Raw genomic sequence first — 72,089 nt, forward strand, 5'->3', positions numbered from 1 at the left:
CTGGATCATATGTGGGGATTTTAATGAGGTTAGAAGGAGATCAGAAAGGAAAAAATTGTGATTTTATTGAGAATAGGGCAAAAATATTTAACCACTTCATCGATACAACGCATCTCATAGAGATTCCAATGGGGGGTACGAAGTTCACAAGATTCAGCGACGATAGTCTTAATTACAGTAAGCTTGATAGGTTCCTAGTTTCAGAAGCGTGTCTAGCTTCTTAGGAGGGCATAACAGCCTGTACACTTGATAGGGAATACTCTTGATAGGGAATACTCTGATCATTGTCCCATCATTCTAAAGGAGTCGAATAACGACTTTGGACCTAAACCTACAAGAATTTTTAACAACTGGTACGAAGATGGTAAATTTGACGACTTTATCAAAGATGCATGGAGGGCTTGCATTAGAAATTTAAGGGCTGATTGCAAATTTCGAGATAAGTTAAAGAAAGTTAAAGAAAAGCTGAAAGAGAAATGTAACCCGAAATTCAATAGCCTTAACGTGGAGATAGATACTCTTCAGAAAGAAGTGGCAAGGTGGGATGAAATAGTCGGATCTCGGGATCTTACGGACGCTGAAATTGCATCGTGGGTAGAGGCGAGGAAAATGTGGTTTCAAAAAGACAAAGAAAAGGCGGAGATTCTGAAACAAAAAGCAAAAATTAAGTGGGTTACGGACGGAGACGAATTTTAGTAAATTTTTTCACTCTTGTATCAAAAGGAGGCAAAATAAAAATAACATCAGGGGCATTAATTCAAATGGATTGTGGACGGAAAATCCCAATGAGATTAAATCAATGGCTTTCAATTATTTCAAAAACATATTTAGTGACACAAACCCGAGATCGTTCAAAATAAGCGGTCCCCTTGACAAGAAATTGTCAACCGAAGAAGCATCGGGTCTTGAAAAACACTTCACCCTTGCGGAAATTCATGATGCGATAAAAGATTGTGGGGGCGAAAAAGCCCTGGGCCCTGACGGTTTTAACATGAGATTTTTTATCAAATATTGGGATGTGCTTAAAAATGAGCTCCTTGAGGCTTTCACTCGGTTGGGGGAATTTCAAAAGGGTGTAACTCTTCTTTCGTTGCTTTAATTCCCAAGAAAAATGATCCACAGGGTTTCGGGGATTACCGACCTATAAGTTTAATCGGGTGCTACTATAAGATAATATCCAAGGTTTTGACGAAAAGGCTTGAACAGGTTATCTCATCAGTTATTGGATTCGAACAAAGTGCATACATAAAAAACCGGTACATTCTTGATGGGGTTTTGATAGCAAATGAGTTTCTTCACGATTTAAAAGTTACCAAACGAAAAGGGTTTTTATTCAAGGTTGATTTCGAGAAGGCCTTTGACAGTATCAATTGGGGTTTCTTAATGGAAATCATGGTCTTAATGGGTTTTGGTTCTAGGTGGTGCAAATGGATCTATGCGTGTTTATATTCTTACCTATATTAATAAAATGTTTATCTTTGCCGTTAAAAAAAAATACAAATTGTAAGATCTAACCGTTCAATTATGTTACATACCTATCAAATTCAAAAACTTTTCACCATAAAAGTTTACTTTCTCTAGACGAGTCGGAATAAAATGGGACACTACTACGATGAATTTTTTTTTTAATTTTGAACAACTAGCATGCAACCAAAAAGTACATATGCCCTAAACTGGAATAAACATATGATTGTATCTAAACAAGCTGAGACACCACTGTCTGTTCCAAACAAGCTGAGACACAGTCTGTTCCAAACTATTGGTATAAATTGGAATAAAAAGTCAGATACCATTCTAGTAGACGACACAGGTAACCCGAAATCGTTTGAAAGACTGTGTCTTAACTTGTTTAAAAAGTGTTGGTGATTTTAGTGTCATTTAACATTCATTTTAGTTAATTGGATTTGCTTGAATGCAGGAGTTAGCTAGCTATACTTAGCAACGGATTCGGAAAGTGTGGAGTATACGCTCGTAAGAATTGGCTACTAAATGTCGCATAAGAGTTATATACTTCCTTGATCCTTTGCTTTTATGTGACTAAATATACAAGTTGTCTTTAACCTAGTTATGAAATGTATTAATTACATCATTCAATGAACTAAAATATTAAAGCAAAACAGGGATGACACATTAAGCCATCAGTATATTATAATTAATAATTAACCAACATTATATGTCAAACATAATTTATACCCTAAAATAGGAATGTGAAAAAAAGGTGTGAAGAAGTTTAACCATCTCATTAGTGCCTGCAAATTTCCCTTGTCAAAAGACAAAATAGTTAAATACATCAAACAATATATTAATCTATGACTAAACGTATTATAAACAAACTAGGTAATCCCTAAGCTAGAAAGCATAGAATATACCAGGTATGTTTGGAAACAATAGCTAGTAGCTGGTAGCTGATAGTTTTTAGCTTGTAGCTGTCCCTCTGTCTAGAAGCTTTAAGCTCATTTAACCAAACATAGCTTTTTATTAAATATGAGTTTTTTTATAAAAGCTAAAAGCTAAAAACTTCAAAAAACTACGCGCCAAACATAGCCATAAAATGCCTATTATTCTAAAGAGGTTAATTTATCTCTTTTAGTAAAATCTTATGTAGTAATATACAAACAAATTTGTTTGCTAGATTGGAATAAACATATGATCACAACTTCTTGGAAATGAATATATAAGTTAAAGTAGCTAACTCTTTTTTGTGTGAAGAGAATAGGTTTCGATGTTGACTCATTTACTTATTAGACACTCAATCTACCTAATAATTTATCTCTATTTGGTAAAATGCTAGAGGTAGAAGGTTTTTCCTGTTCGGGCTACCCGGAAGGACGAGTAATCCGATACTCTGATGTACGCAGCCCAGCAGGATTACTCCCTGACTTTTTAAAACCAATCTCTGGCCACCACTAAATATTCGCCCTATATGGTATTCGAACCTGAGACCTCTTACAAAGAATTCAGAGCCCCAACCATCGAGCTATCTAGTGATTTTAATTGGTAAAATGCTATTAATTAAAAGGTTCAGCTGAAAGGTGTTCAAAGATTGTTATTACTACATAAATCTCTAACAAATAGCTGTACATTAAATATTCAATTATTATTGTGATAACATATACTTTTTTTTTTTTTTTTTTTTGGCAAAAAACAAGAAACTTATATAATAATAAGAGAGATCCATCAAATAGATTAATAACTCTAAAACGTACAAACGTACAATAAAAACTTACGAGCTCGACTAAACAAAACCTACTTAGAGCTCGATAACATATACTTTGTGATATCCTCTGTAAGCATATTTAACTGACAACACATTTAAAAGTTTAAAAAGTGATTCCATAACCTTCAAGTTCTTCCATTTTCACCGCCTTATCTTGGAAGAGTGGCTTATCTTTGTTCAGTTTGTTCTTTAATAGTCCGGCCGGGCTGAATTCTCTCATTGTGTAATAAAAGGACTGAATGGGTCCACTCTACTGGTGGAAGAGGTAGTTCTGGAATTGGTGGTGGCTGTACAGGTATGATTTGAGCAGTCCGAGCTCGTAATTGAGCCACCCGGGATGACGCTCTAGTTGGCCTTTGAACCCGATCCTCCAAACCATCATCGTGTGCCTCAGTCACCGTAACCTTTTGCCTCTTGTTGTGGGGTTTGGATGAAGCCCCTACACGTCCCAGTGGTAGTCCAGGATACCACTCAAATAAATCCAGTAAGTGTAAAATATATTTGGGCTAATAAGAGTTGCACCATTGGATTTTTATTTTGTGTACCTTTCAGGCCCATTTTAAAATTTTGTAAGGCCCTTTTAGATCTTTTAACAGTGGAAAATTGTTCAAAATACACTTTTTTAAGGCTTCAAATAAAATACACTTTTTTAAAAAAAATTGTCTTTTTACACCATTCGGTAGACGGAATTTCTGTCTACCACCTTTATCTGTCGTCTACTACCATTTTTACAAAGTAGTAGACAGTAACAATAAGGTAATAGACAGTGAGAACAAAGCAGTAGACAGCCAATTACAAGGTAGCTGACCGTCTACTGCCTTGTTGTTATTGTCTACTACCTTGTTGTAGGTGTCGACACCAATAATACATATCAGTCGACACCTACAACAAGGTAGTAGACAGTAACAACAAGGCAGTAGACGGTCAGCTACTTTGAAATTGGCTGTCTACTGCTTTGTTTTCACTGTCTACTACCTTGTTGTTACTGTCTACTACTTGTAAAAATGGTAGTAGACGACAGATAAAGGTGGTAGACAGAAACCCCGTCTACCGAATGGTGTAAAAAGACAATTTTTTTAAAAAAAGTGTATTTTGTTTGAAGAAAAAAAAAGTGTATTTTCATCAATTTCCCTTTAACAATTCAGTACGCAATACAACTTTAATTCACAATTCGATACGAGTGTACGTCATCTGAGATTCTCGGTTCTTCATCATCTCATCGACATTGACACCTCAATATCAAATCACAAACAACTCTAGAGTCTCAACCTTCCAGGTATTATATTTTTAATTAACTCATGTTTTATAATTATCACTTATCCTTTGAGAATTATAGTAGCCATATGTAATGTGTTTAACCCAATAATTTTAGGGTTTATTAATTTATCAAAACTTTTTTAAATCAGTTTAGAAAAAGAAGACTTCAATTATTTAAATTATCTGGTGTTCATACGTAATTGTATAAAGGAAGAAAAGAAAGGAGTTTAATTTAGGCTTCTGCCAATGAGGCCTTGCTTCATTGGTATCCATGTTTCATGGATTCGAGAGTGACCCAGGTTCGAGTCTAACAACTAACAACTAACAACTAACAACTAACCTTGCCTTTCAAAAAAAAAAAAAAAAAAAAAAAAAAAAAAAAAAAAAAATTTAGGCTTCTTCATTCGATTATATTTTGTTCTGCTACAACCTCAGTCCTCAACAGCATGTGCTTTTTTTTTTTTTTCTTATTTAGGTGTTGTTGTGTAGACTTGTAAATTGTAATCTTTGCCTCATTTTCTCTTATGTACTAAAAGAGCCCTTGTATTCTGTCGTTTTGTTCACTAAAAAACTAAAACGACATTCTCTAACTAAAAGCCCCACCTTTTAATGCCTTATTGTATTCTGTCGTTTTGTTCACTAAAAAACTAAAACGACATTCTCTAACTAAAAGCCCCACCTTTTAATGCCTTAACCCTACAAGTATCCAGATGAATCTCCACGTAATTAACTCCCAATTCCACCTAATTCTCACCAGTTCTTTCTTCATTTTATTTTCTTGCTCGATTTTTCACGCCCCCAATTTTATTTCTAATCCAATTCTATAAGATCGAATCATGTAGAACACATAGTAACGTTTAAAGTAACGATTTTCATTTGATTGTTCCTTGCAATCAACGTCACAAATTGGGGTGTCTCTTATATACTAAAAGAGCCCTGGTATTATGTCGTTTTGTTCACTAAAAAACTAAAACGACATTCTCTAACTAAAAGCCCCACCTTTTAATGCCTTAACCCTAGAAGTATCCAGATGAATCTCCACGTAATTAACTCCCAATTCCACCTAATTCTCACCAGTTCTTTCTTCATTTTAATTTCTTGCTCGATTTTTCACGCCCCCAATTTTATTTCTAATCCAATTCTATAAGATCGAATCATGTAGAACACATAGTAATGTTCAAAGTAACGATTTTCATTTGATTGTTCCTTGCAATCAACGTCACAAATTGGGGTGTAAAATGTTTGAATCGGTTTTTTCACAAGACTCGGATTTAGGTTTCAATGAGCTTTAGAAAAAAGCTTTTTTTGATTGATCAGAGAAACGATTGTTTCAAACACAACGTAAAATTGCCGCTGTCTGCTGCTGTTAATAAAGGTTGCCGCATATTTCCAGGTATGATGTTATCATATCTTTTTTTTTTAGTTGTTAGCTATTTTAGTTTTTATTCAGTGTGGATGTTGTTGGTATTGTATTTACTATAGTTGTTATTGTAGATGCTGTGAAAGGATCTTAGAATCAACCTAACACGATCTAGAGGCGGAATAACACTAGAACGAGCTTAAACGAATATCTATGGGTTTTTGGGTTCGTACAAGTCAAACCAAGATTAGATCTTGATAAACACGAAGCCTAGACTGACATTCTGTGGTATTTGGACATGAAGATTGAGAGAGACTCGACCTGGAACTGTTTGTATGTATAAAAATATGCAGAGTGATTAACCAAAATAATGAAGATTAACTTGGCTTAAATACTTCAGTTCCTATGTCGGTCGACTGTGGATGACAGTCGGTCGACTGACTATGTCAGTCGGCCGACTGTTGAGTAATATTACGAATTATATTTAAACGTTTACAAATATAAAATAACACATCGACAATCAACGTTTAACAATATTATAGGTTACAACATGATCGAATAAAACGTTAAAGTTCATGGAACTAGGGATTACAAAATATGCACTAACAAACTCCCCCTAAGACCTAGTTCCTCATAAGTCTTCGATCTGCTTCAATCTCTGTACGGATCTGTAACCATATTGTTAAAATAGCAAACCTTTGCAACACGAATGTACTGTTGTGCTTGAACTCTATTTTCTGGCCTGTACAGCATCCGATTGTAGTACAATGTGAAGATGTCAGCTTCACAGCAATTTCTCAACCAAACGGGATCTAAAACCCGTATCGAGTCGGTCTCATCTTCCTTCAATTTGTCCAAAACGATGACTGCCTCCTCTGAGCGTTCATCGTAGTACCACCAGCGAAAACGTGGGCTAAAGTTCTGCAGCATTTTCATCACAGGAACCTTTCTCATATAATTTACTGGCTTGTATTTGACAATCTTTCTTCGTTCGCCTGTTTTCTTGTTTGTTCGATAAGTGATCGTGGGAAATTGAGGGCTGAATCCCTCAAAGTTCTTTGACAAGTACGAGTGTCTTATCTTCTTGCAGACAATATTAGGAATTCCGTCATAATCCCTATATAACATCTTGAGCCTAGCCACCTGCATAAATTCAAAGTACGTTAGAGATGTGAACTCGTATCCATGTTTGATGTAATCCACTCCGTACTCCTTCTTTATTACGTATATATTCAACTCTTTGATGTAGGCCCATGCAATGATTTTTCCTTTAGCCAAAAGATTCACCGGTCTATTAATGTAATTCATCCATTCAGGTTCCGGCGCTGGCTTCTCACAATATTTTCTGATCCTCAACAGGATCTTCCACTCAGCTTCTAGAACTTCTATCTTTTCTTTATTTATTTTGACCGGTAAAAACCCTGGAGGCAAATCTTCGGTCTTTTCTTTTTCTTCGCATTTACTGTTTAGAAGCTCTTCATTCATTTTGAAGTAGTCTTGAAATGTAGGTAGATCTTTATCGTTATTACATTCGTACTCCGGAAAATCACCTATTGGTTCATCTTCAATAATTACTTCATCAAAATCGTTGTCGTTTTCATTTCTTATGACAATTTCCTCAAAATCATCACTAGAATCGTAACGATTCTCAAAAGATGAGCTAGCAGTTGCGTCAGCTGAAGTACTTGCTTGTTGCTCTTAACGCACTAGCTCGGCCTGCTCCTCAGCGCTTAGATCCGGCGGGATCTCCCCTTCTTCTAAATCATCAAATACAACTGAGTGATTCAGACGATCCTGCTTTGGATTAAATACAACTGAGTAATTAGCCCAACATCATGATTACTTCGGATTAAATAAGCATAATAATAACTTAGCTACGAGACATTAAATTTAAAAGGTTGAACATAACTTACAATGATTAAAAAATAGCGTAGCGTTACACGGACAGAATTTCGACTTACACCCTTACAACATTCGCTAACATACCCTTATTATTAGAATTATAATTAAAATTAAAATTAAAATATAAATTATAAATATAAATATTACGATATAGATAGAGAGAGATAGATGGATATATTGATGTGTAAAAATGATCAGAATTCGGTTGGCTTTATAGGGAATTGAGTTCAGGGGTACTCCGCGACTCGCGGCCCTTTTTGCCTTCAAACTCCGCGAGTCGCGGAGTTTGTAAATACAGCTCACTCCAGTTTGGAGTCTTTCTTGCCGACGGTTTATTTTATTTATATAATATATAAATAATTATAAGAATTATTTAAATATTATATTATATTTATGTGCATAGTTGACTTGTAATTTTTAGTCCGTTGCGTCGAGCGTTGAGAGTTGACTCTGGTCCCGGTTCCGGATTTTCGAACGTCCTTGCGTACAATTTAATATCTTGTACTTTGCGTTTTGAATCTTGTACTCTTGTAATTTCGAGACGTTTCTTATCAATAATTGGAACCTCTTTGATTGTATTTTGTACTTTTGAGCTTTTTGGTCGTTTGCGTCTTCAATTCATCGAATCTGTCTTTTGTCTTCACCTTTTATTATTTAAACGAATATCACTTGTAAATAGAACAATTGCAACTAAAAGCTTGTCTTTCTTGAGGAATAATGCTATGAAATATATGTTCGTTTTTAGCATTATCAAATATTCCCACACTTAAGCGTTGCTTGTCCTCAAGCAATATCGTCTTGAAATACTAGAATCACTTCTTTATTCTTCACACTTTGTACATCAGTGATTTCTATACGGCGGTATAAACAATGGTAGTAACGATATGGTTTACAGTCCCACATGACTATAAAAATTTAGATCCATTAAGGAAATTGGATCTTTATGAAAACATTTGATCTTTTGAAAATTAAATCTAGTTTTTACCCTAGATAAGTTTTCCGGAATAACCCTTTACCGGTGTTTGCAAAATATTTTTGTGGGTTTGGTGGGTTTCAGATTTGAAAATTTTAGCTCAAAACTTGCGGTTTTGTGTCACCCACTTGCTAACCTTGTATTTGGAAAGCAACACGTCCAGTTTACTTGTCCCGTATATTACCTTTCGGTAAACTACCGTCCGGTTGTAAAGGAAAGCGTTGAACAAGCAACTGTTAAGGCAATGTCCCCTTACATGCTTTTAATTATGGTCTATAACGTGTCGGATGCAATTACTATCCTTGGTAGGAGCAATAGTAAAGCTCACCCTTATAATTTGTAGGTTTGGCACAAGGTCCTGTCTTTGACCACTATGCAAGCACCGTTCTTACGGTTGACACCCGATTTAGTTCAGGTGACCTAATGAATTCCAGGTGAATTCCTAGGATTTTACGTTCAATGGTAATGAACGCATTGAAAATAGGGTTTTCAGAAAACAAATCGGTTTATAATTTGATCAAAATATTTTCTCGTTCAAGCTCGAGTTTAGATATCATTGAATTCCATGAGTTTGAATTCTCAATCTTTAAGGTCAATCTCTAGGATTGAGTAATATCAGGCTTAAAAGCTGATTTTTAATCTTTAAGGAGATTATCCTTTCTGGAGATCTGATTCATTAGTCTTATCCAGCTAATTTGCACGGTGCCCCCCCCATTGTACGAGATAAATCCTTCTCATGGTTAGGATAAATCTGACCACTTGGCGACCCTGTTTGATGCTGAGGTCAGTGGATTTCCTGCTGATTTTAGTGATGACTTTTCTAGATTTTTCGTCAACCTACAGCTGGTCTGGACGACAACTTCATGACCTAAATCAAGAAGCGCGTTTCTTTTTCGGAAGACTTTACTTCCTTTTAATGATGGAATTGATTCATCGTGTAGATCCATCTTTCTTACAGTAAATCAGGTAAAACTTTTTAGTTTAGTCCAAAGCAAAAGTATTTTCAATTATTTGTACAAAAATATGTGATATATGTTTTGAATAACTTGGAGAATTTTCCCACACTTGGCTTTTATTTTCCTTTTTATTGTCCTCTATTCCATTTTAAATGAATTTTAACATTTTGATTTGTTTCTCAATTTATGTCCTTTTCGAGGTTACAATAATTTCGGTGTTAAAACCTAGTTTTATCGTTCATAAATATGTATAAACATGATTTTGAGTTCATTTAATTGAAAATTTTGAAAAATTTTACTAGAATTGGGTAGTCAGTATATAAGACTAGGGCTGTTCTTTATTATCAGAGAGCACTAGATTCTAATACAACTACTGCTTTACTAATATTTTTAATGGTAACCCAGTGTTTAAGATAAAAATTTTAAAATCCGAAAGAATTTAACCCCTTCCCACACTGAAGATCTTGCAATGCCCTCATTTGCAAGAAATCAGTAACAATTTAAATTATTGAGGGTGATTTGTGTGAAAATGATTAAATTTTTACCAAAGTTTCCAAATATATTGGCTTTTCTTTGCTGAATGATAAATGGTGCACATCATTTGTTCATTCCGTCTTGTTGTTATTTCACATATATTTTGCATCTTGTCGTCAAAATTAGTTGCTTTTGCTGAACTTAATGCCAGTCTTTGAAAATGCGTTGTTTTACCCTGTTGTGTACATAAGATAAACTGCAAACATATATACATATTTTTGAAGTTTGGTATATTACCCCACATTAAAAAATTATTAAAATCTAAGAATAAAAGTTAGAAAATTATAAAAACTATTACAATATTAACATAAGTATTAAACGTATCAACATTACAAATTACAAAATAAATAAAACTAAGTAGACTAGGGATGATACTGATACCAATAGGGGTTCCAAGCATAACCATAGGTGCTATATAATGCTTCGGCAGGGTTATACGTAGGATACGGTGGTTGCATCTCTATAGACCAGGGAGGGAATATGGGTTTTGGAGTAGGAATATAGTTTCTACCTATATGTTGGCAATGAGCTATGATTTGGTTTTGATGAACTTGTCAATCTTCAAATGCTCTCTGTCTAGCATTTTCATACTCCTGTGAAGCTATAAACCTTTGCATTTCTTGCATTTCATTTCCCCCTCCTACATTACCTTGCTGTTGGTTTCTCTCAACCTGTGGATGTCTACCATGGTATTGTACTGCGGCGTTATTTCGCCTCTTCAAAACTTTCGCACCATGGTATACATTTAAACCTATAGTATCGCGGGGTTCTGGTTCTTCGACTAATAATTCTCCCCGACTTATATCCACACCAAGATATTCAGCAATCAAGGTAATAAAAATACCACCTCCTATTATGCTATGCGGTCTCATCCCCCTAACCATAGCTGATAAATAATAACCCACACAATAAGGTATACTTACAGTGCTTTGTGGGTCTCGAATACACATATGGTAAAACAAATCCTGTTCATTTACCTTTTCCTTGTTCTTACCTCTTTGTGTAATCGAATTAGCTAAAAACCTATGAATCACTCTTAATTCAGCTCTATCTATATCCAAATAAGAGTAATTTCCCCCTTTGAATCGGTGATGGCTTGTCATTTGACTCCATACACCATGTGTATCAAAATTTTCATCTATCTTTCTACCATTTAGTATCAACCCTCTACAATCGGCAGATGCTAACTCCTCAGGCGTATATATACGTAAAGCCTGAGCCATGTCTAGTAAAGACATGTGGCGCATCGAACCTCCTAACAAAAATCTAATAAAAGATCGATCGGTTAAACTAGCTACCCGATCATTTAATTCTATACTACACAACAATTCTTCACACCATACTTTATATACAGGTCTACGCATGGTGAATAAACGTACCCAGTCATTAAAAGTAGAATTACCATACCTCTGTGCAAGTAATTCTCTAATTGGCCCGGCCAATTCTACAGCTTCTAATGGTCTCCATTCTATGACCCTAGGTACCTCAACAACTTTAGAATGAAGAGTATGCAAACCCCTTTGGTATTTTGGATAATCTATCCAAAGTCTGTCAAATCTCAGGTTCGGGTGCAAATCTTCCAAGTGCATATCAGAAAATGTCATGACTGGATGAGGTATATCTTGCTTGTAGTAGTTATCCACCTCCTGTTGTTCCGCATTCTCAGCAGGAGCATTGCGAGCTTGGGATGAAGATTCACCCCTTTCAGTCGTTTTTCTTGAGTAATTCCTTGATAGCATCCTTCTCAACATGATTTTAGTAAAAGATCTGATGATTAACGGTTAAAAATTGTGATTTTGGGGGTGTTTTTGCGGGTTTTTTCGGAGTATTTTCGCAGTGTGTTTTTTTTTCTGTGTTGGGACTGATCAGTTCGATCAGTATATATTTTTTTCTGGATTTTTCATTCTCCGCGAGTCGCGGTGGATTTCCCTTTCAAACTTCGCGACTCGCGGAGTTTGTATATTTTTTTTTTTTAATAAACATCTTATACTAATTAAAACAATTAAGTAATTAATTTTAAAATTTTGTTTCCCTTGTTATTTAGGACGAGGTCGTTTCGGATCGATGTCCTAGTCCGTCCCTCGACAAAATTTTAAAATTTGTCTTTTTGTAGCGATTGTTTTAAAAGCTAAGATTTTTGGGGTTTTTTAATGTTTTTGGCATACTTTAATTCAATAAGATTAAAAATAATGATAATAAAATTCTCGTCCCTCCCTCGGGTAAAGCAATTTCGGTTCAAACACCTAGTCTTCAACTTACGACGAATTTTAAAAATCATATTTTTAACTTAATGATATAAAGTAAATTTTTGTTTTTAAATTCACACAATTTAAATATAAAATTTATAATTAATATTAAAAATTCATACCAAACTTAAAATTTGAAATGCATAAAATTAAAAATTCATATTTTAAAAATTAAAAATTCACACCAAACTTAATTTTTATAAATTCATACCAAACTTATATTAATTTTTCAAATATTTACAATTTTAAAAATATTGTTTTTACAAAGTTTGCAATATTAATTTAAGATTTATATATTAATTTTAAAAACATGGTAAAAACAAAATTAAAAATCTTTTTGGCTTTTTATCCCACTTTTATCAATCAAATATTATCAAAAATATGCGCCACTCTTTTCGGTAAAGTAATTTCGGTTCCAAGACCTAATTTAACTCATGACGAATTTTTGAAATATTTTGGGTTGATTGATTAAAGATATTTATACCTTAAGAATAAACGTTAAATTTCGTAGTGATGTAATAAATTTTTGAATGATATCAATAATTTCGGTCGCCAAACCTAATTTTATTCAATACCAATTTAATACTTTATAGCGAACAAATTAGCGTTTATTATCAAAAGGTTAAAAAAAAAAAAAAAAAAAAAAAACTGTACAAACATACCTGTGAAATACATTTCTTAGTTATATGATCTATCCCATTCATAAGATAGTCGGTTTAATTGGTTTTCCATAGCTACATAGGCGTAACCTCGAGCATTCAGTGTCTTTTCTTCTAAACATATGAACGGTCCGTCTCTGCATAAAGTAACAAATTCGGTATTTCAATAGGTTTGATTATTTGAACATTTACCTCTATGTGACCATTTTTCGCATTTGTGACATCTTTCTAGGTGTCGTGCTCTTCTTTTCGCTGCGGATTTTGATTTTCCTTTACCAAATTGTAACTTATTATCTTCGCATCTGGATTCTTTTCTAACTCCGTCCAATCTTTCTCTGATTACTGATACTATTTCACTCGGTAGTGTGTCATTATTAGGTTTAGTGATCAAAGCGTGTAGCATTAGACCATGGTTTAGTTCACAGGCAGTCTTCACTTTGTAAAAACCTAAAAAAAATAAAAATTCAGAATGGGGGAGAAGACTAGTTCTTTAGGGTCTGTTAGGGAAAGACCATTCGGGTTCCATTTTCGAGAACTACACGAAAACAGACAATCTAACTCTAACAGAAATACATATTATCCTTTAAAGACTTGATTCTCCCCACACTTAGTTAGCTGTGGTATCGAAATTGTGATTAACTTCGTTGTCAACTTCCATCGGACCATGTATGTAATGTTTAACTCTGTGACCATTAACTTTAAATTCAATCCCATTTGAATTTATTAATTCTATCGTTCCGTATGGAAAAACTCTTTTAACTATGAATGGTCCAGACCATCTTGATTTCAATTTTCCAGGAAATAGCTTGAATCGTGAATTGAAAAGAAGAACTCTGTCTCCTTCTTTAAATTCTTTTGAACTTCTGATTCTTTTATCATGCCATTTCTTCGTTCTTTCTTTATAGATTAACGAATTTTCGTATGCTTCATGTCTTAATTCTTCTAATTCGTTTAGTTGACTTAATCGTAGACGTCCGGCTTCATGTAAATCAAGATTACATGTCTTCAAAGCCCAAAATGCTTTGTGTTCAATTTCTACTGGAAGATGACATGCTTTTCCATAAACAAGTCTAAAAGGTGTGGTTCCAATTGGAGTTTTGTAGGCTGTTCTAAAAGCCCAGAGTGCATCCTCCAATTTAATGGACCATTCCTTCGGATTTGATCCTACGGTTTTCTCTAGAATACGTTTTAAAGCTCGGTTAGTATTTTCAACTTGTCTACTTGTTTGTGGATGATATGCGGTGGAGATTTTATGAGTTACTCCATATCTTTTAAGAACTTTCTCAAGTTGATTATTACAAAAATGAGTACCCCGATCACTTATTAAAGCTTTCGGTGTTCCAAACCTTGCAAAAAGACGTTTTAAAAAGTTGACTACAACTCGTGCATCGTTAGTTGGGAGAGCTTGTGCTTTCGCCCATTTAGATACATAATCAATGGCTACGAGTATATATAGATTATTATGAGATTTTGGAAATGGACCCATAAAGTCAATACCCCAAATGTCAAATACTTCACATACTTGGATGACATTTTGTGGCATTTCATCACGTTGACTTATTTTTCCGGCCCTTTGACAAGCATCACAGGATTTGCAAAGAAGGTGTGCGTCTTTGTAAATTGTAGGCCAATAGAATCCAGCATCATAAACTTTTCTTGCTGTTAGTTGAGGCCCATAATGCCCTCCTTTTGGTCCTGTGTGACAATGGTTTAATATTTTACTAGCTTCATCTCCAAATACACATCGGCGTATTATTCCATCGGGACAACTTTTAAACATATGTGGATCTTCCCAAAAATAGTGTTTTATATCACTGAAGAATTTTTTTCGTTTTTGGTACGATAGTCCTTTTTCAAAGAATCCACAAACTAAGTAGTTTGCATAGTCTGCAAACTATGGAATTTCTTTATAATCTATCTTCAATAGATATTCATCAGGAAAGTTGTCTTGTATGGCCGATTCATTTAGAACTTCTAACTCAGGATTTTCAAGACGAGAAAGATGATCAGCGGCGAGATTTTCTGCTCCTCTTTTATCTCGGATTTCAATATCAAACTCTTGTAAGAGTAAGATCCAACGGATTAATCTTGGTTTAGCATCTTGTTTTGAAAATAGGTATCTAAGAGCAGAATGGTCGGTATAGACCACCGTTTTTGCTAGAACGAGATATGAACGAAATTTGTCAAAAGCAAAGACAATAGCAAGGAGTTCTTTTTCAGTAGTTGTATAGTTCGTTTGTGCTCCTTGTAACGTCTTACTAGCATAATATATAGGTTGAAATTGTTTTTCAATTCTTTGTCCTAAAACGGCTCCCATTGCAAAATCACTTGCATCGCACATTAGTTCAAATGGTAGATTCCAATTTGGTGTTATCATGATCGGCGCATTAGTGAGTTTCTCTTTAGGAATATTAAAAGATTTGATACACTCATCTGAAAAGATGAATGGAGCATCTTTTTCTAGGAGTTTATTCATAGGAGTGGCAATTTTAGAAAAATCTTTTATGAAACGTCGGTAAAAATCGGCATGCCCTAGAAAACTCCTAACTCCTCTAACATTGGTGGGATGTGGAAGTTTAGCAATTACATCTACTTTAGCTCTATCTACTTCAATTCCTTCTTTTGAAATTTTATGTCCAAGAACGATGCCTTCTTTAACCATAAAATGGCATTTCTCCCAATTAAGTACTAGATTTGATTGTTCGCATCTAATAAGCATTCGTTCCAGATTAGCTAGACATGTTTCAAATGTATCACCGAAGACTGAAAAGTCATCCATGAAAACTTCCATGCATTCTTCTATCATGTCATGAAAAATCGCCATCATACACCTTTGAAAGGTTGCAGGGGCGTTACAAAGTCCAAATGGCATGCGTTTGTAAGCAAAAGTACCATAAGGGCACGTGAATGTGGTTTTCTCTTGGTCCTCGGGTGCTATTGGAATTTGAAAATATTCGGAAAATCCATCTAGAAAACAATAGTAACTATTTCCGGCTAATCTTTCCAACATTTGATCTATGAAAGGTAAGGGAAAGTGATCTTTTCTGGTGGCGTCATTTAATTTTCTATAATCAATACACACACGCCATCCTGTTACAGTCCTAGTAGGAATAAGCTCATTTTTCTCATTTGTAATGACAGTCATGCCACCCTTCTTAGGCACGCATTGTACTGGGCTTACCCATGGACTATCAGAGATTGGATAAATTAAACCTGCATCTAGCAGTTTAATAATCTCTTTCTTAACTACATCTTGCATATTAGGATTTAGTCTTCGTTGGCGTTGCACATACGTTCTATGACCTTCTTCCATAAGGATTTTATGTGTGCAATACGAAGGACTTATTCTTTTAATATCATGAATCTTCCATGCAATGGCTGGTTTATGAGCTTTCAACACAGAAATGAGTTGTGATTTCTCATTTTCAGTAAGAGAAGACGATATTATTACAGGTAATTTAGATTCACCATGTAAATAAGCGTATTCCAAATGGTTTGGAAGTGGCTTTAACTCTAATTTCGGAGGTTCTTCTATTGATGATTTGTATCGATATCTGTCTTCTTCTTTTAGCATTTGAATTTCTTCTGTTGTTGGTTCATATCCATTAGCTATAAGTGTAGCTAACATTTCAGCTTCATCAATTGATTCATTACCTTCTCCTAAAGAACATTCTCCTGTTCCTTGTAATTCTGGAAATTCTTCTAATAATTCTGCATGTGCATCTATAGTTTGAATATAATAACATGTATCATCTGCAGATTGTGGTTGTTGCATTGCTCTATCAACTGAAAAGGTAACACTCTCATCCTCTATACTGAGGGTCAATTTCTTACCGAACACGTCTATCATTGCTTTAGCCGTGTTTAAGAATGGTCTTCCTAATATGAGAGGAACTTGAGAATCTTCTTCCATGTCCAAAACAACAAAATCTACTGGAAATACTAAAGTACCAACTTTAACTAGCATGTTCTCCATTATCCCTCTAGGATATTTTATTGATCTATCGGCTAGTTGTATGCTTATTCTGGTTGGTTTCAATTCTCCAAGGTCTTGTTTAGCGTATAGTGAATACGGCATTAGATTTATACTAGCACCTAAGTCTGCTAATGCTTCTATTGAACTGAGACTACCCAGAAAACATGGAATTGTGAAACTTCCTGGATCAGATAGTTTTTCTGGTATCTTATTCAACAGCACTGCTGAACAATTAGCATTCATAGTAACAGCCGAGAGTTCTTCCATTTTCTTTCTATTTGAGATTAGATCTTTCAAGAATTTAGCATATCTAGGCATTCCTGAAATCACATCAATGAAAGGAAGATTTACATTTATCTGTTTAAACATATCCAAGAATTTGGATTGCTCGGCTTCAAGTTTCTCTTTCTTCATTTTACTCGGGTAAGGAAGTGGTGGTTGGTATGGTTTAACATAAGGTTTATCCTTAACTGTGTTATCTTCATTAACCTTTTCAACTACCGGTTCTTTTTCCTTATCTTGATCAGGTTGTGGTTCTTGTGGAGTAGGAATAGCTTCATCAGAAGTTACAGGTATTTCAGGTGGTTTAAGTGTTGTACCACTTCTTGTGGTAATGGCTTTAGCTGTTTCATTTCGGGGGTTAGCATTTGTATCACTAGGTAGACTTCCCGGTTTTCTTTCACCTATTAACCTTGCTAGGTTACTTACTTCTTGTTCCAGATTTTGAATAGAAGCTTGTTGATTTCTAAATGCTTGAGCATTTTGTTCATTGGTTTGTTTTTGAGATGTGAAAAACTGCGTTTGAGTTTCAACTAGCTTCGTCATCATATCTTCTAAATTCGGCTTTTTATCATCGGTTTGTTGTGGTGGTTTGCTTTGAAAATTAGGTCTTTGCTGGTTGTAAGTATTATTGGATACTTGTTGATTGCTAGGACCTTGTTGGTTGTTGTATGGAATATTTCGGTTATAGTTCTGGTTTTGATTGTAAATCGGTCTTGGCGGTTGATAATTATTCTGATAATTATTTCCAGGCCTTTGGTTTATGTATGAAATATTCTCTCTTTGTTCCATTGTTAATTCAATACTGAGACAATCTTTTGTCAAATGTGGTCCTCCACACTGCTCACAACTAATTCGTATTGAGTGAATATCCTTAGTCATCTTTTCCATTCGTCTCTCCACAGCATCTATCTTTGCGGAAATGGAATCTAAGCCATGGCTAGAATCGGCTCTAGCTGCTTTAGATGATCTAACGATATCTTTTTCTTGGTGCCACTCATGTGAGTGGGAAGCAGTGTTATCAATAATTTTATAAGCATCAGTTTCAGTTTTCTTCATAATGGAACCACCAGCTGCTATATCTATGTCTTTCCTTGTAGTGATGTCGCATCCTTGGTAGAATATTTGTACTATTTGACAGGTGTCTAAACCATGTTGCGGACATCCTCTTAATAACTTTCCAAATCTTGTCCACGCCTCATATAGAGTTTCATTCGGCTTCTGTGTAAACGTAACAATTTCTCCTTGAAGTCTTACGGCTTTAGATGCAGGAAAGAATTGTTTAAGAAATTTTTCAACTAAAACATCCCATGTATCAATCGCCCCTTCAGGTAACGATTCCAACCAATCTTTGGCTTCTCCCTTTAAAGTCCAGGGAAATAACATGAGATATATCTGTTCATCCTCCACTTTTCGGATTTTAAATAGTGTGCAGATCCTATTAAAGGTACGTAGATGTTCATTTGGATCTTCCTTCGGCGCACCACTAAATTGGCATTGATTAGTCACCATGTGTAGAATTTGTCCTTTGATTTCATAATCTGGCGCATTAATGTCTGGATGAGTAATTGCGTGACCTTGGCCAGTGCGTTTAGCTCTCATTCGGTCTTCCATACTTAAAGGTTCCAGATTCTCCATAATTGAATTTGTTGAATCGGAATCACTAGAGGATTCTGATTTAATGGTTCGTTCCTCAACAATCTCTGTTTGAATGATTGGTGGTTCCGGAGGAAAGTTTAGTGGTTCAGGATCTACGAATCGTTCCTGAATATTCTCCGGATTCTCAATTGTGAGGTCGGGTTCAAAAAATGGATTATCGGAAATTTGAATTGGAGTACTTGGTCGACTGGATGACGATTCTAAAGAAAAATCAACGGCAGTAATATTTGCTAAATGTCTTGATCTAGTTACAGGTGGTGAACGTACAAAAGGTGGTGAACGTCTTGCTCGGTGCATTCACTGAATATCCTATTAGTTTTTAAAAGGAAAGAAAAATTATAATAAGTTATCCAATCAATAGACTTTTCTGATTTTGCCCACGTTTCGAATAGCCAAAAGATGCAGCAGAGGGGCAGGATTCGTTTGGTCTCAATATAATTGAGGACTGTTTGGCTCCAATAACCCGGTCCACGTACAAATCCAACTATTACTACGAACCAGAAAATTTTGATGTCTATTAATTTAACCACTTAAAATAAATTTTCGTAATTTTAAGAAATTTAGATAAGAAGTAGAATAAAAATCTATGTCCTAAAACTAGAATAGCGAGAAATAAGAAAGAAAAAGAGTTCGTCGAAAAAGGTCGAAAAAGAAAAATGGTTGACAAATAAAAGGTGACGGAAAAATAAAAGAAACTTATAAAACTTAAAAATACTTGACTAACCTAACCTTATTACTACAACTAACTTAAAATTATAATCGCAAATTGAGATTACTAATTGGAATGATAATTGATGCATAGGTAAAAGTCGTCTAAAAATATTAAAGCTTACAGGAAAAACTAAGTCCCAAATGGAAATAACTTAAAAAGAAACTAAAACTTAAAAAGGCGTCGCAAAATTCTAACGCACCTAAATCTTAGTCTAAAGAAAAAGCACTTAAGGGATTTTACGGCAAAGCCTAAAAATCTAGAAGTAAAAATAACTATGGCAAAAACTAAGTTTAAAACTAAATATGAGCTAAAAATACAAATATTACGCTAAAACAATTAAAAAGGGACAAAATATAAAAATATACAAAAAGTTATAAAAAGTACAAATTTTATAAAAATATTATTTTTATATTATTTATTTATTAAAACTATTAATTTTAAACTTTAAATAAACTAATTAAACTAAATAATACAAATAATAAATAAAACTAAATTAATTAATTTAATATAAATAACCTAATTAGGTTTTAAAGTTAATAATAATAATAAATACCCCGTATTAAATGCAGATTAGGGCTTATGGTCAGCTGTGTCAGACGGCTCCGCGAGTCGCGGTTCTCGAAGCTGCAAACCCCGCGAGTCGCGGGGTTCCAGAATTCAACTCTGGTACAGTTTTGAAATTTGACGTTTTTTTTCTGTTTTATATTTTTCTGTTTTAAAATCTAAATATTTTTATATAATAAAAAACTTATATTTTAAAAATTAGAATAAAAATAGAATTACTTTATAATTTTAAAAATAAAAATCGTAAAACTAGATTTATATATATATATATATTTTTTCGGTTTTATATTTATAAAATATATTTATAAAATAAATTAAATAAAACTTATATTTTTATAAGTTAAAGAAACTTTATAAAACTTAAATATTTATCAAACTCCTAAAAATATTTATATTTTTGTTTTTCTTTTAATATTTTTGAATATTTAAAACGTATTTTTATAAAAACGAATTTTAATAAAAGTAAACTAAAAATCTTTTTTTTTTTTTTTATATTAGCGTTGCGCTTCCGGCTTTTAAGCGAATCCCCGGCAGTGGCGCCAAAAATAACTTGATGTTTCGCGAGGTGTATATAAAATACTATTAATTTTTACAAGAAAATACTATTAAATACGATACAATTTTACACAAGATATTTATTTATTTAGAGAATGGATATACTTAAACCTTGCTACAACACTTATAGGCAGTGTACCTAATCGTACAGTAGTGTAGTTTTTAGTAAGTCCGGTTCGTTCCACAGGGAAATCTTTAAACAAAGCTTAACGCTATATTAGTTTACTTTTATAAAAATACAAATATATATATAAGTAATATTATTATTATTATAAAGGGGGGTTTTTACCGTTTAATGACCGGTTTGTCGATTTTAAAACTTTAGTCGCAGTTAAAACCAAATGTAAAGTAACAAATAAATACAAGACTTAACTTAAAGCGTAAAGTAAATAACGATAATGAAATTGCGAATAAAAGTGCGATAAAATAAACTTGCGATAATTAAAAAGTACGATAATTAAAAGTGCAATTAAATACAATAACAATAAAAAATTGCGATAATTAGAAGTGCAATTAAATATAAAATAAAGGAAATTAAATATGAAATAAAAGAATTATGCTTATTTAAACTTCCGTAATCATGATGTTTGACGTGTTGATTTTTAGTTTATTCCCATGGGTTAATTGTCCTTTGTCCTGGATTATTTAATATGTCCGTCTGGTTTTTGTCCATAACAGTCCATTAGTCATAAATATAAAGTGCGAGTGTCCTCGTCAAATTATCCTTATACCCGAAGTTAAATATTCCAACTAATTGGGGACTTAAACTGTAACAAGTTTTTAATACTTTGTTTAATAATTATACCAGGATGTCGACTGAGTGTAACCCAAGTTTTAATATTTTGTTATCAATTATACCAAATGTCCTTGTACATAATTTCACCCCTGTTTTAATTATTCTAGTGGCTATTAATCCATTCCCGTGTCCGGTTAAATGAACGATTATTCGTACATATAAATACCCCGCCCATCGTGTCCGATCGAGTGTATATGGTAATTTATAGGGACGCCCAATTGTAAATCTTTATATTAACATTAACAAACTATCATTTAGTTAAACAAATATAAAGCCCATTAATAGCCCATAGTCTAATTTTCACAAGTGTCGTTCTTTTGTCCAAACCCCAATTATGGTACAAAGCCCAATTACCCAATTTTATTAATTAGCCCAACATCATGATTACTTCGGATTAAATAAGCATAATAATAACTTAGCTACGAGACATTAAATTAAAAAGGTTGAACATAACTTACAATGATTAAAAAATAGCGTAGCGTTACACGGACAGAATTTCGACTTACACCCTTACAACATTCGCTAACATACCCTTATTATTAGAATTATAATTAAAATTAAAATTAAAATATAAATTATAAATATAAATATTACGATATAGATAGAGAGAGATAGATGGATATATTGATGTGTAAAAATGATCAGAATTCGGTTGGCTTTATAGGGAATTGAGTTCAGGGGTACTCCGCGACTCGCGGCCCTTTTTGCCTTCAAACTCCGCGAGTCGCGGAGTTTGTAAATACAGCTCACTCCAGTTTGGAGTCTTTCTTGCCGACGGTTTATTTTATTTATATAATATATAAATAATTATAAGAATTATTTAAACATTATATTATATTTATGTGCATAGTTGACTTGTAATTTTTAGTCCGTTGCGTCGAGCGTTGAGAGTTGACTCTGGTCCCGGTTCCGAATTTTCGAACGTCCTTGCGTACAATTTAATATCTTGTACTTTGCGTTTTGAATCTTGTACTCTTGTAATTTCGAGACGTTTCTTATCAATAATTGGAACCTCTTTGATTGTATTTTGTACTTTTGAGCTTTTTGGTCTTTTGCGTCTTCAATTCGTCGAATCTGTCTTTTGTATTCACCTTTTATTATTTAAACAAATATCACTTGTAAATAGAACAATTGCAACTAAAAGCTTGTCTTTCTTGAGGAATAATGCTATGAAATATATGTTCGTTTTTAGCATTATCAGTCAGTTTGGCAATCTCAGCATCCTTTCTTCTCTCTCGTTCATCAGCTTTTTCTATAAATTTTTCAAATTCAGAAGCCATATTGACAACCTTCTCACTTAATATAGAAACCGCAGCATCTTGTGTAATAACAGTCGTGGATGCAGCAGCATGAACTCCTGTATCAGTTTCAGCACGTGTTTCTTGAGTAGCAGCAGCTGAAGGTTGTTGTTGTGGTTGTGATTGTCGCTGTTCAGTAGCTGAAGATGACTCAGTCCTCTTTGCCTTTTTAATGAATCTTATTCGCCTCTGCTTCGGCTTTGTCGTAACTGAAGGACCCTCAGAGTGTTTTCGCTTTCTCAGCTCGAATTGATCAGGGTCAAAGTCATCTCCTTCATCATCTTCATCAACCAGTATCTGTTCAGTTGTAACAACTGGTGGTGGCTGATTAACCTCTTGATCGTCTTCACCAACTGCGACGATGTCATCTTCATTACCAGACGTACTGTTCTCATGACGACAGGCAGTACCTGGTGGACATACATCATTGTCATTGGCGAGGTGGCCAACCAATCTCTTGAATGGTTCATCTGGACCTCTCTTTTGCTTGACTCGATTGAAAGTCAAATCGTTCAGATGATTTAGCTTAATCTCATCCTCCCAAACCTTATTCAATCCTTGCACTTGTTTTTCAATCATCACCTGCAAGAACCTAGGAAACATTAAGTGGCTTTTCTTTTTCACGTTCACCAACATGCTTCTGAAAATCACTTCGGAGAAATTGAAGTCCGCATGAAGAACTAGCGCTGCAAACATCGAGCTATAAGTCTCGTTCAGCTCATCAAAACCGCCTACCATAGGACTCATGCATCTCAACAACACCAAGGTTAGGTATTTGTATTGATGACAGAATCGAGTTCTCTTAACAGCACCTTTCATCGGATCACCAGAGTATCCACATCAGTGTGACTGGCATAGAATCATCATCTGGAAAACCTAAGTCTTCACGAACTGTCTGTACCGAGATCTTCACAATTATACCACCAACGCTGCTTCGTATCACCTTCCTTCCTTGTTCAGTGACAATAGATGCATTGTTCCAGAATTCTCGTTGGTGTGAGTAGTATGCCTTGCATTCTAGAGTTATTGCAGTATGAATCCTGGACCTTTTCAAGAATTTGATAATATCAACGAAGCCTTCCTTTGCTTCAGGTCCTTCCTCGTTTAGACATGCCTCTAGATTGGCATTTTCGCTTGCCGTCAGGCCTGGAAGATTCTTGGACAGAATCACCTCTTCCTCATGTACGTCTTCGTTCACTGGACTACCCAGTTGAGCCATTGATTCTGCTATACAAACATATATACAATAATCGAAAAGCGTTAAATCGAAAAACATAAGGGAAAAAAATACAAGGAAAAACAATCGGTCGACATACAATATAAGTCGGTCGATTTTCAAGGACAGTCGACCGACATTTATATAAATCGATCGACTTATAAAGTCGCCCGACATACGGTAAATTGGTCGACTTAGGAAGTCAATCGGTCGATTGTCTAACGAAGCAAAAACGCAGATCTAAACTCAAATCCATCGATTTTATTGTGTTTTGTTTCAATCAAAGACTAATAAAGATCCAGAGAAAGCCGATATACATGATCTAGTCATCAACTAACTCTAACAGATCCTAATTCACACAAATTTAATCGAAAATGAAAAATAAACAAGAAAACTTCAATAACTTTCGATTTAAAAAGAATTACCTAGATTGGTTAACGGCGCTGGAATCACAATTCAAAGATGTATATGAAAAACACGATCAAAAGCTCTTCCTTGCAAAGTTCGAATTTTTTGGTAAATCAACACAATCGCACGAAATAAAGAAAATCGGCCGTCTGAGGCCTTTTTATACCCAGCTTGACAGTCGGTCGACTATAGGATTATGTCGGCCGACATATGTGACAATCGGTCGACATACTTAATAAACGATCGACATTGTGGAAAACGAGTAAGTCGGTCGACTTTGTTCACCATCGACCGAGTTATGTTATAAATCGGTCGACTATCTTTTCCCTTCATAAAATAGTTTTTCGATTTAGAAACCCCGATAATTCCTTCTATTCACTTCCACTGGCTGATTTTACACGCACAATATTTTCATTTTGAAGACTTGAACAAGTTTAAGATTTTAGATGTGTAGTTCGTTTCTTTTTGACGTCGAGACACAATTTGTAACTTCAAGGAAATATACACATATTCACATAAGCAAACAAGTAAAATGTTTTTGTATTTTCAAAATAAATATCAACACACTGAAAAATCTTTTTGTAGTTTTTAGGATTTTAAAACTTATAACAATAAACATGCAAATGAAGTACAATTCATGTCAGAAAGTCAATGATCAAGGTTAAGAAAGATCCAAGATTGTATGGTATAGAACATGTTATTTACAGGAAGCAGTTTCTGTAAGTCATAAACCTAAGGAAGCTAAATTATCAAAATGTTTACATGTTCAATCAACATTCAGACAACAATATGTACACAAAATTTCACAAATAAAAGCAAACAATAACAGAGAAATTGACCTTAACATGGTTTCTATTTTCATTAACCTTTTACAGACTTTCCTCTTAGACATTTTGATGATCAAGTTAATTATTTACTTTAACATATTGCTATGTTATATTCAATCACAGACTCGGTCATCAATGTGAGATCGCACGATTTTTTAGGTAGTCAATTGAGCACAAGTCTATTGACGCTTTCCGTTACCACAAACACATACGTTAGGTCCAATTGAACAGGAAGGTTCTCATAGTAATTTTGGAATATCCCTGTCAGCCATTAGCTTCTATCGTAACGTATACTTTTCAATTCATATGATTCTGATGGATCTCATAGTATATTCAATATTCTATCAATCATGCAATCAACCAACTGCTATCAATCTCATTCCTTCTTTATTATTAAAGTTATTAGAGGAAACAAAATGAAAGTCTTAGCTTTCTTAATGAGTGAGTATTCAGAATATCTCTCTGAAAACATCTTTCGCTGTCTAGGCCTTAATGGGCACAGCCCCATATCACAGACAATGATAATAAGTCCAATAGAATGGTTTTGTTGAAGTATGAATGATTTAAGTTCTTCTTGGTAATCTTCACACTCATTAGTATTCTTAGAAAGACTTCTCTTCTCGATTTCATCATTATCTTGACCTTGATATTTTCGTCTTCCATGACTTCACTTCTGTTTTCATGATATAATAACTTGATATGCAATGTGCCATTAAATTTTTTTTTTTTTTTTAACAACACATTGCAGTCTTGACTTTGATTTAGTTCTCGAATTGACTTCCTTGCGATGAAGATCTCTTTTCTTCATTTGTGTATCAATTAACTTAAATCATTCATTCATGGACTGTCTGTAATATAGAACCACACTTTTCAACCCGTTCACAGGAAAGACACTCTCATTGAGATAAACTTACTATTTTGGAGTTTAGGTACGATTCAAGAATTAAAGTTTGATAGAAGTCGGTATGGACAGTCAATCAGAACATTTTCAATGCTTATTGATCGCTTGAATATCCCAATTAGTCGTGAGACTCAATGTTGCAGCAATTTGGAATTTGCTTGGGGATATTCTACATCATGTGATTCTAGATTATACGTCATGATAGGGGATACCCTCACCTTTTGTTGATTTCCTCAACAATTTTCTTTAAAGTATGCACCTGTGGTAATTAAGTGACTACCCTCAACCGCTGTAAACCTTTCCATGAGTTCCTTATCAAGATATTTACATGATTGTGATTATGATCATCTCATTCTATGATTAAGTCCGTATCCCATTTTTTATTTAGATCAAACTCGTTTTTTTTTTCTTCTGAAAATCTGATGTTGCATTCATTACTCCCCCTAAAATACTAAAAATCTAAAATCTTTTTTGTTTTTGGATTTTAAACATACAGAAACAATCAGAAAGGAAAAAATATAAGAACACAGTATATACAGCTATGCATGCAGAGCACACAAAATGAAGTTACTCTTTGGTCTCTTCGTCAGGAACGACATCTGACAATATTTTGACACTTAACTCAGTTAACAAGAAATCAAAACGTGGTTTATCAAAAGCTTTTGTGAAAAGATCAGCCCTTTGCGTAGTTGTGCCAATTTGGACAACATCAATTAGCCTTTTCTCATAACAGTCTCGAATAAAATGGTATTTAATCCCTATGTGTTTGGTCTTAGAATGATTCACAGGATTTTTCGTAACAGCTATGGCAGCAGAATTATCAACAAAAATAGGAGTGTTAGAAATATTCAAACCGTAGTCACGAAGCTGATGTTGTATCCACACAACCTGAGATGCACACCTTGCTGCAGCAATGTATTCAGCTTCACAAGTGGACAAGGCCACTGCTGTCTGCTTCTTGCAATGCCATGTAACTAGTCTGATTCCAAGGAATTGACAACCTCCTGATGTTGACTTAAAATCTTTCTTGCATCCACCATAGTCGGAATCACTATAAGCCGTCAGTACAAAATCATTATCACAGGGATACCATAGGCCCAAATTCGGAGTTTGCTTTAAATAACGCATAATCTTTTTCACCACAAGCAAATGATGTACATTCGGATTTGCTTGATAGCGAGCACATAAACAAACTGCGAACATGATATCAGGGCGAGACGCTGTCAGATACATCAACGAACCAATGATGGCTCTATATAAGGTTTGATCAACCTTATCACCTTCCTTATCCGGTGTAATCCCGTGATTCACTGATAGCGGCGTCCTTGCAGTACGTTCATCTTCCATTTTGAATCTTTTCAGAATATCTAATACATATTTTGTCTGATGTAAAAAGATACCCTGATTTGTTTGTACAACCTGAATACCAAGGAAGAATTTGATAGTTCCCATTGAACTCATCTTGAACCGTTTCTGCATTACCTCCTCAAAATCATCCACCATCGTCTTATCTGTAGATCCAAAGATAATATCATCCACGTACACCTGTACTAGCATTATATGCTTGCCCTTTTCTTTGATGAAAAGTGTCTGATCGATGACACCTCTTCTGAAACCATTATCAATCATATAGTTGGACAACTTACCATACCACGCTCTTGGAGCTTGATGAAGCCCATACAGTGCTTTTTCTAGACGATATACCTTTTCTGGAGAGTGTGGATGTGTAAAACCCGGTGGTTGCTTAACAAACGCGGTCTCATTGAGAGTCCCGTACAAAAAGGCGCTTTTGACATCCATTTGATAGACCTTGAAGCCTTTAAAAGATGCGAATACCAAAAATATTCGAATTGCCTCAAGTCTAGCCACTGGTGCAAATACTTCATCATAATCTATATCAGGGATCTGTTGATATCCCTTCACAACCAGTCTAGCTTTATTTCGAATTACAATACCTTGCTCGTCTTTTTTATTCTTCCATACCCATCGAAGCCCATAAGGTTTGCAACCATGAGGCGGAGTCACTAGTTTCCATACTCCTAAATGCTTGAATTGCAAAAGCTCTTCTTGCATGGCATTTACCCAATCATCATAAAGAAGAGCTTCCTCAACAGAATTTGGTTCAATTTGACACACAAAGCATGAATATGCATGTAAGAAGAGTTTGCCTGACCTATTTAGTGAAGAATAGAAAGCTTGCATAACATTTTTAGTTGAAGCTTTCCGATTTTCAGACGTTGAGGCATCATTTGATGGTGCTCCAGAAACTCCTTTCGAATCAACAATAAAATCATCTAAGTATCGAGGAAGGACAGCTGTTCGTGATGATCTACAAACACCTTCAGGTTCTGGTTGTTCTTCCTGAACTTCTACAGTTTGTGGCATATTATGAACACTTTCGCCACTGTCTATAGGTTATGACTCCTCTTCAGAATCAGATCCATCATAAGATGGATCATCTTGATAATTACCGGATTCTTCATCATCTTGAACAAGTTGTTGTTGCGGCACTGTGTGATGTTGTGGTCCCGTTTGTGATTGCGGAACCATTTGTGATGGAGATGTCTGCATTTCATTCAGCAATCTTGCAATAACTTCATCATCAGTAGCAACAGACGGAAGACCAAAGGACTTAAACAAATCTTCATAATCAAACTGCCATGAAAAACCTTTCCCAGCAGGAATAGCAGCATTTCTTTGAACATCTACTTCGAAATGTTCTTCAACACGTTTAGATACAGTGTTGAAAACTCTTTTGTTTAGATTCCCATAACCAAGAAATATACCAGGAACAGCCTTAGGATTAAATTTTCCTCCAGTATCTCGTATCATGATTGAACACATTGCACCAAAGGGTTCGAAATGTTTAATGTTAGGCTTCCTTTTATGTAGCAATTCATAGCAAGTCTTTCCATGTCTCTTGACTACTAACAATCGGTTCATTGTATAACATGCTGTAGCCACAGCTTCACTCCAGAATTTAACCGGTAAACTTGAATCGGCTAACATAGTTCTCGCAGTTTCAATTAACGTTCTGTTACGTCTTTCAGCAACACCATTTGATTGCGGAGTATAAGCTGGACTGAACTGTTATTGAATGCCTTTCTCGTTGCAGAAACTCTCCATCTGCTGATTCTTGAATTCAGTACCATTATCTGTTCGAGTCTTCCTAACCTTTAACTTGTACAAAGATTCCAGCTTCAAAAACAACAACTTTATATTTTCAAACGTGTCAGACTTCTTCTTTAACATCACTACCCAATAGTATCGTGAGTATTCATCAGTCACTACCAAACAATATGAATCTCCAGAGATGCTTGTTCGATTAATCGGACCAAAAAGATCCATATGTAACAACTCTAGAGGAACAATAATTGAATGATGTTTCTTTATTGCATGTGACTTTTTAGTTTGTTTGCCTTTCTTACACGGAAGACATCCTTCAAGAATTTGAAAACTCTTAACATTTACTCCCTCAATCAGATTATTATGAACAAGATTGTTCATCTTTCTCAAGCTCAAATGACCCATACGCTTGTGCCATGAAATTGATTCTTGTTCTGTAGCTTTGGATATGAAAGCTTGATGACCTGTTGCAGCTTTAACATGGGCTGTTGACATATCCAAAATATACAAGTCTTTATTTCTGGGAGCTGTCATAAGAATCATCTCTTCCGGTATTACATACTCTTTCTTCAAAATGTAGCATCTTTGATCATCAAAAGCAACCTTATGTTTTTTATCTGCTACTTGCGAAACTGACAGCAGATTATTTGACATCTGCTTCACAAAATTCACTTTATCAAAACTAACATTAGCATTAGAAATCACACCCTGAGCTGTAATAAAACCTCCTTCATCTCCTGCAAAAGAAACAGATCCTCCATTTACTGACTTGACATTAGAAAGTAAGGACATGTTTCCTGTCATGTGCCGGGACGCCCCACTATCAACAATCCAGGTATTTCTACTAGGATCGTAGGCGACCTGCACAACAAGAAAAGAAGTTAGTTTGAGATGGACACCCATGCCCGAATGGCAGTGGGTTTTCCATCGACACCAATAACTTGCACATCCATCCATTAACCCTTTGATCCTGATGGATCATTGGACTTGTCAACAACCTTTGTCTCAGTTTTAAGCTTCCAAACGGTACGTTTACCAACAGATTTCTCATAATAGTCATTCGTTTGAAAATTTTTATTCACACCTGACTGTACCCTTGTGGATGAATTAGCAATAGAATTTGACTTTGGTCTATATAAACTTTTTGAACTATTACTTGAAGTACCTATGGAACTGGAACTAGAAGCATAGTGTGTAGTTTTCGTTTCAGTGTCAGATTTTCTGTTTGGTGTTTTCCAACCCTGTTGACAGTTAACAGCACAATGACCCCTTTTCCCACATTTATTACAGTTTTGAGTTTCTTGAGTACGTGCTTTTGAACTCAGATTCTTATTGGGAAAAGACTATTTCTTGGGTGACATAGGCTTCTTAACATGATGTTTCAAGCCTGGTCGACGGTTAGGATGCACATATTTAGGCACATTGTTAGTATTAGGGCTCCTTTTATTAAATAGTTCTTCAGGTGCTTGTGTAAGAACATATTCTTTATCTAGGTTGAGTCCCTGCTAATACTTGACAGGTGTCTGAAATATTTTCTTTCCATTAGAGTTCCTAGAGTTTACTTGTTTTCTAGGTGTGGGTTGTCTGCTTTCACTAGCCTTACTAGCATTCAATGGATTTTTCAGGATAGTGATTGGTTTGGATTTTGGTGTCACAAACTCTGAAACTTTTTCATACTCTGAATCAGATTTACTGTCCTTAGCTAAGCCTTCAATAACCGGCTTAGTGCTGTCTGATTTTTCATTCTCTACAGGCTTAACACTTAGGATTTCACTAAGGCAAGAATCAGAAGGTTTATTAATGTACTCATTCCTAAGAGGAGGAGGACACTCTTTATAACCTAAACCCTTTTTACCATCATTCTTGTTATAGACAGTATAGTCAATGACATATGACATTCGCTGCCAAGTGTCATTTCTAGCCTTTTCTGACTCATACTTAATCTTAAACTCTTCCTTTTCTCTCTTAGCACATTCAAGTTGATTTAAGTACATCATTATGGCCTTTTGGTCACCTGAAATTGTAGCTCTTAAATCATGAACTTGATTTTCTAGAGTTTTGATTGTCTCCCTGAATTCCTTTTTATTGTTAACCTGAGTTAAATTAGTCTCGTATAGGCCTTTTACCTCAAGATAAGCTGCTTTAACAATCCTAAGTTCCTGTTTTACTTCAGGACAGTAGATACATCCTAAGGGGATATCATTCAGTTTAGAAACTATGGATTCAAGTTTAGCAATTTCTAACTCATGATCAGCACAATCGTTACATACCAAAGGAAATTCAGTTTGTACCTTAGAGTCACTTGATGTGTTTGCCATGAACGCATATTCCTTTTCTTCAGTCTCTGATTCAGGTTCAGATTCTGAACTAGAACTGGAACAGTCAGAATTACTCAACTCAACTGAAGTCTTGACATCATCTACCACAATAGTTTCGCCATCTGATGAAGACGAACTACTGTAATCTGTCCATACATCGCCGTCATTGTGCATTGCGTATTTGAACTTCTCATACACTCTCTTGTTAAGAACACCTCTTCTAACATATCTGATCATTGCATAAGTTCGCTCAATTCTTGCTTCCATCTTGCAAATGTAACACGTGCATTCATTTCCAGCACCAACACAACCAGCTTTCTCTCTTTCTTGTTTCTCACATTCAGTTTCTTCTTTTGTTTTAGGCATTCTAACAACATTAGCCTGATTTTCTTCATCAGCAAATACTGTCCAATCACAACCTTCGTCTGAATATGTTGCAATTAAGCCCTTTGCTTTATCATTTCTGGTAGCATCACTGCTCGTTGTTTCAACTGGCACATTAACTTTTATCTTATTATACTGATTGTGAAACGGGTTGTGAAAACCAGTTTTCTGTGGCCTGGTACATGTTCTTTTGAAGTGTCCTAACTCATTGCAATTAAAACATCTCACTTTTGACATATTAAAACCTAACTTATTATCTCTAGTAACACCTAAGCTCTGTTGACCTGTCCTTTTCAGAAATTTCTTCGCTCGTCTAATCACACTACCCATAGCCCAGAGGATATCCATCTTTTCAAGTTCATCCTCTTCAATCTGCTCATAATCTTCTGCTTCTAAATGAGCATTACCAATTTGACCACCAACCATTTCATTATAAGAATTAACTACCAAAGCAACTAAAGTCATATCTTCCTCTACAATTGAAAGGGGCCTAGTTCTTAAATTCTCAGTGTTGAGAACTACAGTTTTTGGCTCCTGTCTAATGGTGGACTGATTTGTACTAATAGGCTTATTTACTTGGGTTTGAAACATCACATTTTGAGCAGGTTGTGATCTATTTACAGCACTGTCACTAGAAACAAACGCTGTTTGTAAGGGAGCGTGAACATTAGCTTTGTAAATTATAGGACTTTGCTGACCCTCAAGACGTTTCTTCTTGGTTTCCATGTCCAAGTCCTTTACCATCAATTTTGATGTGAATTTATCTAGGGTCAGTGATTCACCAGCAGACGAAGCTCTGTCTTCTATCTGTTCAATAAACGCATCCCACTTGTGTGGTAAACCATCTGTTAATTGTTTGATAGCTTTCTGTTCTGTAACTTCTACACCTAAGTTACCCAATTCAGAAACAAGATGACGATAACGAATGATTGTCTCCTCTAACGTTTCATGACTTAGAGCAGCAAACTTTTTCCATTCACTTTTGATTACTTTAGCTTTCTTTTCACGATACGCCTTATTTCCTTCTACACCTATCTTAATAGCATTCCAAAGAGAATATGATGTTAAGTGCATTTGATATTGATGATAAATATCACCATCTAAACCCTGAGTCAATTGAGCATAACATCTACATTCTAAGGCATATGTTTCTTTTTCTGTCACGCTATAATCTTCATACTTTTTACTATTACCATCAGTACCTAAAGGCTCTTTATATTCATGTTGTATCAAATCCCACATTCTAGGATCAAGGCCTCTAATGTAATTCATAAACCTAGACCTCCATCTAATGTAATCATTTGTATTATCAAGTCTAGGAGCACGATTGGCACTGCCTGATTCACTATCAGATAGTAAAATGTTTTGAACGCCGGAAGTAATTGCCATTGCCTGATCAGACATCGTTAAAATTAATTAAGGTTGAATCTGATCCAAAGTCGGTCGACTGTTGGTGACAGTCGGTCGATGAACAGGTACAGTCGGTTGATTGTCAATGGTTAATCGGTCGAAGTTCTGTTTACATTTAGTCAAATGGTAGTACTTTTCTCAATCGGTCGATGTTCCTTCAATCGGTCGGTTTAGAACTTAAGTCGGTCGGTTTAGAACTTAAGTCGGTCGGTTTAGCATATGTCGGTCGGTTTAAAGACAATCGGTCGAACTAATGACAATCGGTCGAAATTCACGAAAATCGGTCGATTGTCTCCTAAGTCGGTCGACTGTACTTTCTTTCAGAGCTAGAATCCAAAAATCAGGTTTTTGACTTCTAAACGATTTCAAGCTCAATTTTCGAACTAAAACTATTGACCAACACCTTAAGCAACTTAGAATGACTTCTGTAAACACTCTAAAGCAATTAAAACCAAAGGTTTAACGTAAAAGTATACAAAATTCAATCCAAAACCAATTTTTGACCCAAAAATATACCAAGAACTCGTTTAAAACAATTGATTCAGCAAGCAAGCTCTGATACCACTTTGTAGACGCTGTGAAAGGATCTTAGAATCAACCTAACATGATCTAGAGGCGGAATTACACTAGAACGAGCTTAAACGAATATCTATGGGTTTTTGGGTTCGTACAAGTCAAACCAAGATTAGATCTTGATAAACACGAAGCCTAGACTGACATTTTGTGGTATTTGGACATGAAGATTGAGAGAGACTCGACCTGAAACTGTTTGTATGTATAAAAATATGCAGAGTGATTAACCAAAATAATGAAGATTAACTTGGCTTAAATACTTCAGTTCCTATGTCGGTCGACTGTGGATGACAGTCGGTCGACTGACTATGTCAGTCGGCCGACTGTTGAGTGATATTACGAATTATATTTAAACATTTACAAATATAAAATAACACATCGACAATCAACGTTTAACAATATTACAGGTTACAACATGATCGAATAAAACGTTAAAGTTCATGGAACTAGGGATTACAAAATATGCACTAACAGTTATTTTTGGTTTGTGTTTTGAACTATCGGATTCTGATTTCCTGTTGCTGTTTGATGAATGTTTTTTTTTTTTTTTTTTTATTAGAATGTCTTTGATTTTGCTGTTAAATGTGCTATGTTGTTGTGTATTAGAATTGTTTTGTGTTATGTCGAATATAAAAAGACGACTTACAGGTAGTTATAGTGTTAGTGTTCGTGGTGACCCTTCTGATGTTTGTGCAGGTACTATACTCCCTTCTGTTTCGTCACAACAAATATCAAGTAAGTATTTCTTGCACCGTGCTAATCGTTTGATTAGCTCTGGTGTATCTGTAACTGCCGACAATGCTAATGCCAATCGACATGTTGTTGGGTCTACTTGTTATAACTCCGCTGCAATTGAAACTCCATTTGTAATTATTTCTTCTGTTGCATCTATGTTTACTTTATCGTATGCTCCTGGACAAACTTGGCAATTTCATTATTGTTGACGACCACGACTAAAGGTATGTTCTACGTTGTAGTCTAAGGAGGTTCTTACTATTATATTTTGTGACATGTTCAAATGATGTTATGTTGTATGTTATACATGTTCAAATTTATTTTTTTGATATATTTTATAATTTTGGTACTTTAAGTACACACCTACCATCATCTTGCGACAATGATCGGTTCATAACTACATTTTTATAAAACATACCTTATTGAAGCTAAAGAAACCAACAATACTAAGAAAAAGAAAGAGTAGCAAACACCAAAAACAATACACACAACTCAGGATCTCAACTTTTTTGTAACCATATAATGTAGACATATTCCAAACATACTCCCAACATTGCTATTAAGCATGACTTTGTCAATGTTGTAACCATTTTGGAAATGTATCGGGATGTCAATATGTATAACGTAACTTAGCTGCAGCAACGCCCCGACTCTCATCTAGTTGTAATCATTGTTCATGTATGTAATCATGGGTCTTCTTGTGCTTTAATGTGCAACTATTTTAAGTTTCATGTGCCCTGAATGTTGGTGCAAGGAACGAAACGGTCATTGCAAAAGTGTTAACAAAATGAGATTGGAGAAATATTGATGAGAATCTATTCTTTTTGTGAACAACATAATCTTGAAGCTTTGAATATGGATGAAGTTTATATTATGTCAAGAAATCGGAAGGCTAACTTTACCAATCGCCATTATTTCAAGGTTGATATCTTTAATGTCGTTTTAGATATGTAAATTCAAGAATTTGGTGATCGTTTTGGTGAGATAAGCACTGAATTGCTTTCTAATATATCCGTTTGAGCCCACGTGATTCATTTTCTATGTTTGTAAAGAACAGTTGATGAATTTAAGTAAGATGTATCCATTTGATTTTACTCATATGGAAAGGGAACTACTTGAGGGTGAACTCGAAATATATTATGACATTATACAACATGATGAGAAATTTGCTAGTTTGAATGGGATCACCGAGCTTTCTAGATTAATGGTGGAACCGGAAAAAAAAATTCATATCGTTATGTGTATCGACTATTAAAGTTAGCTTTAGTTTTGCCCGTTGCAACTGCTACCGTTGAAAGATGTTTTTCTGCAATGAAGCTTGTGAAATCTAAATTACGAAACCGAATGGGTGACCGTTTTTTGAACGATTGTTTAATTGGTGCTATAGAAAAAGGACTTCTCAATGTTAAAGATGAAGCCGTGATGAAGCGTTTTCAAAAGATGGAAAATCGTAGAGGACAACTAAATTAACTAGTAGTTAACTTGTTTTCTTCTTGTAACGAAACACTTTTATTGTTAATATTATTATTGTTAATATTAAATTAATATTAAATATTAATTAATATTATTGTATTAATGTGCTACAACTCACTATAAATCCTAGATCCGCCACTCTGTGTGTGTGTGTATATATATATATATATATATATATATATATATATATATATATATATATATATATATATATATATATATATATATATATATATATATATATATATATATATATATTCTTTTAATCCAGATGGAAACATTTTTATAGGGGGAAAGTGAGGGAAGCAAATTTTATTCGTTTTTTTGAATTTTTATTTTGTCAAACATTAAGATCACATGAAAATATGAACATTTAAAAAGATACTTTGTAATGAATGTTATTATTTTGGAGGGAAAACGCTCGAAAAATAAATGATAACATGCAATCATATGTAGTGTTTTAATTAAAGTATTTTTTAGGGGTTAGAAATTAGGGTTTATAAATTAGGGTTTATAAATTAAGGTTTAGGGGTTTAGAAATTAGGGTTTAGATTGAATTTTTAACACGAACGGTTTAGAGTTTAGGTTTTAAAATTTAGGGTTAGGGTTTTGGGTTTAGGGACTAAACTCAAAACCCTAAACCAAAAATCCTAAACTCTAAATCGGACTAAATTTAAAATAAAAAACTTCACTTAAGATGAAAAAAAAAACGATGAAAATAAACTCTAATTAAAACATTACTCATTATGAGTGTTATCATTTATTTATTCAAGCGTTTTCCCACCAAAATAATAATATTCATCACATAATTACTAGAATACAATCAACTGGAATAGAAGAATAAGCAATTGTACCTTTAATGTATTGAAGAGGATAAAGATAAAAGACACAAGTTGTTGTAACAAAAGTAATTGTTTGTCGCCTTAGGAAAGAATGAAGAATGGAAAAAATAAAAATAGCGCTTAGGGTTTGAAATTAGAAGGTCATCCTCACACACCACTTTTTTATCCATTTACAACTAATTACCTATTTTACTCTTAATGATACTTACTATAATAATATAAGTTCAACTCCATATATTAATTTAAAGGTATAACTGTAAATTTATGTGATAAAAGTATAAATGGATCAAAAAGTGGTGTGTGAAGATCAACGTGTAAAAGGGAAAAACTAAAATACTAAAGTGTTTTTGGATTGTCTTACACTTTTTCTTTTTACCTTTATCCTTACTTCCCAACTTTCATTTTTTCTGTCACTGTCCATACCCCAAAAATATGTCCCTACCCCATAAATAGAACACCAAATAGGGTAGAACTACTTACCCTTTCGTGAGGGAAGTTTTGACTAATAACTAATTGTAACATTACTCTCTTTGAATTCTGTACTTTTATTATGTATGCCTTTTTCCTTTCACATTAAGTATTCAATATATATAAGAAAGAAAATGTCTCTAATAGTCATGCTTTTCTCAATCAAATATACTCCACTAAACAATTTTTTATCGAATACGAAACTCCACAGTATATAAATGCGCATACACGTCTAATGCCGTGTTAAATATTACAGTACTTGAATACACATAAAATATGGAAATACATAAATACACATATTATCGCGGTTCAAAAGTATAAGTACAACACATGTTCAAAAGTTTAGCGCATTTGTCTTTGCAAAAAGTAAACATACAAACATGAATTCAATTTACAGACCGGTCATTATACTTCTTTAATACAGATTCTTCTAATTACCCAGCCTCCCACCATTTTTCTACTCTCTTATATAGATGATAAATCATATCGGGAAAGTGCTCATGTAACTCTTTCGCCATCAACTCTTGCTTCCAACCGAACCCATGTTTTAGTGCCGAATAATTTAAGGAAGTGCTTCCATGATGATTTTTCATGTTCCGAACTAGTCTTATGAGGTGTTCAACCTCATTAAAGCGATTCGGGTAATTTGTATCATAGTCTTTTTTCTTGTCTGAAATGAAGTCTTGGATCTCAATCCAATCTCCGCACGTTCTCTTAGCTCTGGTGCTTGTGTTCGGATACTTTCTTAGGAAGGTGGCATCTTGGGGATTACCACCATTTGGGTCACCCATGGTGCGAAGCTTAAGTTTCCAATTACCCACCTTAGAATGATTACAGATCTCTTCTTTAAAAGTATACTTCATGAGGTGTACGCTTAAACAATTACTTAAGTCCACAAGAAATTCTAGACGTCGGTCGGCATCCCAAACCAAAGGTTGCTTTTTCATCCATTTGTACCATTCATCATCATTATAAATACCCATAGTCATTCTGCATGATATAAAGTTATAATTAGATTTCAGAATATCAAACTTTTCTAATAATTTATTGTATATTTAAAAGCTTTGACAAGTCACCTAACACCACCATACCTTGTTGAAGGGGACACCAATACCTCAACTACATCTTTCAGTACGGGAATTTGTAATCTCTTTAGTTGATCTTTCTTTTTATCAGCAAGTTCAAAACGACCACCGCGTGCGGCCATTGGGATTCATCTGTGAAACTGGCGAAATCTTCACAATATATATGGATTGACGATGCAACTATTCCCACCAAGTCCTCATCTATTAATTAAGTAGAAATAAAATCAATATTATTCAAAAAATACACACATATATTGTCATGATTCTCGTAAAAGGTACTTGCCTCTTGATAAAATATCAAACTCCTTCAAATTATTCAATCCACTCATCCTTAGTTTACCACTTACAACCAACATATTGTAGGGGTTTAACTTAGTGTGGGTAAGTTCCAAGTTATGCGATTTATAAACCCCGTCAATCATTTCCCTGCAGTAATTAGAAGTAATAAACAAAAACAATTAATAATTTTAAACGCCTATTAAATTATAATTTAATCAATTTGGTTATTAAACATTATTAAAAAAAATACTTACCTAACAAACTTCCCCATTAGTAGTCGTTTTGTTAAATAGTTATGGTTGTTCCATTGTCCATGATCATGATACATAAATTCGTGGAGGGTGACATCGCACATCTCAAACGCTACGATCCAACTATCTTTCTTTTCAAGAAGGTCAGCCCCAAGGAGTCGGATAATGTTAGGGTGATTACCAGAGTTCGATCGCCACATCTTTTTATACACTTCGTAAAAATTGTTTTTCCCCACAAACTTCACCGCAGCTCGTTCTAGCTCAAACGTCCCTTTGTAGACGTTTTTGTCTTGATCACGAGATAGTTTCTCATTTGTAAAGCTTATTTTATTACTATATTGAATTGAGACCCTATAGAGGAAGTCCTCTATGGTCTCATTTTGAAAAGACAATATTTGTAAGTGGCTACATATGTCTTTGAAATGCTCCTTGTTCAAACTCTGGTATACCGGAAATGATATGCTCTTGGTTCCAAAATTGATGTGGGTTTTGTAAGTTATGTATGTCACTTCAAAGTTTGGTTTTGAGACAGTGTATGTTTTTTGGAAGATTTCCAATTTTGCTCTACCTTCTATGGATTTTTTCCCGGTTTTAGGATCAACCGCCAGATAAAAATTGTTGATGAGCGTAGCGTCGAGTGTTTCATCATCTGGTTTCATTGGTAGCCTCTGATAAAGATAGCCACACGACATAGTAAGTAACAATTGCAATTAAAGCTATGTATGTATGTATGTATAAAACAATACTCGTAATAACCATCTAACCGTTTATCAAACAATTAAATATTTATTATATTATACTTAATTTAATGATTTATATGCGAGATCAATAGAGGATACTCAGATGCAACGGGTATAATTCAAATACTTCGAGCAAAACCAAAAGTGATATACCTCAGTGTCCGGATAGGTAACATTGTATAGATTATTCAAATTAACTTCTAGTGTCGCTTCCGAATCAGCTTCAACTGTTGCATATTTGCCTCCTATATTCAAGGACCAAATGACATTCCCCTTGTGTAACAAACATCTATATCTATAGATTTAATTAAAACACTAACCTTATGATGTCATAAATAAAGAATTTTCCTTTATACAAAAAAATCAAAAAAAATTAAAAAAATTTAAAGGCATATAGATGATGTCATTAAGATAAAATTTATATAATTAAAAATTTATCAAGCTAACCATTTATCAAACAATTAATTAATTTATATATATATATATATATATATATATACACACACACACACACACACACACATACATACACATGCATAACCAAAGTGATGTAAGTTAACTTGCTATCTTGTATTACAATGCACTTTGTCAATAAATAGTAAATAGATGAGTCAATTTGTAGCATGAGAAAATGAATCTTTTAGCAATTGCATGTATAAATTTATTTAACAACTAAGTCTAAGCATATAATAGTGTATACATATGATGACCACAACGCTCATTAGCAGTAACTCAATTACTTATCTATCTTTCTAGCACTACATATAGTTACCAAACAGAAAATAAGAAAGAATTATCTTTTAGATGAACTAGCCATTAGCCAATTGGTCTCTTATATAAGCACGTACTCAACAAGCTTTGCAATGAATTCAAAACAGGACACAATTACACAAATACAAAGTATGACTTTCAATCTCTATTAATACATCGACGAGTTGCAAATCCATCAAATCCGACTAAATATTAGCAATTTCAATTTTTAATATATGAACTCAACCGTCACATAATTACTATAATACAATCAATTGGAATAGAAGAATAAGCAATTCGTACCTTTAATGTATTAAAGAGGATAAAAATAAAAGACACAAGCTGTTGTAAATAAGATTGAACAAAAGTAATTGTTTGTCGCCTTAGGAAAGAACGAAGAATGGGAAGAAAAAAATAGCGCATGGGGTTCAAAAGTTAAGCGCCTTTCATTACAAACCAATCACAATAGTTCTTTAATATAGAATCTTGTAAGTGCCCATCCCTCTACCATTGTTCCACCCGCTTAAATAGCTTAAAAAGCATATCTGGAAATTGCAAATTTAATTTGTTCACCATCAAATGCACCTTCCAACCGAACCCATGTCTTAGACCTGGGTATTCATTGAAAGTGTTCTCATGATGACCCTTCATGTTTCGAAGAGTCTGATGAGGTGATCAACTTCTCTAAAACGATTCAGACGCTTCGTATTATAGTTGTTTTTCACGTTCGCAATCATGTCAAGGATTTCAATCCAGTCTCCGCTGGTTCTGTTCGGATTGTCTCTTTTGAAGGTCGCATCCTCGGGGTTGCCACTTGTACGATATCAGTTTTGGCGAAGAGCTGATTTTCAAGCCCACATGACAATTCTTACGGATGTCTTTTTTATAGTTTTTTTTTTCATTGGGTGTTCAGTTAAACAATCGCTTAAGTCTATAAGAAAACTTAATCGTCGATCTGCGTCCCAACACCAAGGTTATTTAAGCAACCATTTATACCAATTATCATCTTCATAAATCCCCATCGTCCTCTTGCATAATCTTTAAAATTAAGTTATAGTTAGATTATAGTTGGATTTCAAAATAGCAACTTTTCTAATTTATTTATATTTAAGTTATTGTAGATAAAAGATGGTACATCTACAGGGTAGTTGATAAGAAGTTAATCAGGTGATTATAGTCAAAATACAAATAAATGAAGCATGTCAAAATGAGTGTTTAATCAAACCCAAGCATTTTGGAACTTTAATTACCGAAAGAGAATTTTACAAAACATATTTACTAACAAGAATTAAACAAATTAAAAAACTAAAATTATAGCTTAAAAAATAAGCAGCAACAGAAATAGACATATTCACATTTTAAAGACGATGTTTAAATTACCTGTTTTAAAGTTCATGAACACGTCATAGTTGGTACCTCTTTTGATTGGATGTTGAATTGAATCGTGCACCATTGAAGATTTGTTTTATGGATCTTTATATACCTCATGTTTATTATTCGAAAAGGAGAAGCCAAAAACAAACCAGTCAACGGGACGAAGAGGAAAGGTAAACGACGGAGATTAAGAAAGGAACGCCTGGAACAATCACAGGTCACGGGGACACCGGCATGGTGGCGGTGCCGGAAAACAACGCAGGAGAAGAAGACAGAAGTGAACTAGAGTTTATTGAAGTGAAGCTAAAATCAGTGAATCGTTGGTAACTACTACCGCCACTAAGATCTGAAAAAATAAAACGAAGTTTTAAAAAAACAAACAAAATACGCAAAAAAAAAATATAGAAGCAAAAAAAAAAAAAAAAAAAAAAAAAAAAACTAAATCTGATAAACAAAACCTCAGATCTGAGGCCAAAAAAAAATCTGAAGAAAATACCTGAAGATACAGATCAGATCCATACACATACCTGAAAAATTAAAAGGGAAGCCAACTTATCTAGACATGATAGAGATTTGGGAAGTTTTGACCGGAAAAAAAAGTGAGCAAAGGTTGCGTGTATAAAGAAAGAGGGGTGGTTTAGTAGCTGATGGAGACGAATAGGAAGCGGTGCAGCGACAGCGTTGAATGGTGGCACACGGTGTGGGGTAGTTGGGCGATGTCGAGACTTTAGGGTGATAAGAGATAAACATATAGAGATAAATGATTTTCTTAGGTTTAGTTTAAGGATATGGATGGATTGATACGGATATACTTAGACCACGAGTTGTAGTGGGGGTGTGAGTTTGCAGGGTGGGTTAATTTTTTTACCTTTTTTAATAAATATGATAGTGTGAGTTTTTTTTTTTTGTGTTGAGTAGTGTTGTTTTGATTTTTTTTTTTTTTTTTTTTTTTTTTTTTTTTGTGAGTTGTTAGTGGAATGCTGATGTAACATTTTAATTTTTTTTTCTGTATTTCATTAATTTGTTTATATTAAGTGAAAAATAAAAAATGTAACATAACTTGAATAACTAAAAAGACATCTACCATTCAAAATTAAAAAAAAATACATAATTATAAATTCTTAAAAAAAATTACATAAATTAATTCATAAAATAAAGACGAAAAAACATAAACTAGTCGATATTCGGAATGTTGTCAATGTTCAAGTTATCTTTCAACTTGCCACGAATCAACTTTTTAAGATTTTGAAGACGTATCACGTCTTCCGGCAGTGGCGATTTCAGGATGCAAACTCAATGGGGTCTTGAATTTTTTTTTTCCCCAGTAATTATTACGGTTGAATACTATTTTAGTGGTTGTTTACTTTCAAAAAACTATAAGTTCGGAAAATATATTGGATTCAAGTAGTTAAATATAATGGTGTCCTATACATTTTAAAGGAAAAACTAAACATTCGAAAAAGATATGGGGTCCTTCACTTAAATTTATTGGTGTCCTATACAATTTACAGACTATTTTCTATTAGTAATTTTCAAACTAGCGGTGTCCCGTGACTCTACGGATCACTACTTAAACTCGCCACTGCGTACGATCCTCAGTCAATGAATTCTAACCGCCGTTAAAAAAAATACTACTACAAAAATACATATATTTCGTGGATAATCTTGTAATATACGGAGTATTAAAATACGAATATCACATAGTATCACAATTTTGGGGAGAGTTTTTTTATTCAGACCATCTCTCTCCATTCCTAAGACAATGTGCCCACGTAAAAACAAAAACTTACTTTGGGAACATGTGTATATATCTGGGCCTACACAGAAATAAATAAATCATAAATAAAACATAAAAATATCCTTTCATTTATTCTCATCCCTACTAATAATCTTCCATCCCCATTTTCAAATCCGGCAACCGCCCGCTGCCACCTACCACCTCCCAACTTCGGCCATCATGACTCCGTCCCCCTCCTTTTTTTCCAATTTCCTGATCTACACCTTCTTGTGATGCCGCCTATCACCACCAAACCGTCGCCGGTCACAAACGGATCTAATCTGAGGGTTTTTAAAGTCGTGGTTGAAGGTGGTGGTGGCGGACTGACGTAGTTTTCACTTTATCTCATTAAGAATTTTCTTTTTTAAATTTCATCCCAATAAAAAACCTTACTTTTCCATATGGGTAATTGTAAATTTTTACCACCACTAAAAAATGTATAACATTTTTGGCACTAGTTACTTACAGAAAAAGGGTTATGTATGCATAGATATTTGGAGAGAGAGTGTGATGAAGGACGTACTGCAAACTGAAAAAGTGATTTGAAACTTTTACCTTGTTAAATTTTTTTGATTTTACTATTTTAGGCCTTTTATTGGATCGAGGAGTCCAAATAGTAGGACTCTTTTGGGGATGAGACGTTTTAAACGTCCATTAAATAAAACAAGCAGGGTTTGTCTCGTTTGTCGGGTATGAATTCAAAATCTGGACTAACATAGAAAGACCCAACGTGTACTTTGAGTTGTCAAGAGTCAGGGAAGCATTGGAAAAACAAAAAGTGTTGCTGTTGGAAAGAAAGTATCTAAGCCAAAAGTACATCAAAAGGACAAGGTACATCATGTGATAAGGGTGTCTAGTTCTCTTTCCCAGCAAAAGGAGAAAAGTGGAAAGTAGATCTAGACATCTAGTAATGTTCCTAAACCTATGTGTTGAAATCCCACTTGTTTTTTCGATTCCCTCTCCAATTTCAACTAAACTAGGTACACATCCCAAGGATCTGGTTTACTTGGTTCCTCACCTTCACGCCTAACTTAAATGGGCCAGCCCGTAGACCTAATAATGAGGCTAATTTAAATGACCCAACCAAAGCCCATTTCGTGAGTACCTCACGATAACTAAGACGTTATGATATGATCTTACTGGGACGAACCGGATAAAATCCAAAGCTAACCCTGCGTTCCTAAGTAAGAAGGAAAGAAAGGAACCGGAAGAGAGCCGGACCAAGCTATAAGCCCAACTGTAGAACTCACTCTCAAAAGCTAACTTGAAGAAGGAGGGGACACCCATGTTTATAACCAACAATTAAGTTTGTTCACCCACCAATGATGTGGGATCCCAAACCCAATTAATGTGGATCGTAACACGTTTTTTTTTTCTTTTGAATGGCAAGCTTGCATCAGTGTATCATTTATTTTAACGACACTCATCATTTGCGCACACACACACACGGATTCGGGAGGAAACCCGAATCGCATTACAGGAACCTGATCCTTTAACCATCCCGAGGGGCAGGCGGACCGGATTTGAATCCTGAATGGATCCGGGAGAAAACCCCCTGGGGTCTATCTGGATATCCATATTTCAGGCAGATTAATCGTGATGCCCCGTACAAAACCATCGTGTACGAATCATCAACAACATGATCATTACAAGGTTAAGTACTATATGCTGTAATAAAAGAAGTTGCATTCACGATAAAAAGGTGACGTCATAACCGACATCAAATGTTTTACACCAACAGTATGCTTCTACGAATAGCAAGCATGAATAAATGTATGTGACCCTTAGGTCGTTACAAAACATAGTTCAAAAGTATTAAAGTTTGAATGCAAGGTAAAGTAGTTCATGCGATGACAACTCTAAGCAGTGGGTGTCTACAACACGACTAGTACACAGCGGAAGCAAATAACCTTAAGCACCTGAGAAAAACATGCTTAAAACGTCAACACAAAGGTTGGTGAGCTATAGTTTAAGTATAACAGTAATGTAAGGTAGGCCACGAGATTTCAGTGCTACAAAGAGCGTTTCAAAACAGTATGATAAAGTATATGTTTTAACCGTGGGCACTTGGTAACTAACTTAACGTTTATACCCCTTGAAAGTACACTTGGCAAGTGCGTATGTCTACGAAGTATTAAACACTCGTTAAATGCTAGCGCGACTAGCCCGAGTGGGGATGTCAAACCCTATGGATCCATATCTAAGATTCGCGTTCATGGTTCAAAAACCAATGATTAAACGTTACCGAGCTAAAGGGAATGTTTATGCCGTTGTATAACCCACACATATATAAGTTTAAGTACTCGTGCCTAGCATGTAAAACATAAAATCCACATGTATTCTCAGTTCCCAAAATAAGTTAAAGTAAAAAGAGAATGCTATAACTCGCAATGATAAAGTAACGGTAAAAGTCGAGTCGGGAAAAGTGTGCAAGTAATCGGTCCGAAAGGTCCAACGAGTCCTCAACCTAAGTCAAATAGTACTAAGTCAGTAAATCGTCCGAAAAGGTTTAAAAGTATGTAAACAAGGTCTTAAGGGTCATCATCATTCATCATCAAACAAAAGGCGTAAAGTAAGTTTCGTTTATGAAAGTAGTTTAAAACAAAGGCTGACTTCAGTCAGTCACCACGGCCTCTACCCTTACTGAAATAAGGTGAGACCAGTGGCCATGGCTCCGTATATGAGTATTTTAAGTGTGGTAAAATTTACATAAGCAAACTCGTCTTCGTTTGACCGTGGCGACGGTCTAAGTGCGAGTAGGTCAGAAATTTCTGCACAACTTTAAAAAGGACATAGTGACGATCGGAGGGCCATAAATCCTAAACCGTAACTCAGATTAAGTCGAGTCCTATATGAAAAGTTATCTACTCGAAAAGATCTATCTGAAAATCATGGTTACAGTAGCCCAGGTATAATTGTCTGTTACAGAAACCAGAAAACAGTAGGTAGGAGACAGAAAGCAGTAAAATAATGGGTTCCGGTGAGTTTGATGCTTGATGTTCATCATGGTTCTCATCCTTGATGCCTATAGCTTCAAGTGTACAACTCGTTGATGTGTTTGCATCATCTTGACCAAGATTTGACCATCATAACCCAAGTGCAAGTCTAAGACATGAAGCATAACTCACTTAAGTGTTGCAAGTGTTTTGATGAACCAAAGTTATATCAAAGTCTTAGATTTAACACATACATGAAATGTAAAAGTAATACTAACTAAATTTTGACAATTATGACACAAGTGTGAGTCTAAGACATGTAGATCAACTCACTTAAGAGTTGTATGAAGTTGATGAACCAAAGTTACATCAAGGTCTTAGATCTAACACTTACATGAACTTTAAAAGTAAAAACAAGTTACAAACTTGAAAGTAAACTAACTAATCAAGATCTTAAGATGTAGAACATAGTTCTTAGTTAGATCTTGAAGATCCAAGACCCAAAAGTCTAGATCTAAGGTTATTAAGTTAAATCCAACACAAGTATGTAAAGTTATAAATAAAGAGTTACACTTCCATGTTCTTGAATCTTTAAAGTTAACTTTAAGTTTCAAGAAAGTATGAGATCAAGACTAACTTGTAGTACTTGACCAACAACAACAACAAACATGAAATTAAAGTGTATAAAATGAAGAAGTAAACTAAGTAAACAAGTAATTTGTTCATGGTTGTTCATACTTTAAAGATTCAAACCAAAGTTTAATCTTTAAGAAAGTAAACTTTAAAGTTTACTTCATGAATCACAAGTATGATTTTAATCAACACATGGACTTGCAATCTTTTAAGAAAGTATATGTAGAACATAACTAGTAAGTTTATGTTCTTGAGTGTTCTTGTAATACAAGATAAAATGAAGAATCAAACTAACAAGTTTGATTCTTGAAAGCTAGTAAGTAAGTAACAACAACTAGTAACCACAAGTAATCAAACATTAACAAGAACAATATGATGATATATGGTATTCTTGGTTTAAGTTTCTAGGAGGAAAAGGAAGGAGAAAGAAAGCTTGTACCTTACAAGAATGAAGAGAAAGTTGAGAGGAAAAATGAGAGAAGTTACAAGTAATTTTTGTGTGTATGTGAGAAATGAAGACTAGAGAAGAGTAATAAGGAAAAAATGAAAATAGAACCCCCTTGGCCTATACAAAGGCCGACGGCCAGCTGAAATGGGGAGGGAGGAAGGTGTTGTTTAATGGTTACTAGTATGAAAAGCTCTTTAAAGTTGGTTAATGGATGGCATTTGCATGGAAACATGGTGTAACTAGATTCTTAATGACATAAACTAACTAGTTTCCATTTAATTTGATACTTACATGCAAGAGTGGGCTAGTTAGTCCACTTAAAATGTAGGGTGGGCTTATAAGCCCAATGTCATGTGTCCATGTACAAAAATAAAGCCCAAGTTGTATGTAATTAACAAATAAATCCAAGTAAATCCCAAGTAATTAACTAACAACCTTAGTTAATTAAAATGATTAATAAAACTTAATCATGAATGTAAATAATACTTAAAAATATTATTCGTGTAAGTTTCGTGTGTCACAAAGACGTTTCGGGCAATTAAAGTCAAGTACGTTTAGTCATGGCAACATGTAAATGTAATAACATACATTTGTTTAATCACACGTATTAATAATAATAATTATTAATAAATAAACGTTGGAAAATCCAGGGTCGTTACATTACCCACCTGTTAAAGAAAATTTCGTCCCGAAATTTAAGCTGAGGTAGATGGAGGAGTCGGGAAAAGGTGAGGATACTTCCGCATCATTTGATCCTCTCGCTCCCAAGTAAACTCAGGTCCGCGTTTGGCATTCCATCGTACTCGTATAATCGGAATCTTGTTGCGTTTCAAAGTTTTGATCTCACGATCCATAATCTCAACAGGTTCTTCCACGAAGTGAAGTTTGTCGTCAATTGTAAGTTCCTCAAGTGGTATGATAAGTTCAGGTGCAGCAAGACACTTCTTCAAGTTTGACACATGGAAGGTAGGATGAACTGAGCTCAATTGTGCTGGTAGATCCAACCGGTATGCAACGGGTCCAACACGTTCCAAGATTTCAAAAGGACCAATGTATCGTGGGTTTAACTTTCCACGTTTTCCAAAGCGAATCACACCTTTCCAAGGTGCAACCTTCAACATTACACGATCACCAACGTTGAATTTAAAGTCTTTACGTTTAAGATCGGCATAACTCTTTTGGCGATCACGGGCAGTCTTAAGTCTAGCTTGAATATGAGCAATCTTCTCCGTTGTTTCATGGACTACCTCGGGTCCGGTGATTTGCTTTTTGCCTACTTCGGCCCAACAAATAGGAGATCGGCACTTGCGGCCATACAATGCTTCAAAAGGTGCAGCATTAATGCTCGAGTGATAACTGTTGTTGTACTAGAATTCGGCGAGTGGCAAATGCCTTTCCCAGGCCTTTCTGAAATCAATGACACATGCACGCATCATGTCCTCCAGGGTCTGAATCGTTCGTTCACTTTGCCCGTCAGTCTGAGGGTGATAAGCAGTACTCATGTCGAGACGAGTTCCCATAACTTCTTGCAAAGAACGCCAAAATTTAGAAGCAAAACGGGGATCGCGATCGGAGATGATCGATAATGGTACACCATGACGAGATACAACCTCCTTGATGTATAATTGGGCAAGTCTCTCCATTGTATCCGTTTCCTTCATCGCTAGAAAGTGTGCAGATTTGGTAAGGCGGTCAACAATAACCCAAATAGTATCGTATCTGCCCACCATCTTCGGCAGCTTAGTAATGAAATCCATTGTGATCCTTTCCCACTTCCATTGTGGGATCTCCGGTTGCTGAAGTAACCCAGAAGGTCTCTGATGCTCGGCTTTAACCTTCGAGCAAGTCAAACACTTACCAACATAAGTCGCAACGTCCTTCTTAAGATTCGGCCACCAATACTGCTCTTTAAGGTCGTGGTACATCTTGCCCGCACCGGGGTGAATTGAATATCTCGATTTATGCGCTTCATCAAGTATAAGGTTCCGTAGATCTCCATAAAGAGGTACCCAAATACTTCCGGCATAACATCTGAAAGGACCCGTTCATATACATTATAAACGATTCACAATAGTTGATTACATTGCGAGGTATTTGACCTCTATATGATACATTTTACAAACATTGCATTCGTTTTTAAAAGACAATCTTTCTTTACATCGAAAATTGACAGGCATGCATACCATTTCATAATATCCACTATCCAACTATAAATTGATTTAATAATAATCTTTGATGAACTCAATGACTCGAATGCAACGTTCTTCGAAATATGCTATGAAAGACTCCAAGTAATATCTTTAAAATGAGCAAATGCACAGCAGAAGATTTCTTTAACACCTGAGAATAAACATGCTTTAAAGTGTCAACCAAAAGGTTGGTGAGTTCATTAGTTTATCATAATCATTTATTTCCATCATTTTAATAGACCACAAGAATTTCATTTACAGTTCTCATAAATATACGTCCCATGCATAGAGATAAAAATAATCATTCATATGGTGAACACCTGGTAACCGACATTAACTAGATACATATAAGAATATCCCTTATCATTCCGGGATCCTCCTTCGGACATGATATAAATTTCGAAGTACTAAAGCATCCGGTACTTTGGATGGGGTTTGTTAGGCCCAATAGATCTATCTTTAGGATTCGCGTCAATTAGGGTGTCTGTTCCCTAATTCTTAGATTACCAGACTTTAATAAAAAGGGGCATATTCGATTTCGATAATTCAACCATAGAATGTAATTTCAATTACTTGTGTCTATTTCGTCAAACATTTATAAAAGCGCATGTATTCTCAGTCCCAAAAATATAAAGGGTAAAAAGGCAAATGAAACTCATGCATATAAATATTGTAAAACAGTTAATAAAGCATTTGCATGTATTCTCAGCCCAAAAATGTAATGAGTAAAAAGGGAGCAAATGAAACTCACCATACTGTATTTCGTAGTAAAAATACATATAACGTCATTGAACAAGTGCAAGGTTGGCCTCGAATTCACGAACCTAAATTAATTATATATATTTATGTGTTGGTCAATATTTGTCTAAAAAATTAGGTCAAGTCATAGTGTACCACAATCCTAATGCTCGAGACTAATATGCAAAAGTCAACAAAAGTAAATTTGACTCAAAATAATTTCCAAAAATCTATACATGATTAATATATAGTTTAAATATCATCGTTTTATAGTTTTAAATATTTTTAAAAGATTTAATAGAGTAAATAATATAATTTATTTATTAATAAATAAAATTTTATATTAAATTTATATAATAAAATATACTTTTATATATATTTAAGTAATAAAATTTATAAGGTTCATTTAATATCATAAAGATAATATGATAGGTATTATTAAAGTAAGTTATTACACGTAGTAAAATATGTTTGTATCACATATTTATTTGATAAAATAATATCTATAATGATAGTAAGTAAAAGTTGTATTATTTTGTAATAATAATTATTATTATAAAAATATCAATATTTATAATTACTAAGATGATATTATGATAAAACGATAATTCTAATTATGATAACTTTAATATTTACGATAATTTTTAATATTATCTTTAAAATAATAATTCTATTTAAAATAATAATAATAATGATATTTTATAGTAACAATGACATTTCTATTAAAATGATAATTTTTGTTAAAATGATAGTTTTAATACTAACGATACTTTTAATAATAATAGTAATGATAAAAATAATAAGAACGATAATTTTATCTAAATCAATATCTTATAATATTTTAATTTCATCATGAAACTCTTACCCATTATTTCCTAATCGTTTCGTTTAATAGCTTTTAATCGTCTTTTATATCGTGCTCATAATAATGATAATAATAGTAATCAAAATAATTAGGTGTTACAAATATTTGTTTTAATTACACTAATATTAATAATGATAGTTACTATAACATTATTAACGATAATACTAATAATTATCTTAATGATAATATAGTAATAATAATAATAACAATAACAATAACTATTTTTAAATAATGATATATATATTAATAATGATAATAATAATAATAATAATACCAATAATAATAATAATAATAATAATAATAATTGGATAATAATAATAATAATACTAATTATAACTTTAACGATAATAACGATAGTAATAAAAAAAATAACAATCTTTAATGATAAATCCCTTTTATTGATAAAGATAATAATAATAATGATAATAATAAGATAAAACTAGAACGACGATAAAAACGACGATAATAATAATCATTTTTAATAAAAATATCGAAAATTCAATTGATTATAACTTCTAATCCGTTCATCGAAAACATTCGATATCTAAAGGAAAAGTTCTTAATTTTTCGCTAGCTTTCTAAGGACATGCATATCTTATACCTTATCTCAACCGCAAGTGTAACTAATTCAAGATTCAACCTAACCTGTCTAAGGGCAATATCAAAAGTACAAGCATGCATAATCCTAAATACTCGAGCACTAGTTAGAGATACACTATTAGTATGTAAAAGTTAAATTATGAGTACTCACGTATCAATATTGAGATTCAATATTGCAGGAAAGGTACGTAGACGCAACGGAAATGATAAACACTATATTGACCTCACGAGCATACCCATGAACCATACTCAATCACCTCCATAGCTATAACCCATAATTTCCTTAATCCTATCCCACTCGAAAAACAATTTCGAAATCACTCGGACAGCACTCCGTCGTAGTATTTTATGTATACTAATAATATCTTGAAATAATACGGAGTAAATATATATATGTAAATCGATTGAGAGAGTTTAGAGAAAAATATTTTCAAGTTTCTATGAAATAATGAAACCTATTGAATTCTATTTATAATAGATTTTTGAATTATTAAAGTGAATTATTAAAGTATGAATTATTAAAGTGAATTATTAAAGTATGAATTATTAAAGTGAATTATTAAAGTATGAATTATTAAAGTGACTTATTAAAGTATGAATTATTAAAGTGAATTATTAAAGTATGAATTATTAAAGTGAATTATTAAAGTTAACGTAAAGTAAAAATAAAGTAAAGGTAAAGTTTAAGTATAGTAAAAGTATAAAAACTATGTATGTATAATACGCGTATAAATATATATAATATTAATTTAAATCGTTATATATATTTAATAAAATAAAATATAAATATCGTTATCTTTATCATACTAGTTAAGTAATGAGTTGTCAAAAGTGGTTCTAGATATTTATAAAAGTTATATACGTTTTAATAATAAAGTTCTTTTTAAACTGAAAATGTTTTTGTACGTTTGAAACTAAATAGATCAATCGAGTCTTTATGAGATTCAATCTTCCACTATCTTTTGTCTAGTTCTCAATGATTAACAATTTGTTCTTATTTATAAATCACTTTACCATTTTCCGAATATTGTTAAAATAGAAAAATTTCTCAAATCAACGTGGGCCTTTCAACAGAGACTTGTAATCATAATTCAATATATCTGATAATTCAATCATTTGATCTTATCTTCTAATTCTATTGATAAACATTTTGAAACAGATACAATCATATAAAGTATTTAATCTAATATTTTGTTTACGTTTCAAGTTATAATATATATACACATATACATATATAATCATATTCGTTTAATGGTTCGTGAATCGTTGGAACTTGGTCGAGGTTGAATGAATGTATGAACATAGTTTAAAATTCTTGAAATTTAACTTAACAAATATTGCTTATCGTGTCGGAAACATATAAAGATTAAAGTTTAAATTTGGTTGGAAATTTCCGGGTTGTCACATTACCTACCCGTTAAAGAAATTTCGTCCCGAAATTTGAGTGGAAAGGTCGTGAATGATAATAAGTATGTTTTCATGATGCATATGGGCTGAAAATTAGAGTTTTATTATCAGCGAATAATTTGGATAAACAATCCATTTATATGAAGAGTACGAATGAAGCTAACATAGAAGAGTGAAATGAGTAAGTGTAGATTCATCTTATCATTTGACGTAGATATGATTGATTCCCAGATTTCAAGGGATTTGAAGAAAATCTTCTTAATAAGATTTGACTCTCCGGTAATCAAGGGAATTAGGACCCGCTTTAAATGTGATCGTCCATTTTAATTGTTCTGTCGGAGATTTTCTTATAAATTCACCTCCTTCGTTTCCTTACAACTCACACCTTCTGTTGATGCATTTTATGCAAGTCCCTAGACATCTACCCACGTCCATTGCAGGTACAACAGTTTACAGGCCACCATGATTGTTCGTTATTATACTATCCGTGTTTGTATGTGGTTACAGGAACTGCAGGAACGAGATTTAGATGTTTGACTATGTTAGACTTAGTCAGACATACGAGTGAAGCCTCACTAGTACAGCTGACAGGCTCATACGCATGGTTGATGCTGAGCTAAGTCACAATTACGACCTAAATAAGAAGACACGAGTGAGTGATCACCCGTACGGCTGATGAAGCCAACTCGTACGTGTGATGAATGAATCGTATGGGTGAGTCAACAGCAGGGGTATATAAAGTCTTATGTTCTTCATTTTAGGTTAAGCCTCTCATTTGTTACACACACTCAGATCTAGTGAGCTCCTCCGATTCTCTCTCAGTCCAAATCACCCAGGTGGTGAATAATAGCTCTAGGTGTTGATCTAATCACACTTGATTTAGCAGGGATTTGACTAAATTAATCAAAAAAAACTTAACCTATTCACTAGAGGATTTGATTCACTTATTCCGCCATTGTGTTAGTTAAATCTGTTGATTTCTAAGTTCCTAGTCATGTTTCATCACCTTCTATTCTTTCCCCCTCAACTCATATTTTAAAGTATTCATCAATATGCTCCATCCAGTTCTGATTCTTGATATACTTCTAACTTTCATATCGGTCATTCTTCTTTTTCATCTACCGCCGGAAGAATCTATTTACTTCTACTATACTCTTGGGTTTATAGTGTTTCTAGTTCTCCCGTGTCTTTATATTGCTATATGCATCGATATATTTGGTTTATAATTTATGGTTTATCGTTGGGCTTTATATGTTCCCTTATATTTCAAAGTCTCTGCTTCTGTCTTCTATAATCATTATCATTCACAATTAATGCTCTCTTTTATTTGCTGCAATTTATACCCCAATTTCTATTTCGGAGTTTTGTCCTTTCATTTCTTCTTCTTGCGATTAAGCACCGCTTGTAATGGTCCAGAATTCACAGATATGAATTTAGAAATGAACATTGTTAATGTTCTAGGAAGGAAATTGTGATGGCACGATCTTGACTTGTCAAATTACTAGAATACCTTGGAAAAGGCCGAATCATCAAGAAATATTTTCTTGATATTTTAGAGGTTAAATAGAATACAAGAGTCGTATAACATGGCACATGATGATGTTATGATCTGTGAATCATCACATTCCATTTAGAAACTCAGCATGACTTACTGTAATATAATCACGTTGATCAAGTGTCATTATATTATACTAATTCATGCTTCAGTTCCCAACACTACTTCAAAATATTTCTATTTTAAACTTGAATGTTTCAGAATTTAGAAACTAAAATAGTTTCTTTTATGATGTAATACAGATAGCTCGAAGAGGTAAATGATTTCAAATAAGAAAAATTAAGAAAATATCTTCAGAAATATGGAGGATATTTATAATGAAAGATATGATGATATTTTAGAATATCTAAGATCAGAGGATGATGAAGAATATTATTCACAAGGGTTTAGAGTCAGGAGTAAGGTATTTGATAATAATTTCAGCAGACACTGAATCATTTGGATTCTTTGAAGGCAGGTTTAGTCTTTGTGATTTGTCCATAGCCTCCTTCATGGTTTGCTTAATTCGTTTTCCAGTTCCAAACCTTCTCTTTTTCTAAGCTTTTCCAACACACTATCCTTTATTATCAAACTTTTAACTGTTATGGTCGTTTACAGTTTTTGCTGCTTCATCAGCATTTTCCAAACTTCGGAGAACTAGTTCGCAGTTTAGGGTGTTTTTCAGAAACTTCACATTCAAAGTATATAAGTCTAGGAGATAGATGTTATATATACACCTATAACTGTTGGCAGAGACATGCTGCAAGATTTCAAAATACTAATTGCTGATTCCCAGTAATTGGCATGACAATTCTTGTTACAAGATGCGGATGAGTAAATGATGGGGTTTCGATAAATATAATGACTTTTCGGAGAGTCAAAGATCAGTGAAGTTGTTGGTAAGTTTATTTTTAATGTGGTGAGACATAAAAGGTTCTCCGGTAACGATGACGAAAGGGCAACGTCTATATCAAGGTTATAATAAGACTGTTTCAACTGAAAAGTCGAAGTTGACTTGCTAAAGCTGTGACAAAACTGACTAATTTGAAAAGGAATCGTAAAGTTATTTTTGCTAATAAATGCCAAAGGGTCTGACACGGATACGTGTTAAATTATGACTCTGGTTTCGAGAGCTTTTCAGATGCAAGACTGTGGTTAATATGTGGTTGGATCATCATCTCGATTGTTTATTATTTGAAGTGTCTTCGGGAATTTTGAAGGGTTTTGAACACAGGTTGTAATCGTTAATATACATATGATGTTCTAATACAGTTTTGAAGTCAAAGTATAGCTTGTGAAAGATGTAAGGATCTAAGAGTGATGATTTCGGTCATATCTCGAGTTGAATTCTGAGATTTCAAAATCAGAATATGCAATTAAATTTTGAATGAGTATGGTTGTTTTGATTTCTATAAAAGAATATATATTGTTTGAGAAAATAGTGAGTATAGTTGATGATTGCTGAATCAGATTCGAAGAATGTAATATATTAATTGTGAATTTATATATCTCTCGGGTATTACCTACCCGTTAAAAAAATATTTCACAATTAATATTTTGTACAAAAGAATTTTTATTACAGTCTTTTTGAAAATATATATATATATATATATATATATATATATATATATATATATATATATATATATATATATATATATATATATATATATATATATATATATATATATATATATATATATTTTCTTCAGATGTAATATCGATTTAATGAGTTAATATTAAATTAAACTCATTTAATTTACGGTTGAAACTAGAATTGAATAATCCTTTAAAGGCTTTAGAGATTACATAAGTATTACTTCAATAATATTGAAATTATGAATCAATACTTCGTTATTTGTTGGGGCATGATGTTGGTTTTCATTAAATTCTTGTGAACTTCGCAAAGTACGAATGATGTTATCTGAAAAGTTTCGAGTACATTGATGACGAAAGTGTAAAATCAACATATATTTGAATAATACACTTGATTTATTATGAATTGGAATTTATTGAATTGAGACAGAGGTTATAGTTAACGATAGTTAAGTTGCGGACGAAGGACGTGCATTATTGCATATTAGTAATATGAATTAACCGAGTAGTTAAGATTCACACATAATAGCTTAGTACGGAAAGATTTATTATGGTTTAAAGATTTATATATAAGATATACATATAAATCCTTCAGTGGAAATGAGTTAATTCTTCATAACTCGTTGATACAATATACTCGTTGTTGATTCATAATGATGTCCGCGGTGATTCTTGAACTGACGGAGCTTGTGAGGTTATAGGTGCTGCTAATGCTGATGCTGACAACACTGACGATGCTGGTGATGCTGGCGGTACTGTTGATGCTGTTGGTAAAACAAGTCTAGTTTGTAAATCGTGCACCATTCTGGTCAGGATTTCTTTTATCATTTCGGTCCACTCATCTGATTTATGGTTAGATCTAGAATAAGTAATCTCTAAAATTTTAGAGATTACATAATCACCGTAAAATATTTCTCCGATGAAGTCATGAATTAATACTTCATAGTTTGTTGTTGTTGGTCTTCCATGTTATTTATAGGACGTATGACCTTGATACTCGTGGGACAGATTGTGGAGTTGAGGTTTACGACGCGGTTGTGTTTGGGGGTGGTAATGGTACTGTTGACGTTGATGTTGGTGGTACTGATTATGCTGCTGGTGCTGCTGCTAGTGTTTGTAACCTTTGCACCATATTCTCCAAAGCCACTACCCGAGCGCGAAGCTCGTTGACTTCTTCTATTACACCGGGATGATTGTCGGTTCGGACAAGCGGATAAATAAAATCTAGAATTTGATGTAGTATATAATCGTGACGAGATACTCTGGAAATGAGAAAGAAAATAGTGTTTCAGACAGGTTCGCCGGTAAGTGCTTCAGGTTCTTCGTCAAGAGGACAATGTGGTGGATGGAAGGGATCACCTTCTTCTTGTCTCCAATGATTGAGGAGGCTACGAACCCATCCCCAATTCATCCAGAATAGGTGATGACTGATTGGTTGATCCATTCCAGTCACACTGCTTTCGGAGCTTGAGTGGGATTCCATTTCATAATCTGAGGAACTTGAACTAATGACGAATTCCATTTCGTACGATAGAATAAAGGGTTTTTCGATATGAAATTATTTTCCGGCTATCGAATGGTATTCTAATTACATAGAATATATATATATATATATATATATATATATATATATATATATATATATATATATATATATATATATATATATATATATATATATATATATATATATATATATATATATATATAGATCAAAATATTTTGTAGATTACGGAGGACTTTGCGGGATATTTCAGGCAAAGTTTAAAGTAACAGATACGATAAGATATGATTTAGCAGATATGCTAAGATATGAATTTTTGTCTATACACTATTCATGCAATCAATGCAGCAAGACGTGTCTTAGACTAAAAATGATAAGCAGGTAATTTCCTGAGGATGATAAGTAGTTAATTTTCGACACAAAATGATAAGCAAAACATTTGACATGCAGACACGGTCGAAGTCCAGACTCACTAATGCATCCTATCGACTTATCAGTTAGACACACTAATGCAGACCTGGTTCGCTAAGACCACCGCTCTGATACCAACTGAAAGGACCCGTTCATATACATTATAAATGATTCACAATAGTTGATTACATTGCGAGGTATTTGACCTCTATATGATACATTTTACAAACATTGCATTCGTTTTTAAAAGACAATCTTTCTTTACATCGAAAATTGACAGGCATGCATACCATTTCATAATATCCACTATCTAACTATAAATTGATTTAATAATAATCTTTGATGAACTCAATGACTCGAATGCAACGTTCTTCGAAATATGCTATGAAAGACTCCAAGTAATATCTTTAAAATGAGTAAATGCACAGCGGAAGATTTCTTTAACACCTGAGAATAAACATGCTTTAAAGTGTCAACCAAAAGGTTGGTGAGTTCATTAGTTTATCATAATCATTTATTTCCATCATTTTAATAGACCACAAGAATTTCATTTACAGTTCTCATAAATATACGTCCCATGCATAGAGACAAAAATAATCATTCATATGGTGAACACCTGGTAACCGACATTAACTAGATACATATAAGAATATCCCCTATCATTCCGGGATCCTCCTTCGGACATGATATAAATTTCGAAGTACTAAAGCATCCGGTACTTTGGATGGGGTTTGTTAGGCCCAATAGATCTATCTTTAGGATTCGCGTCAATTAGGGTGTCTGTTCCCTAATTCTTAGATTACCAGACTTTAATAAAAAGGGGCATATTCGATTTCGATAATTCAACCATAGAATGTAATTTCAATTACTTGTGTCTATTTCGTCAAACATTTATAAAAGCGCATGTATTCTCAGTCCCAAAAATATAAAGGGTAAAAAGGCAAATGAAACTCACGCATATAAATATTGTAAAACAGTTAATAAAGCATTTGCATGTATTCTCAGCCCAAAAATGTAATGAGTAAAAAGGGAGCAAATGAAACTCACCATACTGTATTTCGTAGTAAAAATACATATAACGTCATTGAACAAGTGCAAGGTTGGCCTCGAATTCACGAACCTAAATTAATTATATATATTTATGTGTTGGTCAATATTTGTCTAAAAAATTAGGTCAAGTCATAGTGTACCACAATCCTAATGCTCGAGACTAATATGCAAAAATTAGGTCAAGTCATAGTGTACCACAATCCTAATTATTATTATAAAAATATCAATATTTATAATTACTAAGATGATATTATGATAAAACGATAATTCTAATTATGATAACTTTAATATTTACGATAATTTTTAATATTATCTTTAAAATAATAATTCTATTTAAAATAATAATAATAATGATATTTTATAGTAACAATGACATTTCTATTAAAATGATAATTTTTGTTAAAATGATAGTTTTAATACTAACGATACTTTTAATAATAATAGTAATGATAAAAATAATAAGAACGAGAATTTTATCTAAATCAATATCTTATAATATTTTAATTTCATCATGAAACTCTTACCCATTATTTCCTAATCGTTTCGTTTAATAGCTTTTAATCGTCTTTTATATCGTGCTCATAATAATGATAATAATAGTAATCAAAATAATTAGGTGTTACAAATATTTGTTTTAATTACACTAATATTAATAATGATAGTTACTATAACATTATTAACGATAATACTAATAATTATCTTAATGATAATATAGTAATAATAATAATAACAATAACAATAACTATTTTTAAATAATGATATATATATTAATAATGATAATAATAATAATAATAATACCAATAATAATAATAATAATAATAATTGGATAATAATAATAATAATACTAATTATAACTTTAACGATAATAACGATAGTAATAAAAAAAATAACAATCTTTAATGATAAATCCCTTTTATTGATAAAGATAATAATAATAATGATAATAATAAGATAAAACTAGAACGACGATAAAAACGACGATAATAATAATCATTTTTAATAAAAATATCGAAAATTCAATTGATTATAACTTCTAATCCGTTCATCGAAAACATTCGATATCTAAAGGAAAAGTTCTTAATTTTTCGCTAGCTTTCTAAGGACATGCATATCTTATACCTTATCTCAACCGCAAGTGTAACTAATTCAAGATTCAACCTAACCTGTCTAAGGGCAATATCAAAAGTACAAGCATGCATAATCCTAAATACTCGAGCACTAGTCAGGGATACACTATTAGTATGTAAAAGTTAAATTATGAGTACTCACGTATCAATATTGAGATTCAATATTGCAGGAAAGGTACGTAGACGCAACGGAAATGATAAACACTATATTGACCTCACGAGCATACCCATGAACCATACTCAATCACCTCCATAGCTATAACCCATAATTTCCTTAATCCTATCCCACTCGAAAAACAATTTCGAAATCACTCGGACAGCACTCCGTCGTAATATTTTATGTATACTAATAATATCTTGAAATAATACGGAGTAAATATATATATGTAAATCGATTGAGAGAGTTTAGAGAAAAATATTTTCAATTTTCTATGAAATAATGAAACCTATTGAATTCTATTTATAATAGATTTTTGAATTATTAAAGTGAATTATTAAAGTATGAATTATTATAGTGAATTATTAAAGTATGAATTATTAAAGTGAATTATTAAAGTATGAATTATTAAAGTGAATTATTAAAGTATGAATTATTAAAGTGAATTATTAAAGTTAACGTAAAGTAAAAATAAAGTAAAGGTAAAGTTTAAGTATAGTAAAAGTATAAAAACTATGTATGTATAATACGCGTATAAATATATATAATATTAATTTAAATCGTTATATATATTTAATAAAATAAAATATAAATATCGTTATCTTTATCATACTAGTTAAGTAATGAGTTGTTTAAAGTGGTTCTAGATATTTATAAAAGTATATACGTTTTAATAATAAAGTTCTTTTTAAACTGAAAATGTTTTTGTACTTTTGAAACTAAATAGATCAATCGAGTCTTTATGAGATTCAATCTTCCACTATCTTTTGTCTAGTTCTCAATGATTAACAATTTGTTCTTATTTATAAATCACTTTACTATTTTCTGAATATTGTTAAAATAGAAAGATTTCTCAAATCAACGTGGGCCTTTCAACAGAGACTTGTAATCATAATTCAATATATCTGATAATTCAATCATTTGATCTTATCTTCTAATTCCATTGATAAACATTTTGAAACAGATACAATCATATAAAGTATTTAATCTAATATTTTGTTTACGTTTCAAGTTATAATATATATACACATATACATATATAATCATATTCGTTTAATGGTTCATGAATCGTTAGAACTTGGTCGAGGTTGAATGAATGTATGAACATAGTTTAAAATTCTTGAAATTTAACTTAACAAATATTGCTTATCGTGTCAGAAACATATAAAGATTAAAGTTTAAATTTGGTTGGAAATTTCCGGGTTGTCACAACATCGGAGTCCAGACTCTCTAACCTCGAATCGAGAGACAAGTATGTTCAAATGTTCATGAGTTATATTCTCCTCCTTGAGAGCCTCATCTTGGGCCACTCTGATCTGGCTGTTGAGGTTCGATTGGATCGTGATGTTCAGAGCCCTAACACGAAGATGTGCCACCCTCTCCTTTCGGCTTAAAGTGTCAGCTACAACATTGGCCTTGCCAGGGTGATAACGGAGTTCACAATCATAGTCGTTCAGCGTCTCGATCCATCGACGCTGTCTCATATTCAATTGCTTCTGATCGAAGATGTGCTGGAGACTCTTATGATCGGTGAAGATAGTGCTCTTAGTTCCATACAAATAGTGTCTCCACAATTTGAGCGCAAAGACAACGGCTCCAAGTTCGAGATCGTGGGTAGTATAGTTCCGCTCGTGAATCTTCAATTGACGGGAGGCATAGGCAATAACTTTTGATCGTTGCATCAGTACACAACCAAAACCACTCTTCGATGCATCACAATAAACAACAAAGTAGTCACTGCCCTCAGGAAGTGAGAGGATAGGTGCGGTGGTTAACTTCTTCTTCAAAGTTTGAAATGCTGATTCGTGTGCGGGTTCCCGAATGAACTTCTTACCCTTGTGAGTCAGCGAGATCAAAGGACGCGAAATCAGAGAAAATCCTTCAATGAACCTTCGGTAGTAACCGGCGAGACCTAGGAATTGGCGAATGTGAGTTGGAGTAGTGGGGGTCTCCCACTTGCTGATGGCTTCAATCTTGGCGGGATCAACTTTGATACCCTGGTCGCTCACAACATGACCCAGAAATTGAACTTCCTTCAACCAAAATTCACACTTGGAGAATTTGGCGTAAAGTTGCTCTTGTCTCAAGAGTTCAAGCACTAGTCGGAGGTGTTGCTCATGTTCTTCTTCGCTCTTAGAGTAGATGAGGATATCATCTATGAAGACGATAACAAACTTATCCAAGTACGGCTTGCAGACACGATTCATGAGGTCCATGAACACGGCGGCTGCATTTGTCAAACCGAATGGCATCACGAGAAACTCATAATGACCATAACGGGTCCTGAATGCAGTTTTCATCACGTCACTCTCCTTCACCCTCAACTGGTGATAACCGGATTGCAAATCGATCTTTGAGTAGACACTCGATCCTTGTAGTTGATCAAAAAGATCGTCAATTTGGGGCAGAGGATACCGATTCTTGATTGTCAATTTGTTGAGTTCACAGTAGTCGATACACATACGGTGATCCATCCTTCTTCTTCACAAACAACATAGGTGCACCCCAAAGCGAGAAACTTGGTTGGATAAATCCATGGTCTAACAGTTCTTGTAGTTGGCTCTGTAATTCTTGCATCTCGAAAGGTGCGAGTCTATAAGGTGTGCGAGCTACAGGCGCTGCTCCGGGCACTAAATCAATCTGAAACTCTACTGCTCTCGGCGGCGGTAATCCAGGCAATTCTTCAGGGAAGACATCGGAAAATTCGTTCATGATTCGAACGTCGTTCACACTCTTCACCTCAGTTTCTACCGCTTTCACATGTGCTAGGACAGCAAAACGTCCCTTCTTCATGATCTTTTGCGCTTTCACGCAACTAATGAGGTTCAGCTTCGAGGTACATCTCTCTCTGTAGATGATCAGTGGCTCACCGTCTCCTTGTGGTATACGAAGTGCTTTATCTCCACAGATAATAGCAGCCCTTATCTTACTCAACCAATCCATACCAACGATCACTTCAAAACTTCCCAGTTTGATAGGTATCAAATCAATTTTGAAATCTGTACCAGCTATGTTGATAATAGCTCCTCGACTAATATGGTTAACCTTTTCAAGTTTTCCATTGGCAACCTCGACAAGCATACTCTCTTTTAACGGGACTAATGACCAATTAATCTTATCGCAAAAATGTCTACATACATAACTTCTATCCGCACCAGTATCAAACAAGACAGAAGCTAAAAGATTGTTGATTTTGAATATACCTATCACCAAGTCGGGGTTATCGCGTGCATCCCTTGCATTAACATTAAAAGCTCTACCACGGGGTGGTCTGCCGTCTTTTCGCTTGTTTGGGCATGCATTTCTGAAATGGCCCGTTTGCCCGCATTCGTAGCACTTTTTCGGTCCATTGGTGTTCGGCTTCCCATTCAAAGTGGTGACCTTGCAGTCTTTCCCGATATGCCCAGTCCATTGGCACTTCTCACAAACAATATTGCAATATCCAGTATGGTGCTTGTAGCACCGCTTGCATTGTGGTAAGGTTCCTTTGTAGTTTGGGTTGGAGTTGTTGTCGTTGTTGGGATTGGGGTTTCCACCGTTGTTGTTTCCTCTGAAACCCTCATGTCGTTTCGCCGGGTTCTGTTCATAGTTCCTTCTCCTGTTGTTGTTGTTGTGGTTATCCCATTTGCGTTTCTCACTGGTACCCGCTTCAGACTTAGTTTTCTCTGGTTCATCGATGGTTATCTGATTCATTAAAGTGTGCACCATGCGCATCGCTTCGGGAACATTCGGTGGCTTGGACGAGGTAACGTTTCCCTTAATGCTCTTAGGGAGTCCCCAGATGTACCTTTCCATTTGCTTGAATTCTGGGGTGACCATTGTCGGACACATCAGGGCTAGTTCCAAAAATCTCCTGTTGTAACCATCAAGGTCGTTCCCAACGGCCTTTAACTGCATGAATTCCACTTCCATCTTCTGGATTTCGGTTCTCGGACAATACTCATCAATCATAGCTGCTTTGAATTCCTCCCATGGCGTAGCATACACCTCATCAATGCCTTGTGCCTGTGCCATTGTGTTCCACCACGTGAGCGCGCCGTCAGACAGCGTGCAAGAAGCAAATTTGGTTTTGTTGTCCTCTAAACAGTTGCTAACTCGGAATACTGATTCAAGTTTCTCGAACCATCTGGTGAGACCAACCGGTCCCTCGGTTCCACTGAAGTTATGTGGTTTACAGCTCTGGAATTCCTTGTAAGTACACCCATTTCGAACGGGTTGAATAACCGGTGGTGGCGGCAGTGGAGGTGGAGCTTGGGGTTGCATTTCCGCAATCGTTGCGGCTACACATTCTTGGATCATCTCTTCAATTTGAGCAGCAGTAGGTGTGGATCGACCGTTAGCCATGATGTTCTAAACCAAAAATTTTGACTCAAGTCAAAATCCAGTATGCAAGTAGTAATAATACAGTATATGGTAACCAACATGGAATCAACACATCACATGTTATTAAATAACGCATCTTGGTACAAATACCACAGAATCATCGTACAGTAATGTAAATAGAACATCGTGCAAGAATTAAAAACGCAAGGTTCCATTAATTAATAATAAGTTTCATACATTCGCATAAGTTCTTACAATACATAAATAATACAAGAAGCTACAACTAGATTACATCATGAAATCTAATACAAAATTCCTACGGTGAAGGTGGGTGAAGGATGTCCATAACCTGAGTCATCTGCTCCTCAAGCTCAGCTACCCGAGCTCGGAGGATCTCTACCTCCCTTGTTGTAGCGACCCGACCAAATCGTCATTGACGGCGCCGACTACTTAGGTCCCGTTACGTGGTCGTAGTCCCTATATGAGACTCATTTGACCAAAATTATGTCACATTCTTTTGAAACGTATCATGCTTGCAAAGTTTAGTTTACAAAACCGTTCGACGACAAGTTTAAGTTTACAAGAGTATAAAGTATAAATGAAATAACTTGCAACATAATTAGTTTAAAATCGCGGTTGCTATAAATAGTGTAAGTATGTAAACAATATGTTTGAATCCAAAGGTGCTATCACTAGCGTATGTATGTATGTATGCTTGACCCCAAGCAAGAAATCAGAGTGTATGCATGTATGCTTGACTCCAAGCAAGTATGAGTGTACGCGGAAGCATGTATCAAATAGCCAAGTATGAACCTGAGAAACATATAGAAAACTGTCAACGAAAAACGTTGGTGAAATCATAGGTGTTTGTAATAAACGTTGTTTTTGAACCACAAGATTTAGTATTCCCATAACGTTGATTATCAAAATCGTTTGCATTCCAAAAGTATTGTTCGCGAGCACCCAATTATCAAGACTTAACGTTTCCTTCCATAGAACCCCATCACAATAGTGTTAGAACATACACTGCTTCTCGAAAATATATTTCATCAGTAGACGGTAGCGAACCGTCCGTAATGAGGGTTTGTCAAACCCGTATGGCCACACAATATAAGTTCTCGCTTACACCCTGCAAGTGTAACTAATGATAATCGAATTGAGGATTTTGGTTCTAACTCGCTGTGGAATGTTTGTTTTCCTTGTACTTGTGTTCAAAGTATAAAAGTAAGTAGTACAAAATGTAACAAAGTATATGTTTCTCAGCCCACAATTTAAAAGTATAAAAAGTTGTTGAAAAGGTGGGACTATGATCTCACCTCGAGTGCACGAGTATAAAAGTACTTCACAAAGCAAACGTGTGCATGATAGTTGTTTAGCCTTGACCTAAACAAATAAGTTGTATCAATTAACCGGTTACGACACAAGGTCGGGTGAAATGTGTTCAATTAGTCCTATGGCTCGTTATGACTCGATTATATAGCATGTGAATCAAATTATCAAGTTTCATGCAAGATACAAGTAAAGAATCATGTTAGAAAGATTGCATAATCATTTGGTTAAGTTTGACAAAAAGTCAAACTTTGGTCGGTCAAAGTCAACGAAAAAGTCAACACGTTCGGGTTCGGTCCCGAACTATTTTTCTGAGGTTTTTATTCATGTATAAGCATGTTAGAACAAGTCTCATGTGAATCGGGGGTGCGTAGCATAGCAAACATTATTTGAAAATTGACAAAATTGGACAGCCCACTTTGGCGCGCCGCGCGGGTGCATGGCGCGCCGCGCCATTACCTGTGCAGAGAATTCTGGCAGTTTTCACACTCAAGCACGAATCCAACTTCAAATACCCCTAAATCCTAAACCGTAAACATCCAAAACAAGTATCTTATATCGTTGGAAAGGTATTTTGACAAGGAATACAACTAACTACTTTTCACCAAGCAAAAACATCAATTACAATAACCGAAAACTCGTCAATTGATCAATAAAGGTTTATTTTCAAAGTTTCAAGTTCATCAAATGCATTTTAAGTTTCGAGAATCCAATTCACACATATGATATGCCGTTTTGAAGGTAATGAAACGTGCATTACAACTAAACACTTACAAATAACATTTCATGGCATTCAAGCATCAAAAAGTTCGTTTTAAGTCTATCAAACCCTAACCAAAATCCACAAAAATCAATATTCATGTTTTTGAAGTTTTCTTAGTCAACCTATGCATCAAAACGAAGCTAGTGATACTAGTAACACAATTAAAACATGAACTTTAACAATTTAACAACATTAACTCATCTAAAATCAAAGATTAAGAACACCCATTTTCAAGTTCATGCTAGTTACTTCAAAACAACAAATCGAGCAAATAAATCATATTTTCATGTTATACACGAGCCATAGACACTAACTAACACCATTTCAAGTCAAAAACACGAATTTAGAGAAATCTAGAGTTTTAGAAATGTTACCCAAACGAGATGAAGTTGGTATCAAATTGTAGAGGATGAAGAGAGGATTCCAAATATGTAATTTGTTTTGTTGTAAGCTTCCTAGATCGAATTTGGATGATGAATTTGTGAATTTGGTGTTTGAGTTCCAATAATGGAAGTAGAGAGAAAAAGAGAAAGAGAGGTGGGATTGAATGTGTGGTGGTAGTGGTGGGTTGACTAGTTGACCTAGTCAACTAGTTTGCCCACTTGGCAACTTCGGTCCCTCAAGTTTCAAAGCGGGTGCGGGAATTAACCAAACGAATATTTTAAAAACGCTCGAGTAAACGAGTGATGTTATAATTAAATAACGGGAATATTATGAACGTTAGTCAATGGAAAATACGAATTTAAATAACGAAAGATATTATTTTAAAAAAAACGACAGTGTTAAAAATAAATTTTACGCAAAAACGCGGGATGTTACACTTGTCAATTCCTCGACAGTGGGAGTTGGTGGGGCAGGCGGTGCTGGTGGAGCGGGTGGTGCCGGTGGAGCGGGTGGTGCCGACCGCATGAAGCGGGGTGCAGATGTCCCGGCTCCAGAAATAGTCAGCACGTAACGAGGTGCCTTACGTATGAGTGGGTCGGCAGGGTACGGCACAAGCCACTTACGGGCAGTAACCCTCCGACGCCGACCAAAAGCGTCAGTGAAAGCACGACCTCCATTCACCCCTGGAATGATGGTGCCATCAGAACGGTACCGCTTCTTCGGTGGGGTGGAGGGTGCCTATATAGGTACGTCATCAAGGTTCTCTTCGTCGGAGTCACTGGAGTCATCTGTAGAGGAGCCATCGGATGAAGGATCATCAGAATCATGTGGTGGTGACACGGGTGGCTGAACTGGTCGTCCATGAGCGGCCATCATCTGTCTGTATCGGCCTGGCGGAATCGGCACTAAACGTCCATCTGGTGCGCGTCGGCACGGCATGCGCATATGGTTACGGAATGGCCCTTCCCCGAACTCCGCGAGAATCACAACACCACCGATGCGGGGCTGTGACTCCGAGGGTCCGGGAGCAGACGGAGCTAGAATCTCCGTAGGGCCCACATGTCCATCAGAGGTAGTCACTGGTGCCAGCGCACTACTGCTAGCTCCTGAAGACGAAGTGCCTGGGTCACTAACGGGTGTCACCGACGGAATCGGAGGATCAGCAACAGTAGTAGGTGAAGTGGCGGAGTCTGAGTCTGAACTGCCCAAAATGCTAGCAGGTGGTACATCCGACATCTGAACAAGGAAAATAAATTTTCCATGTCAGTAAGTCATAAAGCAAGCACGTATTAGGCCAACAGTTTAAATCACGTGTAACAAATAAGTAGCATGGCACTAATAACGAATCGTACAGAAGTAGCATGAAATCGAAAGCAAGTAATATCATACAGTAGTGAAATCATGTAGTAGCATATGGCATATAGCAGTAAAAGTAAGCAGCAACATGCAGTAAGTTCAGCAGAAACACGTAAACTAGAAAGTTGTAGATTAGTCCTATTAGTGAATCCTAATCGGGTCGGTCTTAGACTCACTAATGCAACCTAATTCCTTACAACCAATGCTCTGATACCAAATATGATGCCCCGTACAAAACCATTGTGTACGAATCATCAACAACAGGATCATTACAAGGTTAAGTACTATATGCTGTAATAAAAGAAGTTGCATTCACGATAAAAAGGTGACGTCATAACCGACATCAAATGTTTTACACCAACAGTATGCTTCTACGAATAGCAAGCATGAATAAATGTATGTGACCCTTAGGTCGTTACAAAACATAGTTCAAAAGTATTAAAGTTTGAATCCAAGGTAAAGTAGTTCATGCGATGACAACTCTAAGCAGCAGGTGTCTACAGCACGACTAGTACACAGCGGAAGCAAATAACCTTAAGCACCTGAGAAAAACATGCTTAAAAACGTCAACACAAAGGTTGGTGAGCTATAGTTTAAGTATAACAGTAATGTAAGGTAGGCTACGAGATTTCAGTGCTACAAAGAGCGTTTCAAAACAGTATGATAAAGTATATGTTTAACCGTGGGCACTTGGTAAGTAACTTAACGTTTATACCCCCTGAAAGTACACTTGGCAAGTGCGTATGTCTACGAAGTATTAAACACTCATTAAATGCTAGCGCGACTAGCCCAAATGGGGATGTCAAACCCTATGGATCCATATCTAAGATTCGCGTTCATGGTTCAAAAACCAATGATTAAACGTTACCGAGCTAAAGGGAATGTTTATGCCGTTGTATAACCCACACATATATAAGTTTAAGTACTCGTGCCTAGTATGTAAAACATAAAATCTGCATATATTCTCAGTTCCCAAAATAATTTAAAGTAAAAAGGGAATGCTATAACTCACAATGATAAAGTAGCGGTAAAAGTCGAGTAGGGAAAAGTGTGCAAGTAATCGGTCCGAAAGGTCCAACGAGTCCTCAACCTAAGTCAAATAGTACTAAGTCAGTAAATCCTCCGAAAAGGTTTAAAAGTATGTAAACAAGGTCTTAAGGGTCATCATCATTCATCATCAAACAAAAGGCGTAAAGTAAGTTTCGTTTATGAAAGTAGTTTAAAACAAAGGCTGACTTCAGTCAGTCACCACGGCCTCTACCCTTACTGAAATAAGGTGAGACCAGTGGCCATGGCTCCGTATATGAGTCCTTTAAGTGTGGTAAAATTTACATAAGCAAACTCGTCTTCGTTTGACCGTGGCGATGGTCTAAGTGTGAGTAGGTCAGAAATTTCTGCACAACGTTAAAAGGACAGTGACGATCGGAGGGCCATAAATCCTAAACCGTAACTCGGATTAAGTCGAGTCCTATATGAAAAGTTATCTAATCGAAAAGATCTATCTGAAAATCATGGTTACAGTAGCCCAGGTGTACTGGTCGGTTACAGAAACCAGAAAACATTAGGTAGGAGACAGAAAGCAGTAAAATAATGGGTTCCGGTGAGTTTGATGCTTGATGTTTATCATGGTTCTCATCCTTGATGCCTATAGCTTCAAGTGTACAACTCGTTGATGTGTTTGCATCATCTTGACCAAGATTTGACCATCATAACCCAAGTGCAAGTCTAAGACATGAAGCACAACTCACTTAAGTGTTGCAAGTGTTTTGATGAACCAAAATTACATCAAAGTCTTAGATTTAACACATACATGAAATGTAAAAGTAATACTAACTAAATTTTGACAATTATGACACAAGTGTGAGTCTAAGACATGTAGATCAACTCACTTAAGAGTTATATGAAGTTGATGAACCAAAGTTACATCAAGGTCTTAGATCTAACACTTACATGAACTTTAAAAGTAAAAACAAGTTACAAACTTGAAAGTAAACTAACTAATCAAGATCTTAAGATGTAGAACATAGTTCTTAGTTAGATCTTGAAGATCCAAGACCCAAAAGTCTAGATCTAAGGTTATTAAGTTAAATCCAACACAAGTATGTAAAGTTATAAATAAAGAGTTACACTTCCATGTTCTTGAATCTTTAAAGTTAACTTTAAGTTTCAAGAAAGTATGAGATCAAGACTAACTTGTAGTACTTGACCAACAACAACAACAAACATGAAATTAAAGTGTATAAAATGAAGAAGTAAACTAAGTAAACAAGTAATTTGTTCATGGTTGTTCATACTTTAAAGATTCAAACCAAAGTTTGATCTTTAAGAAAGTAAACTTTAAAGTTTACTTCATGAATCACAAGTATGATTTTAATCAACACATGGACTTGCAATCTTTTAAGAAAGTATATGTAGAACATAACTAGTAAGTTTATGTTCTTGAGTGTTCTTGTAATACAAGATAAAATGAAGAATCAAACTAACAAGTTTGATTCTTGAAAGCTAGTAAGTAAGTAACAACAACTAGTAACCACAAGTAATCAAACATTAACAAGAACAAGTAGCATACAACAAATGATGATGATGATATATGGTGTTCTTGGTTTCGGTTTCTAGGAGGAAAAGGAAGGAGAAAGAAAGCTTGTAACTTACAAGAATGAAGAGAAAGTTGAGAGGAATAATGAGAGAAGTTACAAGTAATTTTTGTGTGTATGTGAGAAATGAAGACTAGAGAAGAGTAATAAGGAAAAAATGAAAATAGAACCCCCTTGGCCTACACAAAGGCCGACGGCCAGCTGCAATGGGGAGGGAGGAAGGTGTTGTTTAGTGGTTACTAGTATGAAAAGCTCTTTAAAGTTG

At 34.5% G+C, this 72,089-nt stretch overlaps 2 protein-coding genes across 3 annotated transcripts; one reads left to right on the forward strand and one right to left on the reverse strand.

Moving 5' to 3' along the window:
* Positions 1-35,916: 35,916 nt before the first annotated feature.
* Positions 35,917-36,311, forward strand: LOC139864585 (uncharacterized). The gene is made up of 2 exons (XM_071853167.1): positions 35,917-36,048; positions 36,099-36,311. The coding sequence occupies exons 1-2, from the start codon at positions 35,917-35,919 to the stop codon at positions 36,309-36,311; spliced, it is 345 nt and encodes a 114-aa protein (XP_071709268.1).
* A 1,946-nt stretch (positions 36,312-38,257) lies between these two features.
* LOC139861531 (uncharacterized) lies at positions 38,258-42,864 on the reverse strand. 2 transcript variants are annotated; one of them, XM_071849957.1, is made up of 8 exons: positions 42,631-42,864; positions 42,110-42,449; positions 41,033-41,767; positions 40,133-40,268; positions 39,243-39,907; positions 38,993-39,135; positions 38,716-38,910; positions 38,258-38,614 (listed from the first exon to the last, which is right to left on the reverse strand). In XM_071849957.1, exons 5-7 carry the CDS (start codon positions 39,896-39,898, stop codon positions 38,777-38,779), a joined length of 933 nt encoding a protein of 310 aa, XP_071706058.1. In that variant the 5' UTR covers positions 39,899-39,907; positions 40,133-40,268; positions 41,033-41,767; positions 42,110-42,449; positions 42,631-42,864; the 3' UTR covers positions 38,258-38,614; positions 38,716-38,776. The 2 variants fall into 2 exon arrangements, with proteins under 2 accessions (XP_071706058.1, XP_071706057.1); XM_071849956.1 differs by lacking the exon at positions 41,033-41,767.
* Between the last annotated feature and the right edge of the window lie 29,225 nt (positions 42,865-72,089).

The sequence above is a fragment of the Rutidosis leptorrhynchoides genome, chromosome 8, assembly GCF_046630445.1.
Source record: "Rutidosis leptorrhynchoides isolate AG116_Rl617_1_P2 chromosome 8, CSIRO_AGI_Rlap_v1, whole genome shotgun sequence".
In the NCBI taxonomy this organism is placed as follows: Eukaryota; Viridiplantae; Streptophyta; class Magnoliopsida; order Asterales; family Asteraceae; genus Rutidosis; species Rutidosis leptorrhynchoides.

Bases quoted from the DNA above. Each gene is read 5' to 3' on its own strand.
- LOC139864585 (XM_071853167.1), top strand. From the start codon at position 35,917: ATGTATCCATTTGATTTTACTCATATGGAAAGGGAACTACTTGAGGGT. The intron at 36,049-36,098 runs GTGGAACCGGAA...CGACTATTAAAG, and splicing joins CCGAGCTTTCTAGATTAATG to TTAGCTTTAGTTTTGCCCGT.
- LOC139861531 (XM_071849956.1), bottom strand. From the start codon at position 39,898: ATGAAACCAGATGATGAAACACTCGACGCTACGCTCATCAACAATTTT. The intron at 39,136-39,242 runs GTAAGTATTTTT...TAATTACTGCAG, and splicing joins CTAATGGGGAAGTTTGTTAG to GGAAATGATTGACGGGGTTT. The intron at 38,911-38,992 runs GCAAGTACCTTT...CTTAATTAATAG, and splicing joins GTTTGATATTTTATCAAGAG to ATGAGGACTTGGTGGGAATA.